The sequence below is a fragment of the Gracilinanus agilis genome, chromosome 1 (assembly GCF_016433145.1).
Source record: "Gracilinanus agilis isolate LMUSP501 chromosome 1, AgileGrace, whole genome shotgun sequence".
Classification (NCBI taxonomy): Eukaryota; Metazoa; Chordata; class Mammalia; order Didelphimorphia; family Didelphidae; genus Gracilinanus; species Gracilinanus agilis.
The window spans coordinates 446,742,277-446,814,365 of record NC_058130.1 but is presented as its reverse complement, the minus strand read 5'-3'; the positions used below and the strand labels follow the sequence as shown (position 1 = coordinate 446,814,365).

At 37.7% G+C, this 72,089-nt stretch overlaps 1 protein-coding gene across 1 annotated transcript; it reads right to left on the bottom strand.

The window, feature by feature from the left end:
* Window positions 1–19,726: 19,726 nt before the first annotated feature.
* Window positions 19,727–64,408, bottom strand: OTULIN (OTU deubiquitinase with linear linkage specificity). Its single transcript, XM_044657888.1, has 7 exons — window positions 64,104–64,408; window positions 48,410–48,486; window positions 46,589–46,683; window positions 43,083–43,226; window positions 27,738–27,863; window positions 22,749–23,018; window positions 19,727–20,430 (listed from the first exon to the last, which is right to left on the bottom strand). Exons 1-7 carry the CDS (start codon window positions 64,280–64,282, stop codon window positions 20,236–20,238), a joined length of 1,086 nt encoding a protein of 361 aa, XP_044513823.1. The 5' UTR covers window positions 64,283–64,408; the 3' UTR covers window positions 19,727–20,235.
* Window positions 64,409–72,089: the final 7,681 nt, after the last annotated feature.

Here is a 72,089-nt window from a genome sequence, read left to right as displayed (position 1 = left end):
TTCCCCCCAACTCCTCCCCAGCTCAAGCCTTTGTCCTTAACTGATCTCAAGTGCTCCAGTTAGGAACATCTTACCCCCTATAGTTCTGCCACTGAAAGCAGATGACTCACCTTCCCCCTGGGATGGCAGCCAAGGACCTCCCTCTCTTATGGGTGACCACAGCCAGCTGGACCCAAGCCCCTCAGCAACCATACTGAATGGGGTATGCCCCCTCTTAACTCCTCTCCCAAAGTCCCAGCCCAGGACAAAGCCAATGTCAGGTGAGCAGACCAGGCCCCCCAAAGTCCTTCCCTGCTCAGTAGTCAACCTCCAGCTGTGAGTGGGGACCTCAGGAACCAAGGCTGTAGCCCACACAGGTGCTCTCAGGGCTCGCTGCCTATTCATTTCACCAGTATCTGTCACTGGGATGTAAACTCCCAGGTCAAGAGACAAGGTGAGGCTGCCCACCCTGCCACCAGTGCTTATAGTTTGTTGATTCCTTCATGTTTGCTCTGGGGTGTTTGTACTATCTGGGATTTCTGAGGCCTGGGAGCCTCTCAAGTTGTACTTACTAACAGTTCTGCTTTACTCCTAGCTGTTTTCGGAAGGGGGAAGGGGATTGGCTTTTTTTTTTTTTTATTCTGCAGTGTTATTTTTTATTGTTTTGGAAATAATTTGGAGAGTGAGATAGTCTCATGCTCTTCTCCACCATCTTCCCATAATTCTTCTCCAGCATAATTTCAAAGCACTTTTTAGAATATTTATTTTGACTTTTTATTTTAAAAAAATATTTTGTTAAGATATCTGTCTTCTTATCTTTCCATCCCAGCCTTCCCTCTCCCAAACTGAAAACACACAAAAACCAAAATACATTGCAAAGCTATATAGTAAATTAAAACGGATTTCTACATTGGTCATATTGAAAAAGTAAATTGTCCCAATCTTCATTCTGCATCCTTCAACTCTATTATGAGGTGGGTAGCATGTTTTCTCACTGGTTTTCTGGAACTGTGGCTGGTAATTATGCTGATAAAAGATCAGAACAATAGTGTTCCATCCCATTTATATATCATGACTTGTCCATTCATTCCCCACATGATGGGCATCCCCTCTGATTCCCATTCTTTGCCACCTGAAAGAGCTATTCATATTTTTTGCATCTCAAAAGTTTGTTTTGCTTAGAACTAATCCTTCTCTTGATCTACTCTCCTTTAAATTCCTCCTCCCTTCTTATCCCATTTCTAGCCTATTTCTCTATTGAATGAAATATATCAGTGTGTCCTATTCTGTATATACTTTTCCTTCTTTTGATAAGTTCAGAAAAGAGTATGGTTAAAATGTCATTTGTTCCTCTAATCACTTAGCCTTAAATCATAACCATTTCCAGGTCTTGTCTAATTGGACTCCTCCTTTGACCTCTGATAATTGATAAGGTTCTATCATGTATCATCTTGCTTAATCCTTTATCATTATTTATTCTTGCCTTTTGACTCATTTTTGAACTTCCAAGTTTCTACTGTAATGGGGAAAGGATAGATAGGATAAGATTTAAGAGAAGTGGAAGGCTGTCTTTAAGGAACATACTAAGAACTCAAGGGAAAGGATTTTAGCAGGAAGAAGGCAGAGGAGGAACAGTTTGGAAATGACAACTGGTATAGTAGTGACTTCCTGTAGAAGGTTTGGGGCTTCCTGTTGCGGAACGGTGAAGGAAAGGCTGGCTTTTTGGAACTCATCTACCTCAGCCTGACTGTGGAAAAGGAATATAACCCTAATTCATCTTTGGAGGTACTCTATTTAACTGAGAAAGATCTAGAAAAGGATCTGACCATACCTGCTGTGCTTTTCAGAAGGTTTTATCTAAAAAATCCCGTCATATCGGCTTTGAGGTTTTACCTCAGGGGTCTGACCACCTGGGGTGAACTTAGTCATTAGTGACCATTCGTAATGGTTTTTAGAGATAGCTTTTGGGAAATAAATCTAACCAACTACTGAGGGTCATAGATAGGTAGCTTAGTCAAACTTTGGGGAACCCATAGATAGAAACAGGGAGCTGATAAGTTAGCCAGAAGACCAAAAGGCTCCCTCTTGCAAGGGACATAGAGGATTTTGGGAAATTAGCTAGATCCCTTAGAGTTAGGGACCTCTTGTTCTGACCTTCAGTTTGTATCCTCTCTTAAAATAAAAGAGATATTGTTTGTTTGTTTGTTTTTTAACATCAATTGTCTCCAAGGCGTTTGCATACCTGGCCCAGTGAGAGAAAGTGATTCAGTTTCACTCTCACTAACCAGAGGTTAGAATACCCAGGGATCCTGGCTGGGTATTCAGGGGGATCCCTAAGAGGATCTACCACTATCCGCATCTGGTCCTCTCTTCCCCCTTACTCTCTTTTTTAATACCCAGCTCTGGTTTTTTTCATCAGGAATATTAAAAAGTCTTCTATCTCATCTAAAATCCATTTCCCCCATATACCATACATTATACTTGGTTTTTCTTCGTAAGTTATTCTTGGCAATATGCTCAAATCTTTTGCCTTCTGAAATATTGTATTCCATGTTTTTCAATCTTTTATAGTGATTACTGCTATAAGATATGTGATTGGGTCAACCAGGTAGCTTAGTGGTGGATAGTGTTATAGAGATTTTAGTTAGCAGGAAGTAAGATGAGTGTCAGGAAGGCAGATTCTAGAACTTTGGGAGACTGTCAGTTATTCTCTCTCTCACTGATCTCTGCAGGGTGGGAGGTAGAGACTTATTGAAATCCCTGAATGAAGAAAACTGTATTTCCTTTGGTGTGGATCTTATTTTCCATCTTCAATCAAGGTTAAGGAGTAAGGTTGAGTGGAGTTTCTTTGGCTCAGTGGTGGACACTGAGACAGCTGACCATCAAGACTCCAGAGAAACAGCTTGGAAGAACATCTATCCTGTACTTACACATGAGATTCCCCATCCAACATAGCCTGACCTGCTAACCAGCAGGCAGTTGTTAGTTTTAGCTAGTAGAGTAGTTTTCTCCCCTCCTGTACTGTTAGGTGGAGACCCCAAGATCTTTAGTTCAGTTTACCCATCCCCCTTCCATTCCTGTCCCAGTATTTATTAAACCTCTAAAATATAACTCTCTCCTTGTAAGTTCCTTACCCAGATACCCTAATTGACATTTCAAGGACCCACTGTGTATCCTAGCAGATTCCCTGGTGGTCCACTGTGTATCTTAGCAGATTCCCTGGTGTTAACTTTCTTAATGGTCATCTATACCCATCCTGTCTACCCCAGAGTTTATTACTTCAATCCCCAGGGAGTCCATGTATTTATTTCAGTTATTTACCTATTTCAATATACCTATTTCAATAGAGAACCAGGTCCTAGGTTCAAATTGGCCCCCAATGCTTCCTAGCTGTGTTATCTTGGGCAAGTCGCTTAACCTCAATATCCTCACCCTTACCACTCTTCTGCCTTGGAACCAATATACAATATTGATTCTAAGATGTAAGGTAAGAATTTTTTTTAAGTAAATTAAACAATATGTGATTCTGACTTGAGATCTTCAGTACTTGAATTTTTTTCTTTCTGGCTGCTTGCAATGTTTTTGCTTTGACATGAACACTCTGGATTTGGGCTATGATATTCCTAAGAGTTTTTATTTGAGTTTCTTTCTGGAGGTTACCAGTGTATCCTTTCTATTTGTATGTTGCTATCTGTTTCTAAGATATCTGGGGAGTATTAGGATTTCTTGAAATATGGATATCTAGGGTCTTTTTATTTTGTTTGTTTTGGTCACAACATAGTCCAGTGATTCTTATTTTTTTCTTCTCAATCTGTCTTCCATGTCAGTTGTTTTTGCCATGAGTTACCTTTTCTTCTATTTCTCTAGTCTTCTGATTTTGTTTTACTATTTCTTGCTGCCTCATAGAGTCATTGGCTTCTATTTAATCCATTCCAATTATCAGTTATTTTGTTACTTGAGCAAGATTTTGTACTACTTGCACCAAACTGTTCATTCTCCAGTTCTTTCAATAGTTCCAATTTCTTTACCAATTATTTCTTCAAGTTTTCTTATTTCATTTATGAAAACATTTTAACACTCCTTTTATTTTTTACTCTTTCTTCATTTCTTCTAAGAATTCTAGTTAAATTTTTGCCCATACTGTTTTTCTGAGAGCTTGCTTGTAAATTTTTTTGAGTCATTTTCTTCTTCTGAGTTTGTGTCTTAAGGTTTCCTGCTACCATATTGACTCTTTATGGTTTGATTCTTTTCGTGTTTGTTCATTCTTCCATTATACTTCCTGACTTCACACTTATATGAGGACTGGGCTTTGCTGTACTTCTGGAGGGAAATGTGGTCTGATCCCATTTTTGCCTTCTTAGAGATAATGAGTTTTGTGTTATTCTGGGCTCCCAGGAAAAAGACTAGGAGCCACAAGCTTTCAGTACTCTTTGAATAGTCTGATTTGCTGCAAAGCCTGATTGTTGATCTCTGGTCTGAACTCTGCAAGTTCCTGTCCTGAGATGAGTCTGAACAAGAGTAAACTACTGCTGGACTCAGCCCCTAGCAGCCATCTGAAAAGCTCTTGGTTCAGAATGGCAGAAGTGTAGGTTGCCCTTTGGTCTAAGATCTCCGCCCTGGTTATTTCTCTGCAAGTTGGGTTAGATGCTAAGAATGAAATCTTACTCTGTGCCTGCTGCCACTCCTATTGGCTTCTGAACTTCCTTCTTTCTTGGCACACTATCAAGTCCTCCCAACCCAGTAATGTCATTCCTTGCATAGGTCCTCTTCCCCGGCTGCCCTGGGTCTATAAACTTGAAACTGAGTTATAGGTGACAAAAATACTGTCCCAGTTGGTGCCCTAGCTTGAGTCTGGTAGAGCCTGGCTATGCATTCGGTACCTCCTTTTGCCCTGGTGCTGCCTTTCTATAAGAACTGAGTGCTCTGGGAAGCATGATCCTGGTCCAGGCCAGTCTTCAGTGACCACAAAACTAACTGTCTGTCTTGCTATGCTGAACTGAACTAGGAAAAAAAGACACATTGTGACCTTTTTTGGATTTCTCCATTAAGATTTGGTCTGGCAAATTTTCTAGATCTATTTAGAGGGGGAAGAGTTCAGCCATTCTAGTTCCTATCATTCTGACATATTGGCTCTACCTCCCTTTTCAGGATTTAAAAAACACAATTCTTATCTTTATCAAAAATGTTCCTAGTGAAATGAGCAGAACCAAGAAAACATAGTACAGAAACATTGTGGAACAATCGAATGTAATGGACTTTGCTACCAGAAGTAATGCAATGATCCAGGATAATCCTGAGCAACTTATGAGAAAGAGCACTATCTACATTGAGAGAATAAACTATGGGTGTAGAAATGCAGAAGAAAAACATGATTATCATTTGTTTACATGAGTACATGATTTGGGGTTCTGGTTTCAAAAGATTGCTATATTGCAAAAATGAATAATGTGGAAAGAGATATCAAGTGATAACATTTGTATAACCTAGTGCAAATGCTTGTCAGCTCCAGGAGTGAGGAGGGAAAGAAAATATATCACATAAACATGGAAAACTACTTTAAAAAAAATGTTCCTAAGGCTGAGGGACTTATGAGAAAGAAAACTAGCCACATTCAGAGGAAGAACTGTGGGAAGAAAAACACAGAAGAAAAACAACTGTTTGAACACATGGGCTGTTGGGGATATTATTGAGGATAAAGACACTAAATGATAACTCTAGTCTAACTATCAATAATATGGAATTAGGTCTTGATCAATGATACATGTAAAACCCAGTGGAATTGTGCATCAGCTAAGGGGAGTTAGGGGGGCTTGGGGGAGAGGGAAAGAACATGAAATATGTAACTAGAAGAAAACATTCAAAATAAAAATAAAAACATATAAAAAATAAACATTTATTAAGCTAAAAAAAAATGTTCGTCTTCCTGCCTTGACTATTTCCATTTTTGTCATCTTTGACTTTTTTTTTTGTATTCACATTTCTCTTTTGACCATCTTCTTAACCAGCTGTTCACATCCCAAATTTTCTGTTCTCTTCTGAGGCCTTTGCCTTCAATAAAAAGCAGAGATGAAAACACCACCTGGACTCCTGTGGTCATTAGTTCCTAGCCCAAGATTTTGTAATCTTTGGCAACATTTTCTCGGTTCCTTCTGGAAGTTTCATTTATAACTATGAATCTCCAGAAGTGGGCAGCAATCATCTGGTTCTGACAGGTTTTGGGAATATTTCTGTCAGTTGTTGGACACATGCAAAACAGATTTCTTTTATGTTATTATCAGGTTGGTAAGTAGCTGCTTCAGTATGCCTCAGTAGAGTAAAAATAAAGCATCTCTTCACCCTCTGACCCTACTTGGATGATCTCTTAGCTGACCACATATGACTTCATATGATCAGTCTTTCAAGGATGACCATCAGCTTCTTCCCAAGAAGGACTTGCTTCTTCCTCTACAGGAAAAGAATTATACTAGCTCACTAGTTGTAAGTCCTTTTTCTTCCCTTCTTCTCTACTATGTTTAATTCTTTCACTCTGACATCTTGAGTCAAGATATTCTATTTCTACAGATACTTCTTTTTTGTTCTCATATTAAAGCACTCCTGTTTCATCATCACCATTTGATTGTTTTTGTTCCTCTTGATAGTTCATTCTCTGAAAACCTGGAGAGTAGAGAGATATTCCACAAACCCTTTACCTTCTCTCCTCAAAGGGAGATCAAGCTGCCCTTTCAGAAGGTTGTGTCAAAAATGTTAACAGGACATATCCTGTAGGTTCCTGAAATACCTCCCTTTTCTCTCATGTTTCTTCCACCAGGCTCCTGGCCCAACTTTTCTTAATGACAAAGAAAAATATTGCCATTTCATCACTCTTTCAACCACAGGTAAGAAACATCTTTCCATCAAACTCACTGCATCTCTCCTCTAGACTGGCCTGCCTACTGCAGAAGAAGAGAAATTATACTCTGTCAGGCTTCCACCACTAGTCTCCTGGGCAGGCCATTCATTCTATCAGACTCTCCAACTAGTTGCTTTGCCTGAGCCTGACCCTAAGCAGTCCTGACTCCAGTCCCTCATCGCTAGACACTGCTGCCTAATGCCCACAAAGGACTCCACCAGGAGTCTAAACACTCAGGGATGTGATAATCCTACTGAAACTCATTTCAATGATTAACAAATTCTCAGCCCCAGCAAACTATCCAGTTATTACTCAAACACATTCTCCATCTCCCACTGCCCACCCTGTTATTCGCATTCTCCTCAACCTAACACCACCCCCTTGCTTCTCCCCCAACCCCTAATAGCTTCCCATTCTAAATCTATCCATCCCTTCCACTGTGCTCTCTGGAGTGACTGCTCCATACGCAATCAACCAACATTTATTAACTTCCTACTGTGTTAGAGTATTTTCCCTCTCTCTCCCCCTCAGTCTCTATTGCTTCTCTCCAGCCCAGATAGCTTCTCTCTCCCGCTTGACTTCTTTGTTGCTCTCCTGGTCAGTCTTTGTTGCTTCCTGCCTCTTGTGATTTCTTGACTGTTTTCCACTCTGTGTTTTTCCATCTGATTTTCACCATTTTTCCCTGTTGTTTTTCTCTTGTGTCTAGGTACTGGAAATACAAAAAGAGGCAAAAGAGTTTCTGCCCTCAAGGAGCTCATAATCTAATTGGGGGAAGATAATAAACAAACAAATATTACAAACCAGGCTCTATACAGGATAACCAGGCAATAATGAGAAGGAAAGGCACAAGAATTAAGATTGAGAAAGGCTTCTTGTAGGTGGGATTTTAGTTGGGACTTAAAAGAAACCAGGAAAGTCAGTAGTCCAACTTACTCATTTTCTGTGAATTCTTCCATCTCCCCTCAGCTAAACACAGAGATGGTTTTAATCGTGATTTTGCCTTCAGCCACAAATGTTCCATTTCCAAGTTCATGAACTCTGAAAATCCCTTATCTGACCACAATTTATTATCATTACATCTCTCCTTCTACCTTACAAACCCATACCCATTCATCCTTGCCTCAACTGCCAATCCCTCTACTTCTCAGTTCTTTCCGGGGTTATCACTCTTATGCTGACTACTCTCTTCTTTTCCCCCTTCTTGACTCTTCGTAAATCAGTCTGACTCTACTCTTCTCTTCTCTCTAATTCCTTACACCCTTATCTTTTTTCTCAATCATGTCCAGCAAAGTTCTGAACTTGGAACAATATCTCCACCATCTTCAGTCTTCAGTCCAGTTAGTATGCTGCTGAATGAAGCTGGAGAAAACCAGCAGACTGGTTTCTACTACAAAAATTTATTTTCTATTAACTCAGCTAGGTCCTCACTATAGCAAGGCAATCCTTTTGTACCTCCCTAATGGACTTACTATCCCACTTACCACTCTCAATCTACTGAGCTACCCAGCTGCCCCCAAAAGTGCCTTTTTTAAAAGAACAAGGAGTCTAGAACCTTAAGTAGAGCAATTAAAAATTAGGAAAGAAAGAGTAATATATAAGTAGTAAGCTGGTCCAATTTGTAGGGTTGCATGGGAATAACTAAACTGGAAACCAGGTCTCTTGTTTTCAACTTCATCTAGTTATCATGTTAAATACTATTCATTCCTTTACCTTAAAAGTTTGTATAAATATACATCTGTAACATCAGATAAGTGTTGGGAAAATAAGTTTGCACAGGAGTTAAGATATATTCTCAGAGCCCTGCCAAATAAGCTCTGGGTCATTATATGTTAAAGGGAAGAGAGAAAGAACATAGCTGAAGATAGATTCCATTGCTTGTTATTTTTCCAAATGATATAGCAGCACTTCCATCACCCAATCTAAGCAAAATTGTTTTTAACCCACCAGGGCTTTTGACTACTGATAAAATTTCTAGATGCCCCCAAATCCAAGTATATAAAACAAAATAAAGGACTTAAGAAGTTATGTTGTTTTCAAACCCCACGTGGCATCATCTGCCTGCTTTGTATGTGTTTTGTACATATAGAGATTTACATCTATTGACAAATAAGCACAGTGAGGACAGGAACTGTTTCCACTTCCAGTGCCAAACATATGCTCAGTCCTGTCTGACTCTTTGAGACCCCATTTAGGATTTTCTTGGCAAAGATGATAGTTTGCCATTTCTTTCTTGGGTTCATTTGGACAGGCGTGGATACTGAGGCAAATAGGGTTAAGTAACTTGCTTTCGGCTGACCAGCTAGTTAGTGCCTGATGCCAGATTTGAACTCAGGAAGAGGAGTCTTCTTGACTTCAGGCCTGGCATGCTACCCACTGTACCACCTAGCTGCTCTTGTTTTAACATAGAATAAACCCAGGACTGTTCATTGATTTAAATCACTCAAATCCGAAAAAAAGGATTTCTACAAATCCTTGGGGTGAAAAAAGTCGGCCCTAGCTAGAAGGCTGGCTGATGCATTAATTAATTAATGAAGCATTCATTAAGCCTCAAAGATGGTAGATTTACCCTCTTACTCACTTTCCCCAAAGCCCTTAATTAGAGCAGTTTTTCAGTTTCAAGGACTTTGTATTTATAAAGGATTCAAAAATGAGAAGGCTTTGTCCTCTCTTCCCCTTCAGCCAGTCCTGCTTGCTCCCCACCAGCCTGCTGACCATTTCTGCCCCTTAGGGGAACAAATTGGACTAGCTGGAAGTACCTTTCAGAATTCTGGAGAGGAAGACGTCCAGTCCACAACAGCGGGTGCCTAAGCGGTTGAACCTTTCTCTAAAAGGGGAAAGAGTGATAGAATGACAACTTTATCTGCCAGAAGAGACCTTTGAAGCTATAGGGTTAAAACATTTAATTTTACAGATTCTTTAACAGCCAACCTCCTTTTAAGAGCTGATGCTAAATCCTGCCGAGGGTGATGTACCAGTCGTGTGACCCTAAAAGCCACTTTAAGTCCTCTTCATCTGTTAACTAACCCATAAAATCAAGTGTTTAACCTTATAGCCTCCAAGGTCCCTTCTCGCTCCTGCTGTAAAGCCCTAAAAAGGGAAAATTGCTCATGAAACTCCATCCAGCTTAACGTCGGTTTTAGTGATTCTGGCACCACCAATAACTGGCCTGAAAAGCAATCTGCTAAATTCGTGAAGATAGATTTTAATCATGTGAACAGGACCACGTTTGTGCCTTTTGCCTTCATAGATGTCCTACATGTGGCAGACTGAGAGATCAGCTGCAAAGCACCACGGCTGATGCCGTGTCTGACAGGGAAGACCAAGGGCACAAAGAGTAGCCAGCACAGAAACAGAGCAAGATTTTTCATACTCAAAACAAAGCTAAGGAAAGCACATTTCTGGTCTTTAGGTACAGACGGGGGGGGGGGGGGGGGGAGTCCCAATTAAAAAAAACAAAAAACCCCAACCTTTTAAATTTTAACTTCTTAAAGAGCTGTGTGACACCCTAAGAAGTAGTTAGTTGGCCCACATTTGCAATGATTTTCGGGTCTCGTGCCCACATTGGTCCATTAAGGCCGGAGACAGCTTTTTAGGGCAATGAAGATTTATCTGAAGTTCACACATTGTATATCTCTCTTTTACAATGAAGAAACTGTAAGATGAATCTCAAGGCAAAAGTTTGAGACATAATAGTCTGTTTTCTTTATTATTTTTACATATATACTCTTCACTAAAATTAAATGGATGAAGAATGCCTGTTGTCCAAACTATGATAGGCAGTAACATGGAGGCAACTTCTTCTTAAGTGGGTCCTACAGTATATGTATCTCAGACAGATAATATCCAATTGTCATTGGATAGACCATGAACTAGGGCCCAAACTGGAGGGGTAAAAGAGGATGCATTATATTTGGCAAAGTACTTTTAAAATCTCAAGCTCCAGGGGCAGATGGGTGGCTCAGTGGATTGAGAGCCAGGGCTAGAGATTAGAGGTCCTGGGTTCAAATCTGAAGGCAGACACTTCCCAGCTGTGTGACCCTGGGCAAGTCACTTAACCTAAATTGCCTAGCCCTTAAGACTCTTCTGTCTTAAAACTAATACACAGTATTGATTTTAAGATGGAAGGTAAGGGTTAAAAAAAAAAATCGCAAGCTTTTCTCTGAAACAATGGACTACCTTTTGTGAATTGATATATCCTTCCGGTGATTCTGTGTGGCAAGTCATGAAATGGCAATTTGAAGAATTAAAGTTGGGGTTAACCTAAAAGGCAATGAAGAGCTGTAATGAAAATTATTTACCCCCAAAATAGACAAAAGACAGAGACTACATCAAGGAAATGAATGCCAAGGGGGGGAAAAAAGGAGGGGTAGGGTGAGTGGAATGAAAAGTGAAGCAGAATCAGAAAAATAATAAAAACAATGACAAAAATGATGTAAATGTAAAGAATAACCACAAAACAATTGAAAATCAATGAGTAGCAATACAGTACAACGCAATATAATGATTCAGGATCTCCAGAGAAAAACTAGGAATGCAGAAGAAAACATTCGATTTATCACTTGTTTATTTAGGTTTATGTTTGGGGGTTTTGGTTCTATAAGATTATTCACCAACAAAAATGAATAATATGGAAATGTTTTGCATAATAACACATGTATAAACCAGACTGAATTGCTTGCCAGCTCCAGAAGGGAGGAGGGAAAAGGGAAGAGAAACAAAATGGATCATATAAATTTGGAAAATTTATGTGGAAATTTATTAGAATTAAAAAATGTTTTAAAATCACAAATTAAAAAAAGAAAACCAATGCTGTCATATTACAAAATATATGCTTAGCCCCAAAAAGAGATATGAGAAAACACTTTCCCTTCCTAGCTCTTTAAAGAATTTGGTTGGAGGAGGGGTAAAAGGGATGTCCAAGAACATTTATGTCATTTTTCAATGTTTTCACTGAATTAAGAAAAATTATATGCTGGCTATACAGCAATGACGAACTGTGTACCACTGGACAGCCTACAAGCTAGACTGGTATCAAAAGAACTGAGACCTAGAGTCAGGCTACCAGCCTGTTGGATAGAACTCTTGTAGAGGATTTACAGAAAAGCATGGACAAAAATCCACAGGAAGAGTTACAATTGGCACTACTGTAGGGCCCGCCATAAAAATCACAAATCCCTGGAAATACTTAAAATATCCCTAGGAAGCTTGATTATTCAGCTGAAGATTAGTAAGGCCCTTTGCTATTTTTTCATTCTTCCTTTTATTACCTATGTGTGCCCATTTTGATTGCTCATCAAAGAGGAAAAAATGAAATTTCAAAAGCAATGGCACCTTTTGTTTTGGTAGCTAGCAAAAGGTTTGGTCCAGAGGTATGGCCAAAGTGATAGAAAAGTGAAGACCGAGACCTAAGCAGGCAGAATGCAGGATTTAGGGATGTTCAGCCTAAAGAAAATATAACTGTCTCTAAGTATCTAATAGGTCATCCTAAGGAAAGGGATTACTTTTCTTTTTGACTTCAGAGGGCAGAACTAAAAAGCACCAATGTCTCAAGAGAAACTTAATAGCTAGAGCTAGCCAAAACCAGAATAAGCTGCCTTTGAAGGTACTGGGTTTCTCAGAACTGTGGATGTCTTCGGAGATGAAATGTCAGTCAACAACTTGCCACAGCTATATTACAGGGGATTCTTGTTCTAGTAGATTGATTTACGCAATCTCTCAAGACCCAACTCTGCTATTTTGTAATTATATGGAGAGCTCTAATTGGGGGAGGAGGAAGGCTTAGGGGAACAGGGGAATGAGGAGAGCTGGAGGAGGAGGAGGATAGTGTAAACAACCATTATTACTTTCTCTCCCCATTCCCACCCATCTTTCACTCAGCTCTCAAACGGATCTTCTTAACATATCCGCCCAGATCACACTCATATTCCATCTACTCCAGTGGTTCCCTCACCTCCAGGATCAAATATAAACCCTGTGTGACAATCAGATCTTGATTAGCAGGCAACCTGCCTATTCTCCTCACCCATTACCCCAGGGTACTCTGCCACCCAGCAACACCTACTTCTTTGCTGTTCCTTACACAAGACAATCCCATGCTCCAACTGTGGAGATTTTCGTGGGCTGTGCCCCATGCCTGGAGTTTTCTGTCTCCTTTCTGCCTCCTGGCTTTCTTCTCATCCCATCTAACATCCTGCCTTCTACAAGCAGCTTTTCCTGGTGCCAATAATTCTAGGACCTTCTAATACTAAAGTTAGTACCTTCTGTCTGTTGATTATCTCCAATTTATCTATATAGAACTGTCTTGTTTGTAGTGTTTGGATGTAGTCTTCCCTCATGAAAATGGTAACTCCTTGAGATCAGGGACTCTTTTTGTCATTGTAACCCCAGTACTAAGCACAGCCCCTATAATATTATAGGTGTTTAATAAATACCGATTGACTAAAGTCAGAAACTGTGCTTAATTCTGGGGAAACGAATTTAAGTCAACAAAAATCCCTATCCTCAAGGAGCTTACATTTCAATGGAGGGAAGACAACATATAAAGGGAGCAGTAGAGAGGGAGGACATGTGGGCAAAAGCAGTTAGTGAGGAAGAGAAGACTGTCAAACAGGTGAACTGGATGTGAGTTGAGTGGAAGCAAGACCACTGGCAGTCATCAACCAACCTGTAGTTAGGCCTCAGGGAGGAGGCTTCTCTAGAGTGGAAATGCTGACAGTCAAAGATTGGAGTGATGTAAAGTAGGCTGGAGCTTCTGCCTAGTGATCCAGGCTGGCCAACAATAATATTGAAAGTGGGGCCATAGAAGGGAAGTTTCTCCAGGATGGGGAAGGCAACTGATGAAAAGAAAATAAGGAAAGAATCTAATCAAGACGGATTAATAAGAGGGCTAAGAATTACTTGCAGTTTTGCACTTCTTTTCCTCCATTATCAAAATGCAATTAGCCCTTATGAAGTTAGTTTTACATTATTACCAAGATCAGAGAAATCTTGTCAAAAAATGAACTTCTGTGTACTGAGGATGGAAAACCATAGCCAATTAATTATATTTACTTGGGCACTTTTTACCTCCTTAAAGTGTTTTCTCAATACTCAAAAATTCTACTCTCAAGCAGCTTACCATTTAAAGATTTATCTTTGGAAACAACAGGCTACCTTCTCATACTCCTCCTAACAAGTTGCTTCTGCCCCACTGCAAAAAGGGAAGAGCTACCATTCTGAAATGACTCCCAATTCATTGAAACATGCTAGTCAAGCCCCAATCGTGATGGAAATAGTACCAGTTCTGGGCATCATGAGTCCTGATATTGTGCCCTGCCTATGTGAACTTCAGAGATCCATTCACCTCTCTGCATGTTTTCTCATTTGAAAAATGAGGGTTAACAATGGCATCATTACCATCATGGTGCCTTGAAGAAAAGTGCAAGCTTGGCAAGCCGAAATGCACCATATAAATAAAGGTAAGCTATTATATCCAGGGGCAGCTGATGGAGCCATGGGACTATTTTCAAGGCTCTAGCAGTCTCACTAAGCATCACCATTTAGGCAAAACTTAAGACACGCATGTTTTATATGTTCACTAAGCAACTGTAGTCTTAAACTACCAATTTATTATCTAGAATCATCCTCTAGCAAAATATTACCAAGTTTCCCAAAATAATGCTATTTAAACATGAAATATTTGGAACTTTTGTGTCAATACTTCGAAAGATCTTGTTTCACCAGTATAGGTACTTTATCAGCACATTGAAGGCCTTCTTGAACCCAAGTCACGAATTTGTAGCCAAAAAGATGGAGAAAAAAATAATTCTCAGCTGGTGTGCTCAGTGTCTTTGTTCTTAGCTAGGCTGGTCCAAAGATGATAGGGACAGTCTGTCCCCAGGACTATACTTTTGCAAAACCGATCAGCTTGTGCTCTACCCCACTATAAGTATGGTCCTAGAGTCAACTTGGGGTTCTAAAACAACTACTAAGGGTCTTTTGTAATTAAGAAAGCACTTTTTTAGTCCAAAAATCACCCCATTATTCAGTCAACAAGGATTTATTAAATACTTATGTTAATATACTATGCTAATTGTTGAAAGACAAAAAATTATTTCATATCATTCAAAAATTTCCCTTTTTGATTTAAACACCAGAATATACTTGGTACTAGCAGAGCTATTAGGGATCTTATCATTTCTTTCACAGATTGAAGAAAGTGAGGCCCCAGAAGACAAAGTGGCCAGGCCAAAGTTCCACAGGTAATAAACAATAGGACTAGAATGCAAACCCAGGTCCTAACACCAAATCCAGGAATGTAGCCACTATGCCACATTAAACATTCTTTTAATTTCCTTTTGTTTAAAGAACCAAGAAGTCAGGCTAAATACATCCTTTGCTTTTTCACCAAGAAAAGGAGTTGAATCAAATGGAGGAAATGCCCCAACAGTGAAATCATAGATATGTTGAAGAAAAAATCTAAATTAGGAATGTTTAAATAGGAACACATACAAAACTTGGTAATAACTTGCTAGTTGGTAAAGAAAATTTTTTAAACTGCAGAAAAATTGGTTAAAGGCATACTGAGTAAATGAGGTAGATAAATAAGCCTCAGCTGAAGTATAACTTTGCTAAAAGTAAATATAAAAATCCCTAGGATGTATTATGAACTTCCTTGCTTGAGTTCTAGTTCTCCATTTGGGGAAGTAGGCACTTTAAGAGTGACTATTTAAAAGAATCTGTTTAATGACAATTTAAACAGCATTAAACTCAAGGTAATTGTCTTTTAGGCTCTGCTTCTTCATGAAAATTTTATGGAGGGGGATATGAATGAGAATCACACAGAATAAGGCAATATGGTTGTTGCAAAGGATGTAAGCTTCAGAGCAAAGATTGTATTCATTTTGGGGTCTCCAGCTGATAACACAGTGCCTGGAATATAGAAGTAAGCATGCAAATCCACAAAATGATTATTAATTTGTTGTTGAATCTATACCCAAAGGAATACCTATGGTAAGAAGTTGGATCCATTGATGTATTTTTTTTAAAAACAGAATTTAAATAAAAGTATTTTTATTTGCAGCTATAATTAAGATTTTTCTAATAGTTCACATTTCTCAAAATAGTCTTTGGCTTTCAAATGGCAACAACAAACTAACACACATACAAAATGCCTTTTTTTGGTATTAAAAAATAAATATTTTGCACCAGAGAAAACAACTTAGGTCTGTGTAACTCCTGTACGTATAAGTTTAATAAAAGGTGATGTTTAGGTTTTAAATGCAGGTGAAACACAGAAATTCACTAATATTATCAACACGTACAAGATTTGGAACACTAACACATTTGCTAAAAATAGCACCTTTTTTTGCTAAGGGGGCCACAAAGCCCTTAAAAAATGTAGCCAGCACATATGATTACAAACACTGTTTATTCCCACAGTAATTGGTTTTTGTATTAGACAGGGGGCCTGAGATTTTAAGGGCTAAATAATAAAACATGTGGGTAGGATTAAAAGGAAAAATGTCAGTCATAAAATGAACATGAGAGTACTGTAAGAAAGGTTCCAAGAATCAAATAGTTTAGAGAAAAAAGATGAATCCAATTTTAGATATTACATGCAAATCAGTAATCAGTTCTCTAATGGATGAACTTCAAAAGCATTATTTTGTATTGATATCCTAGATGCCTGAAGTTGACAACACAAGTCAGAAATGAAGTGGCGACAGAAGCTTCTCACTCCCACTTGTGCTATGTTGGTGGTCCTTGTATGAGTGAAGCCAGTGAATAGTTGATGCACAGAAGTATAAGTAATTCAGAGGGGAGAAGGAAACATACTGATACAAAGGTTATCAGTGGAGAATATTAGAAACCAAGCTGCCATTTGATTTAAAAGTGCTTTAATCTGAGATAGAATGCTTGTGACATCTTTGTCCAAGGCACAGGGATTCTTTCAGCAGCTCGATTGCTTGTGTGAATACTTCAGACCTCGTGTGGTCCACTTTGGAGTATTAAGTCAGTGTGTTTTAAGGTCTCACTATGTGCTCTCTTTCAGAATGCTAACCATTTCACTTATAAGTAGATAAGCCTGCTCAATATATTTGGATCTTAACCAGTTTCTACAATGTTAGTTACTCAATTAATCACAAAACCTGCTCTCCTTCCTCCCTAAAGGAAAAAAAGACCAGCCCACTATAAGAAAAGATCTAAGAATGTGGGCAAACACAAATAATAAATTTCAACAGGGAAAGAAATTATTTACCCAGTATTTCCCTAAAACTACATATCTTACATCCTGTCTTATCCTCCTCTTAATTCCAAGTGATGAAGTGACAGATGAAGTTTACAAGTGTCTGGCCCAGCAGCCAGCTAAAAAGTATGTGGAAGAGCATCATAGATTTATATCCTTTTGAATTTCCATCTTTGATCTGCATAAGAATGTGATTTCCGCATTCATTTTTGAAATTTTCAACACATACACAAGAATAGAGGGAAAAAAAGGGCAAGCAAACAATTATAGCAGTGAAATCCACTGGCTCCATTTCAAACATAAAGACTGTGATTCAGGGGGAAGGGGGGGGAAAGTGCATGTATTAGGAATACTTAATATCATTACCAAATGCTACCAGAAGATGCGGCCCAGTACATCAAGATCCATCAGGTCAAGTGTGCTATAGCTTTGCTGCCTCAAATGCCAATCATTCTAGTGAGATTCTGTGCTGGAAGGAGTAAATAAGAATTCTTTTATATGGATAAAATAGAAACATTAAAAGGCAATCAAAACCAAGAATTCATCATGACTATTCTCATAAGACTTTCAGGAATGTCTTTCATTCACAACACATCCATATGCTGAGTGCAGGGGAAAATAACCTAGAGATCTGGTCCCAGCCTCTATAGTTCAGCCCAGTTCAATAGGAAATGTTGGCATTCTCCAGGAGAACATCATTTGATTCAAAGGCTTTTAGCCATAAAGTAAACATGGTAGAGGAACTGTGCACTCATCACAGTGCAGCAGGCAACATTTAAGCAGACTAAAGTCACATGGTAGTTTGCATAGTTAATCATGTTTAGAGTTTTCTCCTCAACCAAGGAACTTCAAATTTTAAGTATATGTAATACTTATATTACTTTAACATTACATTTAAACCAGCCTCTCCACCTTCAAAAGGGATCATCCCAAATCAAAGTACTTATGTAGTAACAGACAAAACAATGATTATGAGAGAAAAGTGAATCCCAATTTTTCTCTGAATCACATGAATGATGGGTTGTCACATTCACCTAGACTGTGTCAATACTGCCACAGAAGTGCAGTGGATTCTCTCTTCCCTCTGATGAACACTATTGCAGACAGTATAAGATCCCACACATGGGCTGTCTAGCTTTATCACTTCCTTCTAGAGTTGTACAGCTTTTCTTAGTTGTCACGCATAATCTGAGATGGTCTACCATATTTTCCTTTAAAACAACTTTAAGTAACATCATCAGTAAATCCAGAAACTTGCTTAGCTTCACCAGGTGTTGCTGTGTAACATTCCTTTAATTTTAAAATTAATGTAAAAGTAGTACATAAATTTATTCCTATGTAAAATTTTAGCTTGTCAGATCTGAAAATTGGATCTGATTTGTATCTCCCCCACCCTCCCACTCCCCAGTTTCCCCAACCCTCATCCCAAGGAAAGAAAATATTGGCAGCAAGAGCTTCCAACATGAGTCATGTTGAAGGAAGAGAATGCCACCTTTGACAGTATTTCAATTCAAGAGCACCTAGCATTACAAAAATAAGGTTTTAAACCTGATAGAAATCTTAAAAGATCATCTAGTTTAACTCTTCTTTGAAAAAATGGAAAAACTAAGTAAGGGCATCTGGATGACTTAGTAGACAGAGTCCCAGGCCTGGAGTCTAAGGTCCTGGGTTCAAATCTAATCTCAGATATTTCCTAGTTGTGTGACCCTGGGCAAATGATTTAACTCCATTTGCCCAGCCCATGCCCTTCTACCTTAAGAGTTGTTACTAATACAAATGGGGTTAGAAAAAGAAATGAAGTAAAACATAGGAAAACTGAGGTTAAAAGATTTGACCAAGGCCATACTTAGAGTCACTGGTGAGCAGGATAGGATTTCAAAGGATATATAGTTTATACCCTTCATTTTACAGAGAAGGGAATGAAGGCAACCAGGGAGGTTAGGTAACTTACCCAGTCCTATGGGTTAAAAGTCACAGCTGAAACCTGAATTGAAATCCTCTTACTTCAATGTTCTTTCTGTGAGCACACAGACCCTAAGCCCTAAATCAAGGTTGCATGCTAGTGTCTTCCTCCTAAGATTCCCTCCCATTTGCACTGCATCTTGTATGTACAATTATTTTGTTGCCCTCAATAAAATGTAAGTTTCCTGAGGGGAAGGACCATGTTTCTGCCTTTCTTTGTATCACGAGCATTTAACACAGAGGTAAGTGAATGAATGCTTACTGACTGACATATGTATTTGAGAGTAATTTGAATGAGTAGTCACCCCAAAGAAGGTGGTTTTCTATATTAGTATCAATTCCTATAATGTTCTCTCACCTGCTCTTATTAAGCCCTTTTGGACTGAGCCATTAAAAGTCCTATGTTGGAGATTGTTTTTTTGGTCCAGAACTGAGATTTCATTATCGTGGAGAACTCCTAGCAAAAAAGGTTCCTCTAATCCAATTCAGCAACTTGTCATTTCTTAGAGTCTTGGAGAGGGGGCTGAGATGTTAAATGATTTGTTCACAGACATGTATATCAGTATGTGTCATAGGCAAAAACCTAGATCTTTCTGACTCCAAGATAAACTCTCTATTCCTTCTGCCCTGCTACCTCTCCAGTGAGGATGTTTCAAAATACCTTTAGGAGATGTTTCAACCCAGTTTTATTCTCTCTGCATTATGCAGAAGAAAATGCCAGAGGTATACCAAGAGTGAGCAGACAGTTCTAATGTCCCAACAAATGCAATGCATAGACAGGTTACTTCAAAGACTCATCATTTGAGGAAAATTGTTTACTCTCTACTTAAAAACAAATTACTTAAATTATCATGACAGGGGATTTGACTTTGGGATTCTCCCAAATTAGCCCTGTGATGGCATGATATAGAACATTTTGCTTTATTGAGGACATATATTTTACACCTTCTAACAGGTGCATTATTCTGAAGGCCTCTGAAATTTATTGCCTTGGAGCAGGAAGGGAAAAAAAAGCTTATATACAATGTTAATCCTGATAGCAAACATTTAGGCTTTAGGACACCTCCGTGAGGTCAAAACCAGCTCAAAGAGGATGAAGAGTTCTCTTTTAGATTGGTAAACTAAGCATATTTCAAGTCAGAAGCCTAAGAAGTTTCTCTCTCTTTTGATCTCTTTATCACAAACTTGTCTCCTCACACACTCTGACAGGGATATTATAATGCCTGTCATCCTCAGCAATCAGAGTCACTACAGGCCAGTCCTTGGGTGGATCTGTAGGATAAGATGTGATGAATTCCTCAGTGTTGTACTTAGACAGTCGATAAACTTGGATGGTGTGATGCACTGCATAGGCAAGAAGAAACATCTCAACCTAGGGTGAAGAAAAAAGGAATTTTTTTTTTTAGTTAAGAGTGGAACCTTGAAGCTTTACAGCATCATCAGAGAGCAATTATTTCATACAAATGGAGAAAAAAGAAACCCAAAACACTAGATAATCTCTACATTTGGCTTTGGAACACAGACCCTTCTGCTGACATGCTCACTCTCCTCCATACTCTGCCATTACCTTTTTCTACTTGGTGGCAAGAAAAAGGATTACGCCATCACAATGAAGTAGCGAAAAGAGTAAACCATTCATAGTCCATCGATATAGAAATAGAAGACTCTCTTTAGAATATACCTAAAAAACACTTCCCATTATAGAACCTCCCCTGGGTCTTTTTGAAAACATCGTCTGCGGAGGAAGACAATCTGATTGAACTAAATGACACTAGTAGCTGAATGACCAGACTTTTCAGTACCTGGATTTTTTAAAAAGAGGATACATGTAAAACCTAAATGACTAGTTTGTAGAACTTCAGGCAGGGAGACCAAAAAGAAGTAAAAATGTCAAATATGACTAAAGAAAATTTGGGGAAATTTTATGTGGGAGCTTAATTCTGGGTCCAACTCCTCTCTCTGTGTCTTCTTTTCATAATATTTCTCTTGCTCTCCTCAAGTAAAAGAGCTTATAAAGGCTCCAAGTTTTCTTCAAGACTGCTCCTCTATGGACATCAGCAAGGGTTACAGAAAAGAGATGGGGCAGTCATGATGGTATGAGGCAGATAGGTGGTGCACTGGACCTGAATTCAGGAAGACTCATCTTTCTGAGTTCAAATCTGGCCTCACACACTTACTAGAACTCTGTGAATGAGTGAAGTTACTTAATCCTATTTACCTCCCTCAGTTTCTCATCTGTAAAATGAGCTGGAGAAGGAAATACCAAATCACTCTAGGAAATTGCAAAATTCACAGAGTGGGACTCGACTGAAAAAACAACGGAATAACAACAAAAGTTGTGATGGTTTGTATTTGTGGGTAATTATTAAGGACTGCTATATTTGGCTTCTTTATAATGATGACTCATCTTTAAAGGAATCACTATGTGTTTGCTACTTTAGAAGGAAAAGCCTAAAGTTTCATTCAAAGCTACTGATAATGCTGCTCTTACAGTTTTTAAAATGGTGGTCTACTTTTGGATTCACCAAATCATGCCACTATTATCTATACTTAAGTTAAATATATCAAGTATCAGAAATCAAAGAGTGACCTAATAGGGACTTGGCAATGTGAGGAGATGAGTCAAAATAGATTTTGAACAATTCTGATTTTTTCCATTCTCAGGTTTTAATTTTAGATTTTGAAAATGATGCCAAAATTGCATACAGTTTTGCAAGCCAAATAATCCATAGCTTCCAGGGAGGAGGTTCACATATATTTTAAAAATTAAGGGGCAGCTGGGTGGCTCAGTGAATTGAGAGCCAGTCCTAGAGACGGGAGGTCCTAGGTTCAAGTCTGATCTCAGACACTTTCTACTTGTGTGACCCTGGGCAAGTCACTTAACCCCATTGCTTAGCCCTTACTCCTTTTCTGCCTTGGATCCAATACACAGTACTGATTCTAAGATGGAAGGTAAGGGTTAAAAAAAAGAATAAAGATAATTCATGTGTGTCTTGTTTAGACAATGAAATAAAAAAAAATCATCTTTTTTTCTCCCCACTGGCAAGGAATGCCAATATGAGGGATAGCTGCTAGCCCACAACGGCAAGTATGAAAACTATCATTCATTTCTGGCATCATAATACCCAGCACAATTCTGGCATTTCAATTTTTTTTTTTTGGCCAAGTGCATTTAAATAAGCAGAGAAATGAGGGTTTGAAATAAGATCACTTTAGCAGCATTTTTTTAAATAAATGCCTGATAACTTGTAAAAACTAAACTGCACACTCAGTGTTGAAAACTTTTTTTTTTTTTTTTAATGATAGAAAATAGCCATTTGAGCTTACTGATGATGGGTAATATGTAGTTTGTGCCACATCCTAATGTGGCTTGTCAGGCAAAAGATCTGGCAAAAAGACATAGTGTATTTAGTTTCCAATTTAAGGAACCAACCTAGCAGGCTTTGTGGCCTTGAAGCTGGAAAAATAAACAAAACAGGTGCCAGAAGAGGGTTGATATAAATTAAAGCTATGCTGTTCCTATATTTAAACATAATGCCCTATTTTGGGCCAGAGAAGCTAAGATTAGACATGTATTTCAAGGGTTAAGCTTTCACCTGCAAGTAGTCTGACATTGTGAAATCTATTGGCCTTAAAGATGCTCCCAAAGAAGCCCTGGCCTGAGCTTTGGGGCCTCTCAGGAAAGCTCACCTGCTCCAGGCCACCAGAGTGGCCCACTTGATTCAAGTGATTCCTCAGCAGCTGAGCAGGATCGCCTGAGGTGTCTCGAGCAAACAGAAGGACAGAGAAGAAGGGCACTTCCTTTCCCTTCTCTTTATCATCATAAAGTTGGATGGCCTTGCTCAGCATTAGAAATTTCACAGCTTCATAGAGGCTATATTCTTCTTCTTCGTTTCGGAAGAGCTCATCACAAGCCACCTGCCTCTCTTCTGAAGTTCTCATTGCAGTCAAACCTGCCCACTACAGGAGGACACAATCATGAGTCAGTCAAGAGACGAGATGCAGATATTTAAAAGGGCCTCACCACAGGTTCATGACATCAAGTCAGCATTAAAACAACAGCTGGCATTCTGACTGCAGAAATTCTAAATGCCAGATATTTACAAGTGGTTGAAACAGGAGGTTAATAAGCAGAAGTAGTAGTACCCTAAGGGAGTGGAAGTATATACCTTCCAATAATCACTGAGGGAGGTAGGTAGAACTCTAGCCAATGGAGCCAAGAGGGTCTGAGCTCAAATCTGGCCTCAGACACTTACAAGCTTCATGACCTTAGACAAAAGTCACTTAGCCTGTGTGTCTCAGTTTCTTCAACTGCAAAATAGGATAATAAAAGCACTTGACTCCTAGGGTTGTCATATCAAATGAGACAGTATTTGTAAAATACTCAACACAATTTTTGGTACATATTAGGCATTTAATAAATTATTCTTTCCCATTTTTGTGCTTTCCCCCTTTATTTCCTCCCTTTCCAATGCAACAAGGTTAAGCCAGGCATACAAATACTGAGCAAACAAAAAGAGAAGGCACTGCTCAATATGGCGAGAAACATCCACAAGAAAGATACAGGAGGAGTCAGAACTCAGAAATAAAAACCAACACTAAAACACTTTTGACTTGCATACTTATTCAAAGGTAGACTCTAGACAGTCTTTTGTCTTCCCAAAGTAATTTTCTCATTTTAACCTTCTGACCCTTGAATAGGTACATATTAGACACAAATGATCAGAACAATAAACTAAATGTTTAGTGAGCAATTTCTACATACAAGACCCATGCAACTAGGTAGTCTGTAAAATTCAATTTTGTTCCTTTGAACTTTAGCTCTGGAATGATGTGCTTCAATTAACGAAGATCTGAATACGTGTTAATATGCATTTCAGTTACTGGGAAATAGAAAACAATAAATACCTGTCTCGAAAAAAAAAAAGAGTACATTTAGAATTCAATGGAACTAATAGTAAAGATTATAAGAAGACATAGATATAAGAGTTATATACATATATAAGATATGTAGTAAGATATATAAGTTGTAAGAGAATATATGAGTTCTTCTCCTATCCCTTTGAGTGTGGGTCTATTTCTTTGAGCAATAACAGGCTCATTTCTATTCCAAAATCCCCTACCTTTTAAGTGCATTAAATACTCAGTTGATGGTTAATGTAAAAAACTCTGTATGACTACACACATATAATCTATAATATCAAATTGCCTGCCTCCTCAAAGAGGGGAAGGAAGGAGAGAATCTAGAACTCAAAAGTTTTAAAAAAGGAATATTAAAGATTTCATTTATATATAATTGGGGGGAGGGAGGGAATTAAAATCAAGCGTTTAAAAAAAACCTAGCAGGTACACAGACAATAAACATACAATCTGTTAACTGGACCACACTCAAAGCCTTTTTAAATTGTGGGGGTCTAGTGGGGCTTGTGCTCAGTCAGCACAGACTTTGAAAAGCCAAAGTCACCTTTAGTTGTGAAATCCCTGCGCATGAGTTAGAAGGGACCTACTCTTCATGTTACTGAACTATATGTAGTGTATCTGGCCAAGGTGGTATGTGTAGGAGGAAAGGGCAAGATTAAATAATAAGACTCTATCTCTCTCATTTGGTTCAAGAAGTTCTCATATTGGTCAGGACTTGTAGCAATCCAGGTATACATTAATCTTGATATTATTTCAAGAGTGCTCAAAAAATGACTCTTGTATTGCTTATGATTGATTTCTGTAACCTTGAGTTAAACTGAACCTCAACCTTGCCAAACTCCTAGCTCTTCCCTAAGGCTACACTCTGGAAGACTGGTCAGTTATCTCAGTCTCCTTGCCTTACCTCCAACAATCAATCAGCATTTGTATCAAGACCTTAGGCCTCATGGATTCCTGATCTAGATGTTTGCTCTACCTGTTATTTCAGGTTCCAACAGTTTGTATCTCCTGATGATTATGTATGTATCAGACCACTTGGCTCTCCCCTTCCCCCCTATATGGTTGTAACCCCAATAAAAGTAGCTATATGGCAGTTGAGAAAAAAAGCTCTTGACCATCAGAGCTCTGAACCATCTAAGCTCTCGACCACCAGAGCTTACTTGTTGTCTGTCTACCTTATCCTAAAACTTTCTGTCTGCGTGCCTTTATTCACGCCTTATGCTCTCTTTCCACTAGTTTTTAACACACTACCCATTTTCACTCAGTCCTTGGTTCCCCTTTCTAAGTGTCCAACCCACTAGGAATCTTCGTGGAGCTGCTGGACAGCTTTAGGACTCACTGTGGTAGGGAGTATGTTGCTGAAGTAACTCCCTATACTAACAACTACAGGCCTTACAGAACTGAAGTTTCACATCCATCAACTAAATGGAACATGGGCTCTGTCCTCAATCTCATCTATGATCTATATTTATCAGATAATAACAATTCAGTATTTTTATGGAAACTTGTCTCTTTCTAGCATGCAAAACTATGACCCATTCTTTTTCCCCCTTAATATTAGAGAAAAGCTCCAACTAGTGAAATGTATAATGCAATGCAACATATAGTCAAATATGCATACTTTATAGTTGAATGTTAATATTTACATTTATACACATATATATGTATACACAGACTGACATATACAGATAAGCATTTATGAAAGGCTTGCTATGTTATTATATAGCAGGCATTGTGCTAATCTCTAAAGATAAAGACAAAAAACCAATTCCAATAATGAAGGCTCTTATAATTGAACAGGAGAGTCAGCATGTATGTATTCGCATGTATGGTCATATATTTGTGAGCAAAACAGATATATTTAAGTGCAGTTCTAATGACTATGGTGACCAGGAAGGGTTTTATGTATAAAGTGGAAATGAGCTGTGCCTTGAAGGAAACTAGGGATACCCAGGGGTAGAAATAGAATGTATTCCAAGAGAAAGATATGGAGAAGAAAGAAAGAATGTTGTGTATATAGAATAACATTCTGACTGTGAAAGCTGGGAAGGGAAATAATATAAATGAAGTCTAGGAAGGAAGTTTGGGGGTCAAGTTGTAAAGGACTTTAAGTGTCAATCAGGAGTTATATATTTTATTCTAGAGGCAAAAAGAACAAGGGTTCTTAATCTATGGCCCATGAACTTTTATTTTTAACATTTTAATAATTATTTCAATATAAATGGCTTCATTTTTAATCTATGTATTTTATTTTATGCACTGAAAACCATTCATCTGAAGGAGGATCCATAGGCTTTATAAGATTGTTAAAGGGGTCTATAATGGGAAAAAAAAAAAAGGTAAAAGAACCCCTATAGAATGACATCGTCAGAGCTGCACTTGAGAAAATAATCTGGCAGCTATGCCTTAACTCTGTTGTCCTGAGAGTGTTCAAGATACTTATCATATAAGCCCTGCTCTCCTACTTGATCTCTTCCAGTTCAAGTGATCTAACATTTTTCCTGGTACATACATTTTGGCAATTCTTTTTAGTCTAAACAGATATGGTTGTTAAGTTGATTTAGGGGTATCTAAATTAGGATACTCTAAGCTAAAATCCTGTCCACGTTCCACACTCACCTCCCTTCAGTCCCTCCCAGGTCCCCAAGGGGAAGTTAGGGGTAGCTGGGTGTCTGGGTGAGGTCAAGGAAATCAGAACCCCGAGGTTGTTTATATAGTCCCCAGTTCAACTGTCAGCTCCTGGGACTGGCACCTGCCAGGCCAGAGTTCCATTCTGCTAACTGACAGGATTGCCTAGGATAATATTGCAAATGCAAGAAATCTTGCATAAATCCTGCATTACAGTAGAGGGCACATCAAATGGGAAGAGACAAAAAAGCATACATATTCCTATCTTGTTCCTTCCAACTAAAGTTTTAAGATCTCAGAAGGCAAAGATCTTGTGTTAGATTTACTGTGTATTCCTCAGTGCCTAGCACAATGCCCCTTCCTACCTCCCACAGTAAGCCTAAAACAGCTTATTTGTTGATATCAGTGACAGTGATGCTGCTAAAAAGAAAATTCTCTGGTGGAACAAAGATAGACAGTGGATAAAGGAAGTTACCTACAAAGCTAAACAGACTTTTGAAAGGCAAACTGTATTTTACAATCCATAAATTCAACTAAAGCCCATACTTCAATTCCATGGATTTGTGGATCCTGTTAACTTTGTGGTGAAGATCACAACCCAACCATCCAGCACATTTAGAGTCTAGCTCAATTTCATAAATTCGATAAAACTCAAAATGTTTTTCAAAGTTACCAAAAACTTCATAATAAAGCAAACTTTAGAAATTTTTGGGAATTTAGGGAATTTTCTTTCAATAAAAGTTTAAAATCTTAATTTAACATATAGGAAGTTGATTTTACTTCATATCATAATAAGGCGGGCTGAATAATATCCATGAAATGATGGAACAGAAGTTTTCTTGAATTTCCTTTTTATTAATCCTTTCTCATGTAAGAAGCCCAGCTTCAACAGGACACTAATACATGCCAGTTGTTCTTAGAACTTCCATCTCTTAATTCTATGAGAAGCCTAACTGACAAGTCTCTGAATTTATATAAAATAATTTGCAGACACTTACAACTAAAACATTTTTCCATATAACACCTGTGATTTGTTTCTACAACTATCAGAAAGGAAATAAGAAATGAAAGACTTGGGAGGATATCGAAGGAAAAAACTTCATAAATCAGAATAATGAAAATGTTTCAAACCTTCTTCCTTAGTAGAGCTAAAGATTCTTTAATTTTATCTCCCAGGTCCTCTCCCTTTCCATCAAATTTCAGTCCAAGCTTCCACTGCTTGATCCAGTTATATCTGCTTATTAGTTTTTCTGGTAACTAAAGTATGAAGAAAACAGAAAAATAAAGATGTTAACATTCACAGAAGTCCACAATTACCTAACTCCACAAAAAAAGGGGGGAAATTTCACAGTACTTTCATTTGTCTCTTTAATCAAACTCAGTAAAGAACATTTAAGTCTCTGCACTACCATGTCAAGACCCTCTCTTGGGGCCCTGAATTCAAATTCTTGGAGAGTATATTATAGAGGTTTCAATGAGACATAAAATGTGAAATCTTGTTTGACTATTCTATTAACCATCTGGGAAATTCAATAGCAATTAAAGAATAAAATCAAGACCTGGGCTAACATTCTTTCTTTCAATGAAGCGTCTATTTAGAAATCATTCAAAGGCTTTGGGAATTCATTTGTTATTGGAATACCTATCCAAGGAATTACTAAGGCAGGTACTTCAAGATATGTGGGGCATTCAATTACTAAAAATTAGTCCATTGCTTATGGGGAAGAAATCTACTACTCCTAACCACAGAAATTCTACTTTTTCTATCTGGAAAAATTGTTCTGCTATATCATATTAACAGAAACTCAGGCCCGCAATATCCTAGTACAGTACCTATGAAATAATATTTCTATAAATCTGTCAGATCAATCAATCCAGCAACAATTTTTAAAACACTTATTATGTTTCAGGCACTGTGATGAACACTGGGAGATACAAAACCAAAAATTTTACAGTCTCTGCCCATAAGGAATTTATATCCCATTAGGAGGAATAACATACACACAAATATATAGAAAATGCATACAAAATAAATACAATCAAAATCTACCGAGGGAGGAGGTCAGGAAAGGTACAAGAAAAGTTTCACATACAAGCTGACTCTTAAGCCAAGTCCACATATATATCTATTTAAATATATGCTATCTTTCTCATTAGACAATAAGGTCTCTTGGGGCAAGAATGGCTTTGCCTTTTTCTGTATCAAGAGCACTTTGCAAAATGCCCAACATATAATAAGCACATTTTTAATATCTGATTAAAAAAAACCCGAGATAAAATGATAAAAAGAGATATTCAATGACTGAAGGATAAGCAGCTGAACTATGTCATCCCCTATGTTTTTTTCTGTCTCTGCCCATCAATCAAGAATCTATGGGAACCTGGCTCCTGACAGCAAGAGAATGGTGAGTATGCCAGCAGCTCTAGGCGCCTTCATTGAAAAATCATGTCACCAAGTTGGGACAAAAATATCTGTTAATTCATAGCTAAAAAATATAGAAAACAAACTTCATATCAAAATGAAAGATGATAAATGAAGATGTGGGACATATACATCAAGTCACTATAGGAAAAAAAATCTAGGTGAATCTTAAAGAGAGAGAATGAGCAGTCATACAGCATCTAACCCGTGCTGGACACTGTGCTAAGCAGTTTTTATGAATATTACCTAATATTACCTCATTTGATCCTCAAACAGCCCTGTAGGATAAGTATTATTATCTCTACTTTACAATTGAGGAAACTGAGGCTGAAGGAGATGAAGTGACTTGCTCAAGGTCACAGAGATAATGAGTATTCAAGCCTATATTCAAATTCAGGTCTTCCTGACCCTAGGCTCAGCAATCTATTGACTGCACTACCAACTGCTTCTAAAGTAGCAAAATTTATTTTTAAAATGAGACTCAACTCTTTAGTTTTTGAATAATTCATCAAAATCTCTCTTAAGTAAATTTTAAAATATTGCATTCCAGTTTTACATTTTTGGGAATGTAGCAATAAGAAGATACCAAAACGATTTAATATGACCATAAAAACAAAAATAGGAATGTTAATGACATCTGAGTCTTTTCCAAAGAAATCACATATAAACCAAATAAATAAAATACATAATGTTTCTGAAACGTCCACAAACACACATTCTATTAAAATATTGATCACCACTGAAAATGAAAAAAAAAATTCCAAGTTTTCCATTTAATTAAAAAAATTAAACATTCAAACCACAAAAATATTTAATGGTTTTGGAATCCATTTGTCACACTAGCCAGAATTCTATCTTTACCTTTATAATGTTTTAACAGTTTCATTATGAAAATCTTACAATTCATTTTTAAGTTTTAACTCTCAAATTCTGAACTACTACAGCCATCAAGTGGCAACAATATGAAATCACAAGTGAAATAAACATACAAATCTTTGAGAATGAATCTATTAAAATAGGCACAAAAGAGAGAATGATTCTAACTCTGAAGCTGAATATAAACCTGAGGGCAATGAGGAAACAAATAGTAAGTGAAGCATATCTTACTATTATTTTAAAAATAGACATGAAAACAGTAAAGTGGAAATATTATATACCTGCCATATTATCCCCAACAATTATGAAATTCTTGCTAAAGTAAAGTACCTGTTTGTGAGTTTGACTTGAGGCAGGGTGACCAATTAGAAGATTATTGCAGTAGCTGAAGGGAAGAGGAGATGAGAGCTTGAATTAGGGTTAGGGCTTTTTGAAGGCAGAAAGGGGGGCATATGTGAGAGATGTGAGGATAAAAGAGTAAAAAAACTGTGCAGTGAGAAGTCAAGGTTTTGAGACTGAAAAGACATATCTTCAACAGGAATTCGATATTTTAGAACAGGATTGGGTTTTGAGGAAAAGATAATAAGTTTAGTTTTGGACTTGCTGAGTTTGAGATATCTATAGGACATCCAGTTCAAAATATCCAAGACAGTTGGTGATATGGGGACTTCAGCTCAGGAAACTTGGGAAGAACACTAGGGCTGGCTATAGATACATCAATTACATAAACAGAGATGAACAAACTAAGGGGAGATGATGACATCAGCTCTTAAGAGAATACTGAAAGAACAAAAGAGGGATACCAAGAAATAAGCAAGCATGACATGGCTAAATACCTGGTTAAAGGAAGCAAAGAAGAATTAGTTAGTTAGGAGGATTATCAAAAGAATTCAGTGTCACAAAAAACCAGAACACTCAACTGTGTCAAATGCTAAGGAGCAAGAATGAAGACTCAGAAAGGAAAAGATAATTAAATTCAGCACTGGAGTAGACATCAGTAACTGTGGAGAAACTAATTGAACGATGAGGCAGGAAGTCAGACTACAGAGGGGTTAGAAGAGTAGTGTCAAATTCAAAGAGAAACAGGAGTCATGAAACCACATATAAATAGATCCCTATGACAGCATATTGACTTAGAAAATCACATATTAACATTATGCCCTGTTCTATATTTCATTAAATATTTCAGAGCTACATTTATTCCAGACATTCCTGAGCACTACCAACAACCCAACATTATGTGACATCTCTGATTTAGAAGCTGGAAAAGTGGAGGCACTGAATAGTTTAGCTAAGTGTATGGAATTTCACTAAGGAGGAAAGAAGAGATAAAGGATGGTAGCTGGGGCAAGTTCTAGTGTGGGGAGTTTTAAGGAACAGGAGAACTAGGTTATGTGTAGGTGACAGGAAAGAAACAAGGAGAGAGGAAGCAATTGAAGATTAAAGAAAGGAAGTTTAATAAAAAAGGTGATCTTCTAAAAAGAAAGGTGGGGATGAGATCAAGGGTTATTTTTAAAACCCATGAACATCTGCTTAGAGATGACAACTGAATCCATGATAAGAAATGAACTCACCGAGAGAGAGAAAGAAAAGAGAAAACATAGCGTGCTGGGATAGCCCCGTACAGAAAGAGCATTCCCCAATGACATAGTATAACAAAGCACTGGTACAAAAAATGAGGGAACAGAAACGAGGGTTGATGTGGCAAATGGCAGATCAAGAAGGATAAGAAGTGAGAAAGGTTATTGGATTTAGCAATTAAGAAAACCATGATAACCTTAGAAAAGACCATTTCAGTTGTTGTGAGGAAGATTAGATTAGGTATTGATTATGTACTGATTAAGTTGTAAATAGCAGGAAGGAGCTGGAGCTGGGAATTCCATGATGGAATGAGGGAGGAGGAAGTCTGTCTGTGCCTTGAGTGTGGACTCCATTAGTGGCGGGCAAAACTGTTGCCAGCCTGGGAGACCTCAGAGCAAAGGACATCCTGCTTCCTGTTTTCCCCTGGGATCCTGTGTGTTGTATCATCTAGCAAAAGGACAAATCTACAGAGCCAAGAGAAGAGGAACTAGAGGACAGTGTTTCAAGCAAAACCCTTACTACTTGGTTCCTGAGACAACCTTAGCTCCTGGCATCCAGAGATCATCAGTGGATTGCAGTGAGAATCCCAAAGCCACAAAGCCCCAGTTGTACTCAAGCCTGGCAGGTTCCAGGTTTGAGGCAGAAACCCAGAGACTCCATTTACAGCTCCTTGGACCCTGTTAGTTTAGATCACTTAGATAAGAGTAGAATAAGTCCTCCCATTGCTCTGTGGTTTTTATCCTTTAGATTTTAAGTATAGAAATCCTTTCCCACCTTTTAGTCTAACATAATTAAAGCTATTAAGTCCCTTTTACCTTGTTAGCCTGTTATTATACTCTGGTCTAGAGGAAGCTGGGTGACAGTTAAGATCAGCTGCCATTCCTGTGGAGATCCAGAAAAACTCTGGTCTCTTCACGCTGGTCCAGTCTCTCATAAATCCTAGAGTGTGTTCCCACAAACCACTTAGTTTATTGTAATATCCCTGGTGACCCCATTACCTCACTTATATTTTCCTACACAGTCAAGAGGTAGAGAAAGGAATAACCACCCTTTCCCTATTCTGAACTCATTATAATATTATTAATTGGATGTACTCATATGTTATGTAGTGTTACATGTAATGTCTATTAGTTATCTATATTTGCATATTATCTCACCACTACACTGTAATTTCCATGAAGGAACTGTGTCTAAACTAAACTCTGTATCTCCAATATTTAATTAAGCACAATACTATGCCAATAATTGACACTTAAATTTTTGTTAAAGTGAAAGAAAAAAATGCGCAGTCAGTCAGGTCAAAATTTATGCTTCCCTAATCCATTTTAACAAATCATCAGAGGTGGCTACATCTCTAAGATCAGTGTGGTAAGAACAAATCAAAACAACAAATGTCTTTACCAAATCCACTGAATTTTGCCCCTTAAATTTTTTTTTAAACCCTTAACTTCTGTGTATTGGCTCCTAGGTGGAAGAGTGGTAAGGTTGGGCTATGGGGGTCACTTGACTTGCCCAGGGTCACACAGCTGGGAAGTGTCTGAGGCCAGATTTGAACCTAGGACCTCCCATCTCTAGGCCTGACTCTCAATCCACTGAGCTACTCAGCTGCCCCTTTGCCCCTTAAATTTTGACACATATTTAAACAAAAGGAGGTCCCAAGCTAATTTCTCAAATTTGATTAATATGAAAGTAATTCAAAGAATTTTACAAGTGGTAAAATGATGTTTGGAGTTTTAAGTCAAGTAGAGTTTTAATTACAAAATTAGAAAGAGATGGAATCCCAAATTATAGTTCAAGATACACATTCACTAAATTTAGCTTTGCAAATGTGAGCAAAAAGAACTCAAAAACTTTAAAGTAAAAGAGTTGATTTTATCTGATCTGTAAAAGGTGAAATATGTTAAATTAATAATCCATTTTTCACTCTGATTCATTGACTATCCATGGCCATAATGATTCAATAATTAAAACAAGATCTATATTCCTATTTTCTATATGAACAATTGAAGGAATAAACTTTTGTAGTATATCCTCCATATACTTCAGCAATATTAATAATTAGATACCTACAAATCTAGGTAAGTTTTTAAAAGTTAATCTGTGTGTTCTCCTAAAAATCCATATTATTTACTCTGGGGCTTTAAATTTGATATAGCATTTAAACTGCTGATAAAGTTTAAACGAGGATAATGGCATGTCTCCAAGCAAGGATCAACTGGCACCTACTCAAAATGCAAACCTGGCTTACATTGAGTTTAAAATGGATATTTTCTTTACTCTCTATCCAAAAAACTATCAGATTTCATTAGCTATCTCTTTTCCATGATTCCAAGGATGTTTTGAAGTACTTCTTAATAATTTCCAAATGTTATATTTTAATTCTGAACATGCTAAAATACTATAGTCTGAAGATGATTCACTATGAAGATTAACCTAAAATAACAGGTAACAAATGACCATTCATGTATAAACTGATGTATGATGAAATAAAACAATGTATCTATTAATTGTTAACAATTATAATAACAACATAAATGAAAAGAGTACCAAAAAGAAGCTATACTCTGAATAATGATAAAAGCCATGAAGATTTTGAAGAGGTAAAAAAAACATACTTCCCTTTCTTCATGTCATATAAATGAGGGACTATTAGGCCAGAATAATTTATAACTTGTCAGACATGTCTTCTACACTGGGTTTTTGTTATAATGTAGGTTCAATTTGAAGAAGAGCAGGGTCTGAGTATGATGTAAAGACAAAAGACATCAAACTATATTTTGAAATTAAGAAACACGTGAAAAGCAAAGCAACAAGGTAAAATAATTCTGACTGAGGACTAGGAACTTAATTTTATCATTTTAAGTTCACAAAACTTCTTTTAAACTATCAGTGAGCATGCAATAAATAGAAATTTCAATTATAATTGCCATAAGTGAAACACCAGCATTCAATTTTTTAAGAGAACATGGTACTAATGCCCTCACTAAGGAAAGCAATTATTTTACAACTGCCTCAATGCTGAAAATATCAGAAAATACACACGTTTTTGGTTTCCACGGTCATACACTGCTGTTTGGATCTGCATCCAATGATACTATTATCTTAATTTCCTAATGAAGCAAAAACTTGCTATCTCCAGTGGTCAAACCAGAAATTTTCTGATGCAGTGTATCAAGGTAACATTTTTAAGAATGGATGCTATCAACTACTCTATTTTGTACACTATGTTATTTGGGTTTCTAGTCTTTTGTGTTCACTGTGTGTTGATTCATAATAACTTCACTGATGTCATGGAACTGACATACTTTGAAAACAAACTGAAAATGAAAAAAAATAAATAAAAATTTTAAAAATTGCAGAGAATATAAAAGGTTCCATAGCACTGGAGTAGGACAAATACTGTTATAATCTTCAAAAAAGAAAGAGTGGTCTGCAAACTCTAAGTTAGTAAATTTGTCTCTAATTCTGGCAAAACTCTAGACCATGTTGTCAAAGGGATGGTTAAATGAAGAAATGACAATTTGCTATTCACTTCCCCAAGGTGGTAAATAATCTGATATAGGTTATATCAGTGATTTAATCTAATATATATTTCTAAATTCCCCATGTCATGACTGAAGACATAAATTATATACACAATTAAAAACTCATGAAGTAAATAAAGTGAAAAATGGTGTGCTTTGATCTACAATCAGATTTCAATAGTTCCTTCTTTAGCAAGTAAAGAACTAGAGAAGGAAATGGTGACCACACAGAGCTAGCTAATATCAAGATTAATAACTTATTCCTTTTTTTTGAAAGGTTATTAGAGACCAGTAGATTAGGAGAATGATAGAAAAAGAGTTTAAGTAAATTTGAACAAAGCATTTGTATATCTCTAACATTATTTCTGGGGGGAAAATGGACACGGGCTAGATTAAAAGTATAATTAGGTTAATTTGGAACTAACTGAATGGCTGGATCAAAAAGAGGTCATTAATATGTCAATTTCAAAACAGAAGAAAGTATCTAATGGTCTATACAAAACCTGTGGTTGGTGCAGGGCTGTTCAAAGTTTATTATCAACAACTTAAGTTAATTGCCTAATGATAGACTTATCAATTATGTAAACAACAAAGCTATGAAGGATGCTAATGTGCTGGATACAGAAAAAAACCAAAAAACTAAAACTTAACCAGCTAGAATGTTTGGCAAAATCTATTAAGATAAATTAATCGAGATAAATGTAAAACACTATATAAATGTTTTTTTAAAAATGAACTTCAAAGTGCAAGATGGGGAAGGTTCTGGATCGATAGCAATTCTTTTCTAAAAAATGTCAAAGAAAAAAATTATTAAAGGGTTTTAGGGGAATTCAAGCTCAATGAGTCAATAGTTTGCTATGACAAAAGCTACTGCTATTTTAGGCTAAAATATATGATGAATAATGTTCAGAAAGAAAGTGATATAGTCACTATACACTACCTTTGTCATATCATGTCTTGGTTATGGTGTTTTGTTCTAAAATACACATGAAGTAACACAAAACATTACATATGAGGCTCAGATGAAAAAACTTAGGATGTCTGGCTTGAAGAAGAGGAAACTTAATGGGGACCTCACTGTCTTCAAGGATCTGAACAACGGCCATGTGGAAATAGACTCAGACCTGACTCCAGAAGTAGAACTAAGAACAATAATAGGAGGAAGTTGCAAAGAAGCAGATTTAGATTTGATGTGAAGGAAAACTTCTTGATTTTAAAGCTATTCAAAAGTGAAATGGATTCATGAAACAATGCATTCTCTCATACTGAACGTCTTCAAGCAAAGACTGAGTGAGAACATTTAATTGGTGATATTTTATAGAGAACACTTGGTCAGGTATAGTTTGGACCAGCAACTTATCTTCACTCAGTTTCAGGTTCTATCACTGAAGACAACTCAATGAAGACAGCTCAATGACAAATATGAGTTCACCAAGGCATTCTTCATAAAAGGTATGCAAGTGATAGCAAAGAGCTAAATAGAAATCAGTGATGTCTTTAGGAAATAGTCCATAGTCTCCAGAGATCCCAGGTTGGTTCCTAAACTTCCAGTTGTGTTCAAAAGCCTAGAGTTGCTCTAGGATCTATCTACCTACTGTTATCTTGGGTTGACAGAGAGATCTTGTCTGATATACCTAATGTAAGTCTAGGATTCCCAGGAAAAAAACAAGTTTCAAGGAAATTCTAAAGGTTCGAAATGCACTAGAATTACTATTCTAGTAGAGAGGCCAGTGAATGATCTGAGTATTCACAGAGACTTTGGTCCAAACAGAATAATGCTACCATGTAACAATTTCCTTGTTAAGCAAACGCAAAAATTAGCTTTTATTTAATTATTTTCTAGATGCCGGAAAATTCTACTTACACAGACACATGCATGCAACACACACACACACACATTCTGTCTCTGTCTGTCTGTCTGTCTCTCTCTCTCTCACCCCCTTCTCCCTGTCTCTCTCCCTGTCTCCCCCCTCCCCCCTTCTAATTTCAGAGGAAGATGCACTAGCAACTAATAGTGGGAGATGGTATGATGGTATCAATACCTGAGTTAAGCTTTGAATGAAAATGGTAATTCTCAGAGGTGGAGGTGAAGAATGAGTGCATTCTAAACATGAGCAGCAATTAGAACAAAGGCAGAAAAAATGAGAGATGGAATATCAGATGTGAAGAATAAGGATGACAGTTTGACTGGACCAATAGCATGTAAAAGTAAGCAATATATATATGTATGCCAAGGCTGGACAGGAAGCTAGCACCAGGCTGTGAAAGGTTTTGAAGTGTTAGCAAAGCTTGTATGTGACCCTAAAGCTAACAGAAACTCATTGGAGTTTATTAAGTAGAGAAGTAACATGGGGAAACTTGTGGAAAATCACATCAACACCTGTGGATAAATGGAGATAGGAGAAAATTAAAGCAGAAATTCCAATTAGGAAGCTAATGTAAAAAGTCCAGGAGCCAGAGCAGATATTTAGGGTGATAAGCCAGACTTCTTACTCTGCCCTCTTTCACATTCCTCTCCTTTCACTCTTTCCTTCTATTTTGTAACTAAAACTGATAAAAAGTTATTTTGACTTGACGTATATTAATTTCGGTGACCACATTCTCATATTTTAGTCAAACCATTCATTTTAACCCTTACAAGGCAAAAGCTGATATAGTATAGACTTGGACTGGGATAATGGCCATGGGAATGAATAATAGTATTTCAACAACACTTCTAAGTTTTTCAAGGCTATGAAAAATACAGTGGAGGCAAATTTGACAAGATTTAGCAAATGACTATATGTAGAATGAGGGAGAGTAAGGAATCAAGAATTGCTTTGAGGCTTTGAACCTAGGTGGTTGTGAACCTGGGATGACAGTGATGTCCTCAATAGAAAGAAGGAAGTCCAGAAAAGAGTAGATTTTGGGGAAAAGATCATAAGTTCTATTTTTGAATGTGTTGAGTTTAAGATGCCTGGTATAGTCACCAATATCTAAGATGCAATGACAACAGAAAAATAAGAGAAAAAGCAAAAATACTTTTTTCAGAACTATAATGGCCTCAACATCAAGTATATTATAACATTAAACACTCACTCCCTTTTTCTTAAAAAAAAAAAAAAAGTACACTAATCTAATACTAGATGGGCCTTTTCTGTCTCCTTTCTTTTGACTCTGGGCCATTCTGCAAATTATCCACTTTTCCCATTTGTATCCTCAGCATTTAGCACAGTGCTTGATTTAGAGTAAACACTAAATAAGGTAAGGGCTAACAAGAGGATCTATTTTTGTACCATTTATCCGACAAAAGCAGAAGGGGGGAAAAGGTAATAATGATATACTAGAAAAAAAGCAGTAGATCGTACTGGCAGTAGAAAAAGCATTGAACTTGGCAGTCAAAAACTTGAGTTCAACTTTCAGCTTAACACTCATTATCTATGTAAAGAGCCTCATACTTACCACCCTTTCCAAAACTTAAATTTCGTTGTATATAAAATCTGGATGACATTTGCCCCTCCTATACCTCAGAGAACTCTTCTGGGGAAATCCTTTTGCAAAGTTCCATATAAATGAGTTATTATTACTAGAAAAACATTTTGGCATTCTGCAATACAAGCAGGAAAAGAACCTATTTCTCTTACCAAAAAACACTGACACAGGAATTCAGGGAAAAAAAAAATCCCTTCAGCACCAAAATCTACCTTCAAGTCCTGTGCTACAACAGTCACCACCACTCACGGTATAAGTGCTTAAATATTTTAAAACCATAATCCTAACAGCTACTACTTATGGTTTACAAAGTACTTTAAAGAACCATCTCATGGGGACAGCTGGGTAGCTCAGTGGATTGAGAGCCAGGCCTAGAGACGGGAGGTCCTAGGTTCAAATCTGGCCTCAGACACTTCCCAGCTGTGTGACCCTGGGCAAGTCACTTGACCTCCATTACCTACCCTTACCACTCTTCCACCTATAAGTCAATACACAGAAGTTAAGGGTTTAAAATAAAAAAAAAATTAAAAAGAACCATCTCATCTGATCCTCATAAAAACCCTGTGAGGTAGTTGCTATTATTCCTATTTTGCAGAGAGGAAAACTGACTCAGAGAGGGTATTTGATTCCCTCAGGGTTACACAGCTAGTAAGTATTCAAGATAAGATTCAACCTTAGGTCTTCCTGACCCCAAGTCTATCTATTTGGAACTACACAGAATAAATAATACTCTGGTTAGTAACAATAAAAAGAATCATATAGAAATTTGGCAAGTGATATGGGAAACTACCACTAATTCACATGAGACATTGCCACCTCCTATATTTTCTTTTACACAGATAACAACAACAAGCCCAGAACAGACTATCAGAAGTGGAAGAGATTGTGACCATCTAATCTGGCTTTCCATATAGTGTCAAAACAAGTTCTAAAACCTGCCTCGGAGGTAATTATCCAGCCACTAAGTACTTTGTTATACTGAACTCCCTATAACTTCTATTAGAAATACTCCTGTCCTCTGGAGCTACACAAAAGAACAAATTATATCCCTTTGCCACAAGATAGCCCTTAAAATGTTTGAAGATGACTCAGTCTTCTTTATTTGCAGATGAAATACCACAAATGCTTTTTCTTATCTCTCTTACAACTGGGTCTTTCATTATGCTTTGAATACACTAGTATTTGTCAATGTATCTTTTGAAAATGAGGCAAAATTGAACACAAAAAAGATGTAGTTTAACCAAGGCAAAATTCAGTAGAACTATTAATCCCCTCCATCACTTATATTAATGAACACTATATAGCCTAAAACTATTAAGTTTTGGTATTGTTTTGAGCAATCACATCAAACTACTGCCTTGTACTAAATTAAAGCCATTAAGACTTTCTACACGAACCATCATCTAGCTAGGTTTTCATATCTGGTATCATAAGGGCAGTGTGATATAGTGGAAAGAGTGCTGGAATCTGTATACCTGGGTTCAAATCCTATTTGTGCCTCTGGGTACAAGTGTAGGAAAATATAAGTAATGGGGTCACCAGGGATATTAAAAATCAACTATGGGGTTTGTGGGAATACTCTCTGGGATATAAGAGAGACTAAAACTGAACACTGAAGTCTTGTACAGCTACACCACTCCCAACTGAAAAAATAACAGCCAACTGTCACTCTGGTCAGAGGCCTTGAATTAACTGACAAGGTAACAAGGTGAAATTGGGTTTTAATTAGAAACAACTAAAAGGAGGGATAGGAATGACTACTCTAAAATCTTAACACCTAATAACAAAACCCAAAGGGACAGGGAAGGACTTATTCAACTACACTAATCTAAGCTATCTAACTAACAGAGCCCAAGGAGCTATACTGGAGTCTCTGGGTTTCTGCCTCATACCTGGAACCTGCCAGGCTTGAGTGCAGGGTTTGTGGCTTTGGGATTTCTCACTACAATCCACTGATGATCTCTGGATGCCAGGAGCTACAGTTGTCTCAGGAACCAAGCAGAAAGGGGTTTGCTTGAAGCACTGTCTGCCAGAACTCAAACTACACCTCTTCTATTGGCTCTGTAGATCTTGTCCTTTACTTGATGCCACACCACACAGGATCCCAGGGGAAAACAGGATGCAAGGTGTCCTTTGCTCTGAGGTCTCCCAGGCTGGCAACAGTTTTTGCCTACCACTAATGGAGTCCACACACAGAACACAGATAGACTTCCTCCTCCTTCATTCCAACCTGGAATTCCCAGCTCCAGCTCCTTCCTGCTAGGTACTTCCTAATCAATATATAATCAATACCTAATAACTAGCTAATCTAATCTTACTCATAACACAACACAAACTATTTGTGTGAAGCTTAGGTCAATCAACTCTTTAGGCCTCAGATTCCTCATCTGTAAAATGAGACTCTGGGTCTAGATGACCACTGAAATATCTTCTAACCCTATAATCAATCCTATGAATATTCTAATGAAATTTTTGAACCTATGTTCTAGACTTTACATTTGTCCCAATTAAATATTTCATGTTAAGATGAAGGGAGCAAGAATATAAGTCCTACTATGTGCATCACACACTTATAAATATTATCTCAATTGATCCTGATAACAACTAGACCATTGATTCCCAAAGTGGGTGCTACCGCCCCCTGGTGGGTGCTGCAGCAATCCAGGAGAGTGGTGATGGCCACAGGTGCATTTATCTTTCCTATTAATTGCTATTAAAATTTTTAAAAAAATTAATTTCCAGGGGGCTAAGTAATATTTTTTTCTGGAAAGGGGGCAGTAGGCCAAAAAAGTTTGGGAACCACTGAACTAGACGATGTAGGTGTTAATATTACCACCATTTCATAGTTAAAGAAAGGATTACACAACTTCCAGACTATAGGTCCAGCACTCTGTCTAGTAAGCCATCAAGCTGTCGCAAAGAAAGAATGAAAAATTCCATTTAAAATAACTAATATAGGGAGGCAGCTGGGTAGCTCAGAGGATTGAGAGCCAGGCCTAGAGATGGGAGGTCCTAGGTTCAAATCCAGCCTCAGACACTTCCCAGTTGTATGACCCTGGGCAAGTCACTTGACCCCCATTGCCTACCCTTACTACTCTTCCACCTATGAGTCAATGCACAGAAGTTAAGGGTTTAAAATAAAAAAATTAAAAAATTAAAAAAAATAACTAATATATTTGTATAGGTCTAATATATAGATATGTTATATATATATATATATATATATATATATACACACACACACTTAGGCCTATACAAATACAACTACATCCTCAGCTGTGTAACCCTGGGCAAGTTACTTAACTCCAATTATATAGCCCTTGCCCTTCTGGCTTAAGAGTTATTAGGATAGAAAAGTATAGTTATTTGTTTGTTTTTTTTAATGGGAATGAAAGGAGGCCTAGCACTACCAGATTCCAAACTCTACTACAAAGCAGTAATCATCAAAACAACTTGGTACCGGTTAAGAAACAGGAAAGCCATTCAGTGGAACAGATATACAGAATTAAATGGGTACAGTAACCTAGTATTTGATAAATCCAAACAACCTGGTAACTGGGGTTAAGAATTCATAATGTGACAAAAATTGTTAGGAAACCTGGAAAGTAGTCTGGCAGAAAACTCTGAGTACAAGACTTGAACATAAGGCATGAAATAATTAGAAGAGCAAGGAAGAGATTACATGTAAGATCTCTGGAGAGGGAAAGAGTTCATGACCCAACAAGGAATAGAGAGAATCACAAAAGGTAAAAAGATAATTTTGAATACATAAATAAAAGCATTTGCACTAAAACAATCAATATAGCTAAAATTAAAAGATAAGTGAGTAAATGAAAGTCTTTGCATAAGATTTTTTATGAAGTTCTCATTTTAAAGATTTTAGGGAATTGATTCAAATTGATTATGAATAAGAGTTCTCTCTTCAATTGATAAATGGTAGAAGGATAGGAATAAGGGGGCAGCTAGGTGGCTCAGTGGATCAAAAGCAAGATCTAGAGACGAGAGGATTTAAATCTGGCCTCAGACACTTCCTGCTGTGTGACCCTGGGCCAGTCACTTAACCCCAACTCCCCTGCCCATATCATTCTTCAGCCTTGGAACCAATACTTAGTATCAATTCTAAGACAGAAGGTAAATGTTTAAAAAAAGAAAAGAAAGAATGAAGGGGATAGTTTAAAAGAAGCCTGAGAAGATCTGATGAACCAATACACAGGAAAGTAAGAACAACCAAAAAACCGCCAATAAAAACAACACTGTAAAAACAAACAGGTTTTAAAGACAGAAGAAAACTGATCAACACAATGACCAATGAGGATTCCACAGTACTCATAACAGAGGTGTGTATATATATTTTCCCTCTAGATGTGGCCAATGTTAGAATTTGTTTTCCTTGTCTATAAGTATTTGTTATGCAGGACTTTGTTTTTCCTTCTTTTTCAGTGCATTAAGAGGGAGGAAAGAGAAGACTGGTTCTGGATAACTGAAAATAATTAAATTTAATTAAAAAATAAATAGCATTTAATATCTGAAAGTAGTTAAAGTTCTAGATGTGCAATATTTTTAAGTATTTTAAATTTTTATAAGACCAAATCTTAAACATACCAGCATAATATCCTGATTCTTGAGCCAAATAGGAAGATCAGTTGCTTGGCTCATTGCCTGGAACAAGGTTGCCCTGAGAGCACAGTAATTATCACCCCGGACTCTCCTTATTGAGGTAAATTTCTGAGAAACTTCTTCATAGCCCTGTGAAATTGTCAAAAAAACCAATATAGCCATTACTAAGTTCAGGTGGCTTAGAAAGTTTTATTCATGTAGGAAAAAAAAAATTCATCCCAAGTCTCAAAACTCACAGCTGTTCTTTAAATAACCAAATCTCCCCCCCCCAAAAAAAATAGAACACTTGATCTAATATCATCCCTACAGAGAATTCAAGTGTTTTATCAAAAAACAAAAACATGATTCTACCCACCTACCCACCCAATTCAACAAACATTTTAAAGCACTTCTGGCATACAAAAAACTGTGCTAGGTGCCGAGGAGACAATCCCTTATGGAGTTTACAGTCTATTAAGAAGTTTCCAAAACAAAAAGCTATGTATGTGAGGGCAAAGGAGAAAGGTCATTATTAGGGATCCAGAGGAGACTTCATGATAAAGTGACATTTAAACTGGAGTGAAAAGGCATTACCAGGCAAGGAGAACTGAGTTTCCTGCTTGATGACATGGTTTTCAAAATCTGATCAAAGAAAGCAAACAAATTTACCTGTAGAAATCAAATGTTTTCAAGAACTAAAGTCAAGGGTTAGTTTATTGCTTGAGTTCTCATATGAAGGAACACTGAGGAGCATGGTGGACAAGATCCTCAACTACAATATGTGAAAAGCAGAGGAGACAGTCCAAATGAATGCTCTGGGAAGAAATGAAGAACAAACGGCCTCTGGCTAGGAGTCAGGTCACCTGAGTTCTAGCCCTGAATTCACTAATAAAAATCTAGGTGACTGGCCAAGCTGCATCTCTAGACTCCATTTTCCTCCTCTGTAAGATAAAGATGGAAGACCAGATGGCCACTGTGAAGTGTTTTCCGGCTCCAGCATTCTCTGTCCCTCTCTAAAGTTAAGAGGACATGAAATCAAACCAGAACTCAGCAAAGCCATTTCTTCAGGGAGGCTAAGAGAATATAGTCTAGATATTTGCTTTCTGATCAATTAAATTTATGCAAGGTCATAGTTCAGAATATGTTTTTAAATGGCCACTTTATATATCCATTAAACTGCCTGTCTCAAGTCTCAGATTCACAATTGCATCCATGGCAGATAAGAATCTGCTTAAAACTCTATTCTCTAACAAGTCCTAGGGTGCAGATATTTATGCTGTTGATTAAACTTGGAGTCATGGGCTTTAGATATGCAGGTGTGCAGCAAGAAAAAAAAATTCTCCATCTGCTCTCAAAGTTTTAAGAGTTAAGACTTGTATTCTTGCCTAGAGAGAAAAACCAACTCACTTCAGCTGAATGTGGGCAACAGGGGTGTCTACAGATAAAACTAAAACTTTCCCCTTATAGAAATGGGCTTTGAATCTTCTCAAGCATTTAGCACAAATTTGTCTAAAGCCCCAGAGTTCTAGCATGGAAAAAACTATTTTTATCCAGGGAAAAAAAAAATGTTAGGGCATATGTTAGCAATTGACTGTCATATCTGGAAAGAAACTTCATATGGCCATTGAAGTGTCCAATTTTAAAAAGAACTACAGGGGGCAGCTGGATGGCTCAGTGGATTGAGAGCCAGGCCTAGAGACGGGAGGTCCTAGGTTCAAATCCGGCCTCAGACACTTCCTAGCTGTGTGACCCTGGGCAAGTCACTTAACCCCCATTGCCTAGCCCTGTAACAAATAAAATTAATATAGAAAGATATATAGAAAGATATTGGGGTTAGAAAAAAATTTAAAAAAAAAAAAAAAAAAGAACTGCATCCTGCTCAGTTAGTTCCAAAATACATTCTACCCTCTACTCAAGTAATTTAGCAGACAGTCCAATCAGAAAGAGAGTTATTTAGGACACCATTTCAATGGTGCAAGAAGCCTGCACTACTAATTTTGTTTTTATGTAACTGATGCTGAGCTGTATCATCTAACAGTAACAAGGGGAAACATGCCACTATTTCTCAAGACAACTAGCTCTCTGTAGCTAATGGTCAGTGGCTCTTCTCTAATGATGAGATATGGAGCAGTCCTACAATTTGGCACCCAACCAGACAACAAGCTCCTTTGAGGGCAGGACTATGTTCTTTTTTCTTTCTTTTTTTTTTTTTTTAAACCCTCAACCTCTGTGCATTCGCTCCTAGGTGGAAGAGTGGTAAGGGTGGGCAATGGGGGTTAAGTGACTTGGCCAGGGTCACACAGCTAGGAAGTGTCTGAGACCGGATTTGAACCTAGGACCTCCCGTCTCTAGGCTTGACTCTCAATCCACTGAGCTACCCAGCTGCCCCAGGACTATGTTCTATACCAGTGATGGGCAAACTTTTTAAAGAAGGGGCCAAAGGAAAGGAAATGCTCATCTGTCAGTTTGTTTTTAAGGCAACTCTTTCGAAGTTTTATTGTATTGTATCCTACTCATTGTATTTGTCAGGTTAGGAATAATGTCATGCAGCCGGATAGAACATTTCAGGGGACCACATCTGGCCCACGGGCTGTAGTTTGCCTATCACTGTTCTATACTATTTTTTTTTAATCTTCCACAGGGTCAAGTACTGGGCACACAGAAAATGTCCAACCAATACTTATTCAATTGAAATTGAATTGACACAATGTATCAAAACAATACCAGGATACAAGGACTACCTGCCCATACCCTACAATTCTGGGTAATTGAGGAGTCTCCAGTCTGGCAGTCATAAGAGATGCATTTTCAGGCTTGAGCCACTATTTCTCTTTGAGTAATAATAACTACCCTCCAAAAGGAGAAATGGGAAGCAGGCCCCTGAGCCTCTCCAATTCTCATTCCTAGTTACTTTAAGGAAGTACCTAGTATCTAGTTCATGTTCATGGGGCTCCTAATAATGACTAGATCCTTGAAGAGAAAAGCAAGTGAAGCAAGGGGAATTCCCTAGATATCTAAGACTAGCCTATAAGTGGTCTTCTCAAAGCTGATGGGCTCCCATAACCTTCTCAAAGCCCAAGAATATAAATCAGGCTGGCCAAGTCCCTTAATATCTTATTAACAGAGCAGGGGGTCCCTTTCTTGCTAAGCCCTGGACCACAGAGAAAAGCAATATCTTCAGGATAATCAAACCTAAAATTGGAAATAAATCTTTCAATAAAATTAAAATAACCTTTATTCTGATGAGTTGTACCAACCATATATTCAGAATACAAGCAACAAGTTCTTTATATATAAATCTCCTTGGACTATTTCCTAACCTCTAAAATCAAGACAACAATACCCTCAGATTCTCAGAAATAACCTAGTAAATATTACCTTAAAGAACTTCTGAAAACAGAAAGGGCTACATAACCATCAATGAAAGTATACACTAAAGCATATAAACATACAGCATACGCCCACATATGCATGTATGCATGCACACACATGTGCTTAATTTTTAATCACACCTTTTTCATCCGTTTTGCCATTTGGGTATTCCCTCTCCACTCTTTTTTGCAATAGTCCATGATATCCATTTCAGGGGCCACACTTAACTTGGGCTCTGTTAAGGAACAAATACAAAACAGTAATAATCAAGAAAACATAAAACAAAGTATCAATCTTATAACAAAGGCAACTAATACACCCTTTTAACAAAATGGCATTGTTTTCCTTTTCCCAGAAGGGGAATTTTGCCATGAGTATTTGTTGCATCCATTTTATAAAGGGTTTCTGAATAGCATTATGAGAATTGTTAAAGCTAGTATCAGAATTCTTGAAATTGCACTCTTGAAAAGATGGACTTCAGATCTGGCAGTAGAGTACAATAAAGGAAGCCTTTAAGCTATTAAACCATTTAAAGTTTAAAATGGCACTAAGACTTTTGGAACACCCTGTGTACAAATCAGTAACATTTTCTTGTTTTACAATCACACCCTGTATACATGGTCTACAAAAAGCAAAATAGATTAAAGTTTCATAATGCAACAGGGAGAACAGTATGTCTCATTCTGACAAGTTATTTACAGCATATCTAGAGCTTAAGGTTATGTCAGAGACCTAAGGAGGAAAATAAGGCTACCAATCCCTCAGATTCTTCCCTAAGCCATACCTGGCCAAAACATCTACAATTGAGCTGCCTTCTTTCATCCTTCTTCACATAGTTCTTGCCATTATTTACTATTGCTTCTGGGGCTGCTGATGCTGCACAGATGCAGTGCCTACATGTCCCCCTATCACTATGTCTCTGTACCTGAAGCCAGTGAGTAGGACATGGAACCACCTCATCTTATCCAGCTGGGAGCTCTGCCAGTGATCACAGAAGAGGTAGTGGCTTTGAGGTCCCATGGATGACGGAACAAGTTTAGAACCATGTTTTAGAGATTTAAGTTTGGACCCATGGTTTAAAAAAAATCATGGAACAATGAATGGCCCTATTATGTCATGCATTTTATGCACAAAAGACTTCTTTTTTGAAAATTCCTCAAATTTAAAAAATGAAATATGAACAAATAAATGGATTGGCTAATATAATGTAAAGCCTTTGAACTGTGATGTTCAAGCATATAATTGAAACAATGTACTCTTCTCTTATGCTACTGAGATAAAATAAAATGCATAATTGAGACAAAGTTGCCTTCAACTGATGATAAATGAAGTGAATTTAAGGAATTTAGAAAATACAGAGACACTCAATTTAAAATTTCTCATGGAAGCACTCTTTTACCTGACACCTTCAGTTGCTCATCAAGCTAATTCAAATATCACAATAATAACTGCAATATGAAAAATGTGACAGTTATTATTGTAGAGATTAGCAGATGACACTAAAAGTGCCTTATCTGAATTCAGGAAGACATGAGTTCAAATATAACCTTAGACAATTACTAGCTACAGGACAACCCAGGATAAGTCAGTGTTTAACCTCTTTCAGCCTTGGTTTCCTTATCTGTAAAATGGAGAGAATAATAAACCAACTTCCTCAGGCTATTATGAGGACAAAATGAGACTATATTTGTGAAGTACTATGCAAACCTTAAAGCATTAGTGTTACTGTACACTCAGTCAGTGAACATTAATTAAGGACCTATTATGTAACAGGCACTATGCTAAATGCTTGGTTACAAAAAAAGGCCAAAAAAAGGCTCCTTAAGGAGCTCCAATCTAATAAAGTTTTATATACACGCATACATGCACATATCTAAGTACTTTGTGAAGCTAGATGTGAATTCTACTATAATTTGTCCTATAACATATGAAGGAATGTAGGAATAAAACCCAAGTCGTACCTGACAACCCTCTTTCAGGTACCAGTAATTTTTTTTCCTTTTCTATTTCATCTTCAGCACGATATATGTCCTCCTCCCTGAAAGAACACCAAATAAGACATTTTAAACACATTTCCTTTTTATTTAATATGTAGTACTGTTGACTTTTAAAAAACACATTAAAAATTTTCTAGTTCTTGCATTTTATCTTAAGTGCTATTACTAAAGGCAGTGAGGTGATCCAACAGATAACATGCTGGGCAATTCTTATACTCTAATATACTTCACATTACAGTCTTCTGTGTTGGTATCTATCTTCACTCATATTCAACAGTGAGAGCTCCTTGAGGGCAGTAATTACACATTACTAAAACCGCACATCCTTCCCAGTACCCAATCTTTTTAAACAGAATTCACAATTCAATTCCACAAAATTTTTGATGTGCCCATATGCCAGGCACTCAGAATACAAAGACAAAAATTGAGCAGCCCCAGCCCTCAAATTTACATTCTGAAGAGTAGAAGCAACATCTCATAGAAACAGATTCAAAATACATACAAAAAAAAATGTGTAATTTTTAGGAAAGTGGGCAAGAAAAGAGAACCACCAAATTTGGGGGGGAGGGGAGATCATCAGAAAAGATCTACTATAAGAAATAGCATTAGAGCCATAGCTTTTAATAAAGGGACCTAGGGATTCCAGAAAATGAAGGTGAAGGGATACAACCCATACAAAGGATGCAGAGATAAGAGATAAAATTATTATAGAGGGAAAGGAAAGTTTGTCTTTTAGCATAAAGTGAGCAAGATAACAACACAGTCTTATCTGTGTTTTAAGCATATTAAAAGCAGCTGTGTGAGGGCAGAGTGGAAAGGGGAAAGGCTGAAGATATCAATTAGAAGGCTATGGCACTAATCCAGGGAACAAGTGAAGAGGATCTGAACAACTGGTGGTGGCCATGGGGATGAACAGGGAGAGATGTTTGGAGTTAAAAATGATAATACTCAGTAAAATATTAGACAGATAGAATATGTGACAGAGAGTAAAGAATAAACCTAGGTGTCTAGATAGATGATTGTGTTCTAAATAATAAGAGGAAAATTAGGAAAAGGAATAGATTGAGAAGGAAGGAGAACAGGGAACTAGAGTTCCATTTTGGACATTTTGAATTTGTAAAGTTTATGGGGCATTTTGGTGGAAATGTACAGCAGGCTGATGGTAATACAAGGCAGAAGTTGAGGAGATAGATGCATGGTTCCAAAAAGTAGAAGTAGAAACAAGGGGCAGAGGTTGCAGAGACATAGTTTTAGATTCAAAGTAAAGAAAAATTGAAAATGGTAATTTCATTGGAATTTGTCCCATATATTACGGAGAAGAGTCTTGTTCTGATATGATTAGAATAAGATGGCCTCTGAGGTCCCTTAAAACTCCCAAGATCCTGTGACAGTTTGCAGACAGATGACAGATCCCCGAATTACTCAAGTATGACGTTTAGGTCTTATCCATCTATCAAAGAACTTAGCATGAAGCCTTGAACATAACAGATACTTGATTAAATGTTAGTTACATGACAATCAATCTGTCTTTGTTGCATATTTTGTCACATTCAATGGAGCAAAACAGGAAAGAGATTTTTTAGCCATCTCTCCCCTTTCTTAATTTGCTTCTAAGTAAAAGTAACTTTTCAATTTCATAATATTAATATAATAAGAGATATTAAAGAAAACCACTTAACACTGAGAAATAGGCAAGGGGAAGAAGGGTACTTTCCAAGAACAAAGCCTCTGGGAAGATTTTAAGTATAAGGTATAATTTTGCCTCCTGAGTACATGCCAGAGTCAAAGCAATAAAATAAAAAGCATCAGTCCCTCCCTTTACTCACTTATAAGTAGCTTTGGAAAGACACAATACTGCTGTACCAAAAAAAAAAAAAAAAAAAAATCCTTATTATATAATAGCTCTTTAAGCTGTTTCAAAAATATTCAAAATTCAGAACCATCTTTCTTTCATATGATTAAAGATACCATTCCAAGATTATTCTGTACTGCCATGCAGATATGTTCTTTAAAATTAGGCACTAACCAAATTATATTCATCAGGGTCACTATGCAGGGTGACTGAACAGAAATAAGTTTCTATCACTGAAAATTCAATTGATTCTTCACGAACACCTAACTAGACGGAGTAAAGATAATTGCACAGAGTGATGGAAAATGATATTCATTTTCAGATGTAAGGACAATGAGAATGGGGAAGAATAGTAAAGAGTGGAAGATACCCCCCAAAAAGAAAGCAAAATTAATGGGTGGAAATGAGCAGGGTTTACTGAAAAATCTCAGAACCTGATGTATTTCTCTTAGGTCTTAGGCATATGCTAATTCTCATGCCCACAAAATAGCACAAGAAAATTTTAATATATCTTTATTATAGCCTGCAATTAAAAATTACCCCAAAGGTACATATTTATTAGGAGAAAAGTAATCTGGGTTGAATTACTGCTGAATATCACAACCAATCAGCAAGATACATAATTGTAAAATTTTAGTATGTATAAACTTAGGAGGAAATAAGTAATATTCAAGTGAAAAGAACATCCTCAACTGACAAAAAGCACAGGGGAAGAGAGGCAAGAAGATGGAGATAATCTGAAGCAAAAAACTTTTGTTTGGTATTGTTGTCAGTTTGAGATTAAGAGTGAGTGGAAGTGGAAAGAGGTCACTTTGATTACAGAATAAGTCAAATTATAGCATAAGATAAAAAAAAAAAAAAGGGAGATCAAAAGCAAATATAAGCAAAAAATAATTCCACTAACCTGGAAAAGCTTCTTTGACCTTCATAATCACACTCCAAATATCTCCACTGCACCTTACTAACATTACCTCCCAAACCCAATTCCTCTCCTCCAATAGGTTTTAAAATACACAAGTACATATCTACAGACTCCATCTTGTGGGTATCTTTGAGACTTGGTAAAATGTGATCTATGAATGGAATATGGAAGAAAAGAGGTATATCATGTTCAAAAGAAATAAACATTAGTAAAAGAGGCAGTAGAAAAGCATTATATAGCAAAAGAATACATATGAGAAAAGCCATAAAATGAAAGGAAAAGCAAGGTGCATAGCACTGATGGAAAAGGGAAAAATTAAATTTATATTATGATAAAGCATACTACAGACCACCAGGCCAGAAGGAGAAATGGAAGCCTTCATAAAAGATTGCAAATTCTGCAAAGAGATAGAACAAAGATAGAAGACTTCAACTATCTAGACATATATTGTAGCTTTCTTGTAGCTAAAAGAAAAGCAGCACGATGTTTTAATAATAACTTCATTTTTTAAAAAGGTAGAGGAAGTGAGGCAGGGAACTACTATTCTAGACCTGACTTACCACAAAGAAGGAACTATTTTCTGAAGTAGAAATCACAGGAACCATGAGAGGAAATAGCCATAACACCAAAGTTCATAACAGATTAGGAGGGAAATGGCAGACATACTTTGTACAATCTAGATTTTTTTACAAATCTAGATACAATCTAAATTTAGGAGATTTCAAAAAACTCAAAGTAAGGAAACATAGACTCCAATTTCCTAAAAATGTCATAGGAGTGGCTGGTCTCAGAAAGGCAGATACGATGCTCTTAATTAAATTCTAACAGCACAAACATAAATGATTGCAGTGTGGGAAAAACTGATAGTTAAGTGAGCAGAACCAGAAAAACAATGAAATAACACTGTAAAGATGACAGATTCTGAAAGATTTAGAAAGTCTTATGCAATGACCAACCACAATTCCAGAGGACAGATGATGGAAGAATACTATCCATATCCTAACAGAGAGATGATAGGCTCAATACGTAGAATGAAAAACACTCTTGAAAACAACTGCTTGATCACATGGGTTGATGGGGATATGATTGGGGATGTAGACTCTAAACAATCACCCTCATGCAAATATCAATAATATGGAAATAGGTCTTGATCAATGACACATGTAAAAGCCAGTGGAATTGCATGTCGGCTATGGGAGGGAGGTGAGAAGAGAGGAGGGAAAGAACATGAATCATGTTAACATGGAAAAATTTTCTTAATCAATAAAAATTAAAAAAAACACACACTCTGGAACACTGCCAGTTTGGGAATTTGTTTTGCTTAATTATGTGTAATTGTTATAAGGGTTGTTTTTCTTTTTTTTTCCTCCTTCCTAGAATGGGTAGGAGGTAGATGGGAGACATGAAAAAAAATGCTTAATTGAAAAAAACTTAAAATTAAAAAAATTTAAGAAATAGGGATGTAGGGTTGAAAGTCAGGCCTAGAAACAGAAGGTCCTGGGTTCAAGTATGACCTTAGACACTTCCTAGCTGTATGGTCCTGGGCAAGTGACTTAACCCCCATTGCTTAGTTCTTGCCATTCTTCTATCCTGGAACCAATACATGGTATTGATCCTAAGACAAAAGATATGGGTTAAAAAAAATGTGGATGCATAGGGAACATGAGCAAATGTTCGGATGTTCAAAAACAGGTAGAAGATTCTTGAAAGGCTAGACCTAAAGAAAATTCACTTTGATGTCAGCTGGAAGGGTGTCCAATGATCTGTGCTTGCCCTATACTATTGCTAACATTTTTATCAATGGCTTGGGTAAAAGCACACAAGGAATATTTGTTCAATTTGCAAAATGACCCAAAGCTGGGGACATATCCTTACAACCCACAAGGCTGAGCTAATGTGCAATTTAATCAGGTTAAAGTCTTGCATTTAGGTTCAAAATAACTTTGCAACTAACAGATGAGTGAGGTATGGCAGAGATCATGTGAAAATGACCTGAGGGATTCATTGGCTGGAAAGTTCAAAGAGTCAAGTTTACCAAAAAGGCTATATTAATTAAGGGAAGTATCCAGAATATAACTGTTCTAGGTAAACCATATCTAGAGTATCTTATTCAGTTATGAGGGAAATTACATTTTAAGAGTACTGATAAAATGGACAAATCTAGTAGAGTGTGAACAAATTAGTAAGAGAACTAAAAACCATGTTATATAAAGATAAGTTGAAGAAACTAGAAATGGATAACCTACAGCAAAGAAGACTTAAGACAGAGAACATAACTTTATTCTAATATCTAAACAGTTCTAATATAATCTAGCTTAGCCCCAAAGGGCACAGCTAGGAACAACAGACAAATCAATAGAAAGTCAAACTTAAGCTAGATATAAGGAAAATCTTTCTAGCAATAAAACTGCCCCTAAGTGTAATGGGATGGGCAGGGAATGATTTCCTTATCAGAAGTCTTCAAGCAGAAGATGGATAACCACTAGTCAGACAAGCTTTAAGAATCCCAGGGAAAGTAACAGCTGGATTAGACGAACTCTTGAGATTTTGTTATTTTTATGGTCTGACTGTATGATTCACAAATCAACTACCTTAGTGTGCCTCTGGGCAACTTACTTAACCCTTACTGCCTAGCTTGCCATTTCCTCTCTTAGAGTTGAGAGTGTCAGAAGAGGTTTAAAAAAATACAAATTACAAAAAAAAAAAAAAATTCCAATGAGCACATAAATTTTTAAATTAAAAATTATAGATTTAACTTTAGCTCCTTACAAGAAACATATAACACTGAAAAAATTAAGGATTAAATTAAATATTAATTTATTTGGAGTACTTTAATGTGGGACATGCTAATTTACAAGACTGAACTGAACATTATTTTTAGAATCGTGAAATATGAAATAATTCTCAATTCACAAATGCATAATTTATCCTTTCTAAAAAAGTAACATTTTAGAGTTATAGTTAATTTTTTTCAACATTTTAAACTCTAAATAAACTAGCTTTCATTTTAAAATATTTCCATATTTCTCCTTTAAGTTGGAGATCAGATACACAATAAATTCATAATACTGAATAAAGTTAATATATTCAATTACATAAATTACCTAAAAGGGACAATGACAAAAAATGATGAATCTCGAAGTATACACAAGATTCTACCTCTATCCAAAATCAACTGAAATGATAAAAGCCGCTAGCAACATCACAAGAGTTTTTTTCTACCTAATACTGTATTAGTTGTGAGGGAAAATATGCCCAATTCCTTGCATTCTGGCTTCTGTTCCTACTCTTATTTATTAATCTTGTTCTTTCAAAAATTACTAATAGCCTTCTTACTCAATAACATATCTTCATTCCTCATCCACCTTGACATTTCTTCAGCATCTAGCAATCCAAAATTCTATTCCTAGTTTGTCTTTTCATTCTTTGTTAGATTAAGTTTTTTTGGTTTGATTGTATGATTATCATTATTGAGTATTTATTGATTTAAATTCTTCAGTCTCCCTAAGTAACCTTATATAAGTCCATAGTAACAATATCTCTGTAGAGAATTCCCAAATCTGTATTTGTTCTCCTAAGCTCCAGTCATATTACCAAGTGCCTCCTGGGTATCTCCACCTGGATGTTCTACTGAATACCTCCAAAACTTATCAACAAGGACTTATACTAAGGATCTACTTCGGGCCAGGGACTGTAGATACAAATACAAAGAATGAAACAACCTCTATTTGCAAATACCTTAAATGGGAAAGAAAGTCAATACATATATGCAGAATATAAAGAGAATTCAAACAAACACAAAATAATTAAATACAAAGTAGTTTGGTAGAAAAGGGCACCAGCAATTGAAGGCCTGAAGGAGAGCCTACACATAGGTTCTTGAAGTAAGAGAGGGACTTAAGAGATACAAGAGAGAAAGATGCATTTCAGGAATGGAGGAAGGGATGAGCATTACAAAGGCACAGAAATAACATTTTTTTGTGAGGAATATAAAGGCAAGTTTGGCTGGTTTGAAAAGCACAGAGGGGAAGTAAGGTCAATAAGATTAAAAAGTTGATGATGGTTGTTTTTAAAAACTAAGATAAGTTTATATTCTAACTACTAATAGGAAGCCAATGGAGTTGACGGTGTACAGGAGTGATTATGAAAATCATTTTGGTGAAAATATGATTAGTTATGATGTCAATAAACATTTATTAAGCATCTACTACATACCAGTTGCTGTTCAGTTATTCACTTGTGTCTGACTCTTTGGGACCCTATGGACCAATGCTGTCCATGGGGTTTTCTTGGCAAGTATACTGGAGTGGTAGGCAGCTTATAAGTAACAAACAAGATTTAAACTCAGGTCTTCCTGATTCCAGGCCCAGCATTCTATCTGCTGGGCCACCTAGCTGCCTCCTCTATTTGTCAGGTATTATGCTAAGCACCCAGGGAAATAATAAAGGGCAAAAACAAAAAAGCTGGTCTTTGCCTTTGAGGAGCTCACAGTGTGCTTGGGATGTCATGGAAACTACAGTTATCCAACTTTCCCTTCACAGTTTCACTATATCGCTACTCAGCATAAGAAATTAAATGGGAATTTTGGGGGATTTTTGTGGAAGCCACAGACAACAGAAAAAGCTTAGAAACTCAGAAATGCATAGTTAACTCAAAATTTACAAGAAGATACTATGAACACCCTATAAAAGAAAAAGAAAAAAATTCAGATTTCTTCTCTGGTACAAAGTGAAGGTCAAAAAATTTTATATAGATTGTCCAGATCATAGGGGCACTGTGCCCCTAAACCCCAATGACATGGAAGGTACAAGTGCATTTACCAATAGGCTATATTTGGGATAAAATGGAGATAATCAACAGAGAGAAGGCACTAACATTAAGGATGACTGGGAAAGGCTTCTTTGTAGAAGATGGGATTTTATTATCTGGGACTTGAAGGAAGCAAGGATGGTCAGGCGGCAAGGATAAAAGAGAATTCCAGGTTTAGAATGAATGCCCAAAGTGAAAATACAAAGACCAGAGATGGAATGTCTTGTGGGGAGAACAACAAAAAGGCCAGTGTCACTGGTTTATAGTGTATAAGGAATGGGAGTTATATGTAAGAATACTGGAAGAGTAGGTAAAGGAGGAGACTAGGTTATAAAGGCCTTTGGACCCAAAAAGATTTTATAATTGGTCCTGGAAGTGATAGGGATTCATTAGAGATTATGGAATAGAAGTAAAGAATAAACTGGGGCTTTGAGACAGGAAAACCAATTAGAAACCTGTTGCAATAATCTAGATAAGAGATGATGGGTAAATGTATTGGTTTAGAGGATGTGGCCTTGAATGAGTGATGTAGAAGAAGTAGGAATGGGGCAGCTAGATAGCACAGTGGTTATAGCACAAGGCCTTAAATCAGGAGGACTTGGATTCAAATCTAACGTTAAATACTTCCTAACTGTGTGATCCTGGGCAAGTCACTTAACTTCAATTGCCTAGCCCTTGCAGCTCTTCTGTCTTAGAATTAGTTCTAAGACAGAAGGTATGGGTTTAAAAAACAACAAGTAGGAAGAGTGAGATGTGACAACTCATAGAAGTGTCCAAAACCAACTTTATCTTTTCCCCAAAACTGACTCTTTCTCCTATTTCTGTCACTTATAATATCATTTACCTAGTAACACATGGTTAAAATTTCCATCAGTTTTTATTACTTTATCTCCTTTAACCAGTGACCAAGTCACATCCACTGGGCTTCCCACAGTGCCTTGCACATCATCACCACACTAATTCAGTCCCTCATTACTTTCCTGAACTAGAATAAGAACTTACTTGGTCTACTAGACTCTATCCCTCCTTCACAAAATGCCAGTTTATGCAAAGTTCTGATAATGCCATTCCTGTCCCCAAAAACCTTTAATACTGCTTATTAAATGTAGTCTGAATTCCTTAGCCTAGACTAGTATTCAATGACTTCATAGCCTGGTGCTTTCCTACTTTTTCAGTCTTATCTGGGACTATTTCTTTTTACCTGTCCTGAATATTACCCTATATATCAAAACTTTCTTCTCTGTGTCTCTGATCACATTCACGATTTTAAAAATCCCCCTCATGGGTGTCAATTGATTGGGGAATGGCTGAACAAATTGTGGTATCTGATGGAGATGGAATACTATTGTGCTCAAAGGAATACTAAACTGGAGGAATTTCATGTGAACTGGAAAGACCTCCAGGAATTGGTGCAGAGTGAAAGAGTAGAACCAGCAGAACTTGTACATGGAGACTGATACACTGTGATACAATTGGATGTAATAGACTTCTCTACTAGCAGCAATGCAATGACCCAGGACTATCCAAAGGAACCTATGAAAAAGAACGCTATCCACATCCAGAGAAAGAACTGTAGGAGCAGAAATACAGAAGAAAAACATATAGATTGATCACGTGGTTCAATAGGGAATGATTGAGGTTTTGATGTTAAAAATCATTATATTACTAATATGAATAACATGGAAATGGGTTTTGAACAGTGATACATGTGTAACCCAGTGGAACTGCTTGTCAGCTCCAGGAAGGCGGGGGGAAGAAGATGGGTGGGAAAAATCATGAATCAAGTAACAATGGAAAAATATTCTAAATTTTAAAAAAAGAGAGCATAAAAATAAGATCACTCTGCATCAATTCCTGGAGTTCATTCCAGTTCACATGGAATTCCTCCAGTTCTTTATTCCTTTGAGCACATTCCATCACCAACAGATACCACAATTTGTTCAGCCATTCCCCAATTGAAGGGCATACCCTCCTTTTCCAGTTCTTTGCCATCACAAACGCAGCTATAAATATTTTTGTACATGTCTTTTTCCCTATGATCTCTTTGGGGTACAAATCCAGCAATGGTATGGCTGGATCAAAGGGCAGGCAATCTTTTAGCGCTCTTTGGGCATAGTTCCAAATTGCCATCCAGAATGGTTGGATAAGTTCACAACTCCACCAGCAATGCATTAATGTCCCAATTTTGCCACATCCCCTCCAACATTCATTACTCTCCCCTGCTGTCATTTTAGCCAATCTGCTAGGTGTGAGGTGATACCTGAGAGTTGTTTTGATTAGCATTTCTCTAATTATTAGAGATTTAGAACACTTTCTCATGTGCTTATTGATAGTTTTGATTTCTTTATCTGAAAATTGCCTATTCATGTCCCTTGCCCATTTATCAATTGGGGAATGGCTTGATTTTTTGTACAATTGGTTTAGCTACTTGTATATTTGAGTAATTAGGCCTTTGTCTGAGTTTTTTGTTATAAAGATTTTTTCCCCAATTTGTTGTTTCCCTTCTGATTTTGGTTGCATTGTTTTTGTTTGTACAAAACCTTTTTAATTTAATGTAAACAAAATTATGCAGAGTGAAAGGAGCAGAGCCAGAAGAACATTGTACACAGAAACTGATACACTGTGGTAAAATCCAATGTAATGGACTTCTGTACTAGCAGCAATGCAATGATCCAGAGCAATTCTGAAGGATTTATGGAAAAGAATGCTACCCACATTCAGAGGAAGAACTATAGGAGTGGAAATACATTAGAAAAACAACTGCTTGAACACATGGGTTGATGAGGACATGATTTGGGATGTAGATTCTAAACAACCACCCTAAAGCAATTATAAATAATATGAAAATAGGTCTTGATTGATGATACATGAAGAAACCAGTGGAAATGCATGTCAGTTATGGGGGTGGGGGGAGAGGAAGGAATTGGGGAGAGTAAGAACGTGAATCATGTAACCATGGAAAAAATTTATAAAAAAAATAAAATTTAAAAATAAAAAAATAAAAAATAAGATCACTCTATTACAAATATGAATAATATGAAAATGGGTTTTAAGCAATTATACATGTATAACCCAGTGGAATTGCTTGTCAGCTCTGGGAGGGTGGGAGGGAAGAGGGGTAGGAAAAATCATGAATCACGTAACTATGGAAAAATGCCCTTAATTAATTAATTAGAATAAATGAAAATAAATTAGAAATAAATTTAAGGATCTCCCTCATGCCTCATCTTCATCTTAGAAAATGCCACCCATTCTTCAAGACCTAGCTCAAAAATCCATTCTTTTAATGAACACTTCCCTGAGCCAATCAATTGGAAATTAGGGTTTTTTCCCCTTTCTAATGTCAAATAGCAATTCTGCTTGCATATTTCTACTCAAAGAGCAATTCCCATTTGTATAACATGACATATTTGTACATTACATTTCCTATTAAGCAGTAAACTACATAATAGGGACCAAATTTTAATAATCTTTTTTCACACCTAGCATAGTACTTTGTACATAAATGGTTGTTAAAGAATGAATAAATATTAATAAAACAAAGTAACCTAAGCAAAGTACATTTGTTAAGGGGGAAAGCAATTTCTGGCTCAATCCAATATTAGCATTTTCAAATATCAATTATATAAACCTTTGTGAATATGATATATAGTATTTTAGCTTTTCACCATTATTAGACTTTAGGCCAAATTTCCTTTAGCTGTCCAATTTAGAGGCAATGTGGAATGGTAAAAAATGCACTGAACTGGAACCCAATTTAGGCTTCACTATTTAATGTTTGTGAGGCTATAAGCAAATCAAAAAACATCTCTAAGCCTCAACTTCTTCATATATAAAATGGGGAAAATCACACTTGGGCTTCATGGGGTAAAGAGGAAAGTGCTTAGCAAAGTCTTTTGCCTCTACTAATCAGGCTCAAATTTATGCTTTCAGTTTTAAGCAGAGTAGCACAAATATCAGCTCTAACATTTTATGATTCTATCACTATCTTTCCTGAAATTACTAGTAGTCCATGCTAGCAGCAAGAGCTCAATAAGATAACATCAGCGAAATGATCAACTACTAAAGTGTGAGACACAGCCCAATGTCCTAGGAAAGGATAGCTCCTTCATGTCCTTTTTCTCCAGCCTCAGCTCCAGACAGGGCTGACACACTGCACACAGGTTGCATACTGGAGGTCAGACAGGTGGAAAGATACTCAAAATGCTGGAAAGCACCAGTACAGAAGCCAAAATTCCTTTTTTCCTTCTATGAATAGTTTTATTTTATTCATAGATGTTTACTCAAATGGGGCAAATCACTAAGAAATATAAGGAACAAGAGAACAACTTCCCCTCAAAACAAAAGTTATTCTTGTAGCTCTGTTACAACAGGTCAAGTTGATGATAACATAGCATTCTCTACCTTTCTTGGGTGCTGTGCCAAAACGTCCTTCCCTAGAGGGGATGGGAAGCTGAAAGTTCTCCTTTGCAAGAGGGAAGGGTGAGGCTAACACCATAATGTCATTCTCATCCCTTGGAAGCTAAAATCATCAGGCAGTTATGATCATCCTGTCTCAAGTTAAGGGGGACAAAAAAGGCAGGGCTGCAGGTTCTTCCCTCATCCACATACACTGGGCATCTTTCTTTAAACTAGCAACTTATATTACAAGCAGGCAATTCATCCACCACTACCAGCATCAAAAAAGGGTCAATTATACCACCTGCCATTCCACAGTTATGGCTTCATTCTTTTGAATTCAGGGGTTCCCCATCTTTAAGATTAAGGAGTCTTTTTTGGAATGCAAATATTCCCAGGAAGGATAACTTGAAATGTAATCTAACATCCTAGCAAGGACTAGTAGCCAGTAATCAAAGTAAGCAATGAGAGGAAGAACAAGACATAAACTGGAAGTGGGAAAAGAGCACTAACAAGATAAAGCAACTCCCAAAATTTGTACTGGGGAAAAAAAAAATTTGCTATATCTCTAGATAACTTACAAAAGTCTAATCCAGCTCTTTATTGCTACTCATTTAGGGTGGTATAGTAGAAAGGGTACTGGTCTTAGAATCTAGGTCTGGTTTCAAGCTCTAGTTTCTCATGCTAATTTGACTATGTGATCTTAAGCAAATCACTTAACTTTCTCAGCCTCATTTTCCTCACTTGCAAAATAAGGATGTTGGTCTAGATGACTAAGACTCTTAAGAAATATTCTTTAATCAAGAAACCTTGGATTTGGAGTAAGAGTACCTGAATTCTAGTTGTGGTTCTGCTACTTATTATACATGAGATGAGTCAAGTCACTTCAGCACTCCTTTGTTCAATTTATCTTATCTCTAATATGAAGAGAGTAGACTATACAGCTTCTAAAAAAATTATTAAACTTTTGAGCTTGAGAGCAGGGATTGGTCAGATTTGTTTTTGTTTGCCTTTCTTTGTATCCACAGTTCTCAGCACTGTGCCTAGTATAGAGTAGTTAATATATGCTAGTGGACTATTTGTAATTTCTACTCTTACAGAAATGTAGTATTATGGGATACTTTTCCATCTGTAATCACTGGAAAGAAACAAAATAAGCTGTATCTAAAGTGTTACAATAGACCAAGAAGAATCTGCCTAGCAGAGCATTTCAAGTGATAGTATGGTACAGGAAAACCATAATACCCAGAAGCAATAGGAAGTAAATGGCTACTGCCCATTCACTCTTATTTGTGACAAAGATCTGGTTCACAGTGTAACAGATTCTCACTGTAGATTCCCTCTTCTACCTAGGAAACTACTAGAAAAGATAAATTATACAAAAGCTCAACCTACAATATACCTAGGCTATGTCAGAAGCTATAATCAACCTCAATTTTATAGGCTGAGTGGTTCAATGAACCAATCAAATGTATTTATATAGGTGCATACCTGCATGTATGCCTGTGTACAGTTTGTAGAAAGAAGTTTTCTTTTTTAATGTAATAAATACTCAGAAATACATATTCTCTCATATATACACATGTATGACATATGTATATGAGGGTATATGCATTAATCTGGGCATACACACACTCCTGCATGTATTATATTCACCAGGCCTGGAGGCAGGAAGATACATCTTCCTAAGTTCAAATCTGACCTCAAACATGTCATTTAACCTTGTTTGCCTCAGTTTCCTCATCAAGAAAACCTCAAATAGGGTCTCAAAGTCAGACACGAATGAGATGACTCAACAGGCACCCTAAAAAAGTCTGTACCCTACAGTTAAATCCAATCCCTCATTTGCCTGTCCAGTAGCATAACATTAAAAGCACATTTTCTGTCTTTTCAGGCAAATGAATAAGTTAACTAAAATAAACTAAATTTGTGTGCCCAATTTTAGTTCATAATTCATAGATTTTGCATTGGAAGGAACCTTATGGAGTAATTCATAATCAATCCAACACAGATTCCCAATTTACCAATGAGGAAATAGGCCCAGAAAGGTATAGCAGTGTCAGTGATTGAATTTGACCCTTTGATTCAAACTTGGGAGAGTCATATTTGAGTCTTCCACTCAACTGCCTGAGTCAATCAACTGCCAAGTCTTATTAATTCTACCTCCAAAATATCTCTCCACTTCTTTCTATTCACCTGGGCTACTGAGTTCAATGCTCATCACCTCTCTCCTGGGCTAGCCTCAAATTAGTTTCTCTCTATCAAGTCTCAGTCAATTCCAACTCATACTCCGAAGAGCTGCCAAATTGCCAGTCCAAAAGCTGATAACTGATAACTTCTCACTGAATCTATTTTCTCTTGTATCAAATACAAACTCTGGGGGACAGTTAGGTAGGTTTGAGAGCCAGGCCTAGAGACTGGAGGTTCTGAGTTCAACTCTAGCCTCAAACACCTCTAGCTGTGTGTCTGAGCAAGTCATGTAACCTCAATTGCCTATTCCTTACTAATTCTAAAACGGAAGCTAAGGGATTTTAAAAAAATTCCTCTGTTTGGCATTAAAAGTTTTTTAAAGTCTAGCTCCAGACTACCTTCCCATTTATTACACATTACTCTCTTCCCACATTTTACATACCTATCAAACTGGCCAACCTAACAAAACCCTAAACGCCTTTTATTAGACCACATTTAATTCCCCCTCACCCCCACACCTCTTTAGATTCCTTAGTTTTCTTCAAGGCTCAGTTCAATCGCTACTCCCCAGTTTCTGTGTCCTTTAGTGTTTATGCAGTTAGTATTTATTTACTTTGTATATGTTATTTCCTCCCAATTGTACGGGAGTAAGCTCCTTGAAAGTAAAGACTGTTCCTTGGCTTTGATTTATTAATACCTGGCATATTAATTCCTAGCATAAGGTAAAAACTTAATAAATGTGTACTAATTGAAGTTCTCCAAATCTAGCACTTTTCCCTTCACTCCTCTATTTGACACAGTCTTCCATAGCAGGAAAATGATGACTAAACAATCAGTTGGCGGATAAATTATCCCGAGATTAGATCTGGAGGTGTCTGTCACATTAGTGGGACTCCAACCACAAGTACTAACTTGACTTGCAAACACAGACACATCACATATGTCACTTTTAGCACTGCTGTGATTACTTTTGCGTAGGTCAAAGGCATGTGCATTTCAAGTTCGGGAAAACTCTTAAATGTTTTCCCAAAAGTCTTTGGGGTTTTTACTCTTAAAAGTTACATCTTGAAAAAAGTCCACGGCAATGTTTTCCTAGAAGTTTACTTCTTTTAACGTAGCAGCTAGAAAAGGCCCACAGTTTGCCAAAATTTGTAGAAATAACAGTCTTAAAAGAATTGTAATGTTTTCAAAGTTGCCTCTTTTAAAACTTTAGTGTTTCCTTAGGGTAACAGAGTAGGAAACACCCCCCACGCTGTACCCTCCCCCTTTCAGTCACCTGACGGTACCGTCCCCACCCCCGACCTCCCTGAAGTTCCTTCCCATGCCCTGGCATGGGCTGGGACTAGTCCGGGGGCTCCAATTCCCCCCACAACCAAACCCAGAAGATACTCTCGAAAGAGAAGCCGGCTGGGCCGCTCGGCCCCAACCCCAAGCAGCCGCTCCCGAGACGGGAGGCTCATTCCCAGACTCGGGCAGTGCCCACTTACTGCTCTCCGGAGTAGCCCCGGGCAGGGCAGAAGCCCGGGTCCTCCGGTCCCGCCAGCGCGTCCTCCCTTGCCGCAGCTTTCCCTCGGCCTAAAGAGGTAGTCTCGGTCTCCATGTCAGGCCCCTCAGGGGCGCCTACCCCAGGCCACCCCCCAGGCTGGGGCATCGCCCCCTGACTCATAGGGAGCACCGAAACAAGCCGGGAGCCTCCGGTAGAAACGGAGCCCGGGCTCCTCCTGCGCGAGCAGCTGCCCAGCGGCGATGCAAAGCTGCCATAAGCGCCCCCCTCTTCCCCCCGGCTGCGGCGCGGAAGGGGTTAAGCCCTCTCGGCCAGACCCCACCCGCCCCCACCAGAGCTCTAGGACCTAGGCACCGCTCAGCTGAAGTGGCCACAGACAGCAGCTCAGCCGGCGCTTCCGTGCGCCGCAAGGAGCGTCATGGCACGTTACGGCACTGCACGGCGCGATAGCCCCGCCCCGGAGCCTCTGACCCTGAGGGGGCGGGGGAGAAAAGCCGCGATGCGCCTGCGCTCACCTGAGTGCCCGCGCTTCCGGCTTTAATCACTAAGGGGGGGCCCCTGATCTTTGAGCGCATGCTCAAGAAACTCCCCTGTAATTTCCCATGTCTACAGAAGTGTTAGAAGGGGTAGTTTGGGTGCTAGAGATGGCAGAGACTTCATGCAGTCTGCAGTACATGTGTGTCTCTTCTGGTCGGGAGTTCAGCCAGGTACAAAGTCACTGTGCTCCTTTAGCCAAAAAAGTAATCTCTCTTTGGCAATGGCGGGACGATTCACTTAACTAAGGAACAGAGTTTTAGGGGGAGGATCTGGCATACTGTGTCCTTTCCCACTCTAGAACTGCCTGTTTACTTTTACATTGATCAAATATTGCAGTTTTTAGCGGAAAGTGCATCGTACCTCTCTCAAAGGAGACCTGAACTTAACCTGTATCCCAGATGCTTACTTAGTGCTTCGATTTCCAATGTGGGCTTTACGACATAACTACATTTGTGACCTTGAGCAGGTGGCCTTTTCGGGCTGTCAGTAAACATTCAAAAAACACCTAGGTTGGGGCAGCTGGGTAGCTCAGTGGAGTGAGAGTCAGGCCTAGAGACAGGAGGTCCTAGGTTCAAACCCGGCCTCAGCCACTTCCCAGCTGTGTGACCCTGGGCAAGTCACTTGACCCCCATTGCCCACCCTTACCAATCTTCCACCTATGAGACAATACACCGAAGTACAAGGGTTTAAAAAAAACAAACAAACAAACAAAAAAAAAAACACCTAGGTAGAGGAGCAGCTAGATGGTGCAGTGGATAGAGTACCTGACCTGGAGATGGGAAAACTAATCTTCCTGAGCTCAGATCAGGCCTCAGACACTTTGTGACTGAAGTCACTTAATCCTGTTTGCCTCAGTTCTTCATTTGTAAAATGAGCTGGAGAAGGAAATGGCAAACTACTCCAGTATCTTTACCAAGAAAACCTCAAATGGGGTCATGAAGAGTTGAAAACAATTGAACAACAACATAAACATTTACTAAGTGCAAGTGTGCTATAAACTGGCCTCATTTTTGTCATCTGTAAAAATGAGGGAATTGGAATTATAAATACAGAGAAAAGATATGTGTGATATTATATATTAAATACAAAGATATTGCCTACTATGTGACCAGCACTCCGCTGAGTTCTGGGGATAATAACTGTAAAAGAAAGATAGACCTTGTCCATAAAGGGAGACAAAAGCTAAAGAAGCTTAAAGGGAAAATGGCTCATTCAGAAAAATGGAAAAGGGCAAAAAAAAAGAGAGAGATTTTTGTTCTTGAACAAATAAAAAATGTTAGATCTTTTCACAAAAGAACCATTTTTAAAATGTGTATGTGTATATATATATACATATATAAATAATTAGTGTGTATATATACATATATTTATAAATAATTAGGAAATTTAATAATAGAAAATGTTAATATTGATAGGAACAGTCAGACATCTCAAACTTAGCATGTGAAAAAATTATTTCATTATATTTTACCCTCTTCCAGGCTTTTCTGTTTTTATTATTGCATCACCATTTTCCAGTCACCAGATTGTGACCTTATGTTAGGGCTTGCCTTTAGGGCAAAGACTGCCTTTTGCCTTTCCTTGTATCTTGTATCATGCATATTAGCACATAGTAGATGCCTAATAAATGCTCATTGAAGATGCTCAACTTACACAGCAACATCTACTCTGCTCCTATCACCATTGATTTAGGCTCCTAATTGGTCTCCCTACCTCAGGCTTTTCCCATTTTTCATCCATCTTTCACATGGCTACCAAAGTGATATGAGATCAGTTCTCATCTTTTACACTTACTAGCTGCATGGCTGAGGCAAGTCATCTATTAATTAATTACTGTTCCCAAAACAAGAGATAGATGAGATTGGGAAAGGAGACTTAAGAAGGGAACTAGTAGACATAGTGGGAAGCTAGGTGGCATAGTGTATCGATAGAACTTCCGGCCTGGAGTCAGGAAGATTTGAATTCAAATCAAGCATCAAACACTTTAGTAGTTGTGTGACCCTGGGCAAAGCATTTAACCCTGATTGCCTCAGTTTACTCATCTGTAAAATGAACTTGATGGAGGTGGACAATGGGCAGTGATAGAAGCAGGACCTTCATGTTCTGAAATCTTGTATTTCTCACTAGTTTCAGCATCAGTCAAGCATATTACAAAATGTGTATTATTAATCAGTTAACCATTCTATACTGTTAATCATCTGTACTGATTCTATACTCTTCTGTGTACCAGCTTTGGGCTATTCTGCATTATTAATTGCTTATATTGTTCTGTATTTACCTTAGTTCAGATCTGCTAGGCATTATTAATTACCAATAGTGCTTGTCTACTGTACTGACTATATCCTCCCTATGTTCCCATCTTTGATGAAGGCATTCCAGAAGGATAACGAGACCTCTCCTACACTGACAAATGATGGCAGGTAGGAAACATGGAACAGGCACTCTAAGGGTTTCTGGCAGTCCAGGGCCCTCAATAAATATGCAGACCCTGATCCACACAGTGAGAAAAAGTCTACACACTCACTTAGTCATCTATAAGATAGATAGGCCCTACAGCCAAAGCATAAAAAATGTTCTATGGTTACACAGTATGGACCTTTCAGTTTTATGCTTTTTTTAAAAATCAAAGAAAATAGAGCTTCCTCTAGCAACCTAGATCTAAAGAATAGGATTTTTCTATTCTGACTGAGGGACTGTCTATTCCTGTGTCTTTTATATTTTCTGTTTCTTTATTGTTATTTATGAATCTAGCTAGGAGAAGGCTAGAAGAAGGGTAATACATAGAGGACCTGATCACTTAATTTGGAACCAACACTTCCTTCAACCTCACTAGCAGATATTTATGTGTATATTTATGAAGTTAAGTGCCACCATATTCTGGCTATATATCTCTGTTGTGTTTGGACAAAGTAAACCTCCTTTGTCTAATGACTCACTCTTCCCAACAAGAGCCTGCACTAAGAGAGAGCTGCTGGCTTTAATGTCCTGCCTACAACATTTGGTAGTCTTAGCAGTTTGCAATGAGGACAACCATTTCAACAAATTGAGGGCAGCAGGGTGGGAGGTGGGGGGTGGGTCTGCCTGGCTCCTAGTTGCCAAGAGCTTCCTGCTCTCCTATGAGGAATCTTCTCTGTGGAATGAGCAATATACTCCTGCTCAAGCAGACCGATGTTTGGTGGTTGCTAGAGAAGGCTGCTCCTTAAAGGAAATTGGGTAGGCACAGAAGAGAGATTGCCAGGCCTGGATTCCAGAGGACCTGAGTTCAAATTTTACTTCATATACCTCCTAGCTGTATGACCCTGAGAAATCACTTAACCCTCTTTGCCTAGCTCTTACCCTTCTGTGTTACTAAAACAGAAAGCAAGGGTTTAAAAAAAAAGAAGAAAGTAAATTGGATCTATGCATTCAAGTGCTACAGACAAAGATCTCAGCTATCAGGGACCCAAAATGAAAAACAAAAAGGCAGCTAATGGATCAGTAGCTATGCCAGTAAAAAGATTTCTCTTAATGTGGGGCAGAAGGCAGGATTGAGGGACCCCATCCCAATAGGCTCTTGGCTGTTCTCTTCCAAAGCCTGGGGGGAACTCTATAAGGACATACTTTTATAGAGCCAACTTAATTTGTTAGAGCTTCCAAAAGGAATATTTCCTTTGTCCCTTTTTAGGTGGTTGCAAAGGAGATTTATGTGTACCTAGCCATGAAAGAATTACCCTTATAGTCAACTATAAGATGGGGATCTGAAAGGAATGAGTGAAGTTAATAAGGGGAATGTATTTGATAGACTGCCTTTATGTGGCTTCCTCAAGGCCTGCCCAGCCTGTCTCTGAAGCTATGAGATCATACCTACCAAAATGAAAGTATATTGAGATTTCAGACTTTAGCTATGGATCTCCCTATCATGCAACCATATAGGTGTGGACTGATCAATTGGTAAAATTCGAGGAGGAAGTTGGGACAGTTGTAGTTTGGGCAAATACTTCTGTCAGTACAGTACAGACACTCTGGGAATGGGGTAAGAAACCACTGAGCTAGACAACAAAAAGGAACAATACCATCTCCAACAAGGATCTTTGGATATGGCTTCTGATATTTGGGATTGATAAGAAAGCAGTTGATGAACAGTTGCTGAGGGTGCTGTACCCAAAAAACAGTACCTGGGCACAGCAGGGCCCTTCTACCTCACCCAAGCCTGAGGTATACTTCCAAACCCCTATCCCATTAGGATTATTTATAAGAGCCTATAGAAAGCATTCTATAAAGGGAAGGGGGTACTATGGGCTCAAAATTTGTGTGTACCCTTTCAGCAAACTCTAGGTATGTTACTGTGGCAAGTGTCTAAGTGGAAACAATCTCATGTAGTTAACACAATACACTATCAGGTAGGAGGTTAGGGGGTAGAAAAGATATTTCTTCTCTAGTTATGGAGATGAAAGAAGCTAGAGTACTGTGAGGAAGGTGGTAGCAGAGAAAGTGCCTGGCAGCTTATGGTGGAACAGAAGAAAGTTGTTAGATCTCCCTCTTCAGCAGTCCTTGATCCTGACATATTGTAAACTAAAAGTGCAGGCCCAGGGCAAGTGGTATGGGCTATTAACCTAACTAATGGGTTGTGGTTTTTTTGTTGGTTTTTCAACCCTTACCTTCTTTAACCAAGGCAGAAGAACAGTAAGAGCTAGGCAATGGGGGTTAAGTGTCTGTCCAGGATCACACAGCTAGGAACTGTCTGAGGCCACATTTGAACCCAGGTCCTCTCAACTCCAAGCGTGGCTCTCCATCCACTGAGCCACCCAGCTGCCCCCAGTAATGTTTGTTTTTTTCTTATTCCTGTGGCTGAGATAATCAGGAATAATTTGCTTTCACATGGAAAGGAGTTTGATACACCTTTGCCATCTTTCCTCAGAGCTTCCTGAACTCTCCTTCATATTGCCACCACATTATGGTGGACAGAGATCTGAAAGACTTCTCCCTTCCTGATGGCATTAGTGTGCATCACTACATTGATGACTTAATGCTAACCAGACCAGATGAGGGCCACTGTGGCAGAGGCCTCAGATCACATGGAGCCAACATGAGAGGGACAAGAGGTGGGAAATTGAGGTTGCATCCTGCCCAGTCAGATTTAGAGGGATGTGTGGGAAAACCCAGAAGACTCCAGGCACAGTTCAGAATAAGCTACTGACACCTACTTCCTCCTGACCTAGGAAAGAAATCCATGAATTTCCCATGGACTCTGTAGGTTTTGGAAAACTCAAATTCCCCACCCAGATATCTTGATAATAGCAATTTCCTGAGTCACCCACAGACCTCTAGCCCAAAGTCTTTCATATGGGAACCAGAACAGGTTACAGCCCAGGAAGATAGAAAGCAAGCTGTCTCCATTAGATTGTAAGTTCCTTTGTAACTCTAGCACCTAGCACAGTGCCTGGCACATAGTAGGCATTTAATAAATGTTTACTGTCTATCAGTCTCTCTCCTTGCACTCTTATGACCCTGCAAGGCCCAAGATTATGGAGATCTCTATCCATTAAAAAAAAAAGGCTGTCTGGAGCCTTTGGCAAGTACCAACCTGGAGCTAGGATAAGCCATTGTTAGGTAGTTTAGTAGCAGTTGTTTGATTCTTTCTGGGCTCTAGTGGCTAAGGAACAGCTGGCACATATTACTTTTTCTCCAGAATTGCCTATTATAGATTGAGTGATATAAAGTAGTTCCTTCAGCAAGATAGGCAGAACACAGTACTACTAAATAGAATGGTACATTTAGAATGGCTGAACAAATTGTGTTATCTGATGGTGATAGGATACTATTGTGCTGAAAGGAATAAAGAAATGGAGTAATTCCATGTGAACTAGAACAACCTCCAAGAATTGATGCAGAGTGAAAGGAGAAGAACCAGAACATTGTGCACAGAGACTGATACACTGTGGTACAATCGAATATAATGGACTCCTCTACTAGCAGCAATGCAATGATCCAAGACTTATGGATCCAGATTCAGATATAAGATCCAGAGGAACTTATGACAAAGAACACTATCCACATCCAGAGAAAGAACTCTGGAATCAGAAATGTATTAGAATGCTCAATCACATAGTACAATAGGGATATGATTTGGGTTTTGATGTTAAAAGATCACTCTACTACAAATATAAATAACATGGAAATGGGTTTTGAACAATGATTCTTGTATAATCCAGTGGAATTCTTGCAGCAATCCTGCATTACAAACTGCTTGTTGGCTTTGGGAGAGGGAGGATTATGAATCATGTAACCATGGAAAAATATTTTTAAAAAATAGAATGGTACATTTAGAAATCACACTTACCTGGATTCCCTCTAGTGTTGGTGCTCATCACAAATAGGTGGTGACTATGCCAAAGTCTGAGACCTCTAGTCCACCTTGTCTCTTCTGTTGGCCTAGTGGGTTCCTCCCTATAAGAACCTGGCTCCTGAGGAATGCTATTTTGCCTAGCATTTTATTTTATTTTCCTCAATGGTTCCATCTGCTACAAGAGAGGAATACACAATCAAACTGCAATAGCCAATAAACTACCACTTTAGTACAGATGATCCTGATGCAAGAATTGTTGACAATACCAGACAGGTTGATACTGAAGCCCTGATGTTGCTGGAGGCACCCCTGCCCATCACTACCTCACATCAGGAGAAGAAATCTGTAATTACAGTAGAGGTATCATCATCTGTGCTTTAGCTCCAATGTCTTTAGTGCTACTCTGGCTCATTATCACCATTTTTGCATTAGAAGACTCACTGAGAACTACAAAGATGGAGCATCTCCCGACACATGAGCCAAACTATGAGACTTTGAGACAGTCTTTCCAATTGGAAGAAAGCATAGAATTTCTGGCTTCTGTCCACTTCCACATTTTTTGTTTTGTTTTCTGTTTTCATTCCCCCCCCCCCTTTCCTCTTTTTGTCTCCCTTAGTACTACTCAGGACAGGCAGTCATTTAATGGTGGAAAGTCCTCTAGAAAATCGTTAGGACCTTGCAACCAAGGGATTATATGTGTTAGGACTAATGTTTTTCTTGATGTAGCTTCCCTAATATTCCTAAATCCTCTCCCTTGATGGTCCTCAGTTTCTCCGACAGGCACCATCTTCAGTATATTTATCTGAGGGTCAGTTCTCTTTCAGGTTCTCAGAACAATCTATGTCTCACCTCAACATTTTATCTGAAAGGCAGTATTTCTTCTTGAACTAATTTTATCAGACCTGACTAAGCTAAGCCAGAATAATAGTTTTTTTAAAAATAAGTGTTTATTGATGCATTTTGGTTTTACACCACCCAAATGTCCTTCCTCCAACCTTCTAAAGAGTATCCCATATAACAAGTAGTATTTTTATGACAATAGAAGAAATCCAGCAAGGTGACTGATCATCTAAAGTCTAAAAATATGTACAATGTATAACTCTTGTG

What these genes read in the sequence shown, in the direction of transcription:
- OTULIN (XM_044657888.1), bottom strand. Translation starts at nt 64,282, where the DNA reads ATGAGTCAGGGGGCGATGCCCCAGCCTGGGGGGTGGCCTGGGGTAGGC. An exon ending in TGGCAAAACGGATGAAAAAG is followed by an intron (nt 43,227 to 46,588) that starts GTGTGATTAAAA and finishes ACAATTTCACAG; the next exon opens with GGCTATGAAGAAGTTTCTCA. An exon ending in ACTCTGGTGGCCTGGAGCAG is followed by an intron (nt 20,431 to 22,748) that starts GTGAGCTTTCCT and finishes TCTTCACCCTAG; the next exon opens with GTTGAGATGTTTCTTCTTGC.